The sequence below is a fragment of the Harmonia axyridis genome, chromosome 3 (genome assembly GCF_914767665.1).
Source record: "Harmonia axyridis chromosome 3, icHarAxyr1.1, whole genome shotgun sequence".
Lineage (NCBI taxonomy): Eukaryota > Metazoa > Arthropoda > Insecta > Coleoptera > Coccinellidae > Harmonia > Harmonia axyridis.
In genome coordinates, this window is record NC_059503.1 from 53543011 (window position 1) to 53603958 (window position 60948).

Consider the following 60948-nt stretch of genomic DNA (forward strand, 5'->3'; position numbering starts at 1 on the left):
TGAATTATTCGTTAGGACATGAAGATTTCAACTTCAGGGATATAACTTGTCACAGAGATTTGCTAGATAGAACTGCTGAAAAGTTTATGGCAGTTTTTTCATTTAGCATCTTAACTAAATATTCTTATACAGGGTGTTTCCTAAACATGCGGCAAAAATTCAGGGGGTTGTTCCTTTGACTATTCTAAGAATATTTTGTCCTTTGATGATTTTTGAAAAACCTCTTTGTTTCGAAGATACAGGGCGAACAACATTTTTCATATTTTTAAAATTAATAATAGTTTAAATGAAAATGCGTACCGCACTGTGTTTACTAAGTAGGTACAATTTATTTTTAAATTTGTTTAACCACATTCCAATTACTAAAAACGGCCAGTTTTTTGACTAAAAATTGCTAATACATCACAAAACGAATTCAAATGAAAACCGTGTTTAATCTGTATTCCTTTACCATCTGCACTTATCAATTTTTAGTCAAAAAACTGGCCGTTTTTGGTAATTGGAATGTTGTTAAACAAATTTAAAAATAAATTGTACCTACTTAGTAAACACAGTGCGGTACGCATTTTTATTTAAACTATTATTAATTTTAAAAATATGAAAAATGTTGTTCGCCCTGTATCTTCGAAACAAAGAGGTTTTTCAAAAACCATCAAAGGACAAAATATTCTTAGAATAGTCCAAGGAACAACCCCCTGAATTTTTGCCGCATGTTTAGGAAACACCCTGTATATTCGGCTGTCTTATAATAGCATTATTTTCAGAACTCTACTTGGGATTTCATCATTTTAATTCCATACTATACTATTGTTTATTGTTTTTCACAGCTCTATGGTTTAGTATTGAAATATCTATGCTAACGATTCTTATATTCCTGAATGTGGAAGCTGGAACTGAGGTAGGTATGTCTAAATGTACAATTCTGTCAATTGATTTTTTTTTCATATCTAAAAACTCCAACTAAACATTATTTCAATATTTCTAAAAATGAATCACCACGCTCTCTACTACGGATATGTTCAGGTGTATAACGCAGGGATTACTGATTAGCCGTCGGTGGTACCGAGATAAATCATTCTTGGTTGTTCATCAATGCCATTCTAGGACTACCTTCCATTCACAAGGTTTCAATTCTTCAACTCACTTACTTGACCCAACAGTTCAAATTTGTCCACCAATTTTTTCACTATTTCCGGTCGAGTTCGAAGGTGCTTCACGAGGACTCAAAAGTGCTTTATTTTTGCGAACTGTGACTGCCAATTTTCTCCATTTTCGTAGTGAATTTCCGTTATTTCAATGCGTTCTTGAAGCTTATATCATTCCATGGTAATGGCATATTCTTCACTTATCTAATGTCAAAAGAAGGCAGCTACAAAAGTGACAGCTGTCCAGATAGCGGGCAATTCAAATCGATGGCTCCTATTGGAAAATCCTTTATTCTACAAAACTAATTTACCTTGGACCCTCCTCGTGATCAGTAACATGAATATTTATCATGGATGGTTTTTTGTACGTTTAATCTATATTTCTTTCACATGTGCTAGACATACAAAAATGTATACAAAAATAATTTCCTCTAATTTTATCTATCAATGTTTTAAATGTGGTTTATATGGATTTAGCATGTTTAAATAGCACACTTTATATTTTTCTGAAACCATGTTCGAAGTCCCAACAGGTGGCCGGCTAGGTATAATGACCTTATGTTTATGAAATTTTACCTTTGGGGAATATTAAAAGATAAATACTTTAGGCCAGGCGATCGTAACTTTCATTTCTATCGAAATATGTAGAAATATTAAATATTCGGGGAGTCCCATTTAGAAAAAAAATCATACTGATATCTCATGATATATCAGTTTGCAGAAAATTAAATTAAAGTCAATGAATTCTACGTAAAAATTTGCCACAAGACTGTTTTCGAATAAATGAAAAGTTCTCAACTGAAAAAAAGTTACAGCAATATTTCGAAAATGAACATTTTTTAAAAACATCCTGTAACGGTGATAGCTATGGAGTTGCGGTTTCGCCAATGAGTTTCTCATGAAAATTGGCCCCCAGACACTGACCTCATTTTGCGTTTAGCTAGTATAGAAATAGAACTTCATTCAAAAGTGTCCAATTTGGCCCACCCTGACAATTCTCTTAATCATTTATATGGCCATATGGTAATGCAGCAATGATACGATTATATTTGCCCGCTCTTTGTGATAAACATTGATCTTATTCATTAACTAATGGCTGCACTCATCTATATATCAATATTCATTAAGTTACATGGATATTTCAAGTCAAGTATCTCTAGTTTGTCACATGTAATACAAATGGAATGCCGAACACAGAAATACCTTTTCAAAATGTGGAATTATGGATTAATTTTGCCTCGATTTCACTACGATCCTTCTGGCAAAGTATTCAGATACAAAAGGAGTTATTCCCCTTTAATTCATTTTCTTATTTTCTCATCAATGAATATTTTACTGTTGAAAGTAAACTATGAAGAATATTCATCAGTAAAGACCTATGTATCCATCTCTTATATCGTTTTGATGATAGGTAAAACTTACTTATCAGTATTTGTTGTTCATTTTGCTGCAGAGAAAATAGAACAGGTTTCTGGAACTAGGAGGATGATAATTGAATTGGAAAAGAAACTCCTTATAAATAAAAAAGGACCAAAAAAGAATGTGGAAATCTATTGGTTGATTTATATATCAAGTTTGTATATCTTTATGTTGTTGTGTGACATCTTACTGATAATGTTTGAAAATGGTCAGAGTCCTTCGATTTTACTTATTTTTTATTGTCACTATTTTTTGGATATCGAAATCCAACAATTACTTGTTAGTGAAAAATGGAATATTTTATACCATACCCGAAATGTGACTAAATCTCTACAATTTAATATCAACAGATCAGATGATATGAGTAAATGTATGGAGTTGCGTGGAAAATTTCAAATAACAATTCGGAACCTCGAAATATTATCTATAATATTTTTTGCCAACTACATATTCGCAACAATTAGTATCACATCATCTCTATTCATGGATATGGAGGTGAAATATACGGAAATAAGACTTCAAGATTATATATTCGCTTATATATCTACTCTCTGGATTGTCATTGAGTGTTCCAAGATTATATTCATCATATTCCTAGATATGAACATTTTTAGTCAGGTGGGTAATCTCTACTTCTTTATTCTAAGACCAATAGAGTCTTATTCGAATTCGTAAGTAATGTATAGCAATTTTATCTCCTGAATACGTTTTTTGAGAGGGAATACCACCACTTTCTATTCAGTTCAGTTCAAAACGAAATTATAGATTTTTCATCTGTCTACCACGGATTTTTATGAGATTTTCACATAATTTCTTCAAACAATAATCTAACTTGTAGAATGACAGTATTTTTAATTCACGAATGAAAATAAATGTATCTATTTCTTCATATTTCGCAAAAAAAATTGATAAGTTCAATGTACAAAGCTCTGATATATTTTTTGAGAATATTCGTGAAAGAACCCACAAAAAAATCATTACAAAAAAGGGTAAAACTATAATTTTGTAAGAAAAATTATTGACCAGCGTACAATGCTCCCCTATACTTATATGCTTCGTGAAGATAAAATGAATGTACAACTTCGTACACCGTACAAAGTTTGGTCATGGCAGGAACGCCAGAAAAGAAATGAATGGGTAACTACTGTTTGACTGATACGCGGAAAGCCACTTGGTGGAAATCCCTTTCAAATTTGTCCAGACGGAAAATTTAAACTCGAATACAGCTGTTACGATTCGTGAATAATTATAAACTATGAACTTTTGTATTTTTGAATCTGCAATTTAAAAAGGGAATTCACATTTGAAATTTCAAAGTTGACACCCCACAAAGGAGAATTGAATTCAAAATAAACTTTCAGTCAGTGAGTAATGTGATTTGAAAGTTTGGTTCTATTGCCTAGACTTCAATTAGTGTCAGCGCCGTAAGTGTAGTGTTGTGAGTAAGAAACAAAGACTTAAGTGTTTAAGTTTTTCGTAACCAGCCAATACAAAATGAGTGTGAGCCCTACGAAGAGGAAAAAAGTTAAACTCCGCGATGAGGAGAATCCTAACCAAACGCACCCAGGAGGAGTATTTCCGCCACTACCAATGGAAATTTCAAGTCCCCCGCGCATAACATTGAAGAATCGTTTCGAACCCCTAGGAAACGACATTCCCGAACCGTCAGTCCCTACAGCAAAACCTAAATTGAGAATACCCCCAATAGTTGTAGATGGGGTTTTTGAAAAACACTCCGAAACGGTGAAAATAATCAAAAAAATTATTGGCGAAGAGACAAAATTCCATATCCGATATGGGAAAAATACATCGAACGTCTTTGTGGAAACCGAAGAGGCGTTCAACAACTTAAAAAAATATTTCTTATCCGACGACCTGGAATTCCACTCATTTACCAGGAGAGACAAAAAATCCCATGCATTCGTCGTACGAGGCCTAAACGATGACCAAAACCTTGAAGACCTGAGAACAGATCTATCGAAGAGTAACCTAAATATAAAAGACATCTTCAAAATGAAAGGAACCAGAAATCCAGCGTACTTGGTCATAACCGACCAAAAAACCACACTTCGATACCTGAAACAACATGTCAGGATTGTCAACTACACCGTCGTATCATGGGAACGACATTACTCTAACAGAAAGATCACGCAGTGTAGGAGATGTCAAAATTGGGGCCATGCTACCTCAAATTGTTTCAGATCCTATCAATGTCTGAAATGTGCAGAGGGACATCTGACGAAAGACTGTACGAAAACAATGGACACACCTGCGAAATGTGCGAACTGCGGTGGGGATCATCCAGCAAATTCCATAAAGTGTGAGGTATATATAAACCTTTTGGAGAAACTGCACAAAACCTCCAACAAGAAGAAAGAAGAACCAAAAAAATATATACCAGCGCCTTTGCCGAAAGAGAACCCTTGGGAGGAACGCCTGAGAAGACGGGAGGAGAAAGAGAACATCCGCCAAAATAGTTCAAAAGAAATAGAAGAACGCAAAATTCCAAAACAACCCACAGGTGAATTCGGTACATTTACAGAACTCAAAAATGAATTCAACAAATTGAATAACTTCATCAATATCTCAGACTTTCTGCAAAAAATTAGAACTTTAAACGAAAAATTGGCTAGATGCGAATCTGGCTATGAAAAATTCCAAACTTTTCATTCTTTTCTTGATAGCATATAATGACTAGTAAACCAGCACATAGACTTAATTTAGCTTCCTGGAACGCCAACGGAGTTCGTGATAAGGAGTACGAAATTTCGTATTTCTTAAAACAACATTCCATCAAAATTTTACTTATAAACGAAACAAGGTTAACATCATCGGATAATTTTAAAATAAAAGGCTTCCACGTGGCTAGAATGGATCGTTCAAATAATACTCACTACGGAGGTGTTGCCATTCTCGTACATACTTCAATTCCATATAAAATTTTACCTAGTACTAGTTGTTCAATAGAGAATGTAGGTATACAAGTGGAAAATGGTCCTAAAATAATTTGTGTTTATAATAGCCCTTCGAATAAATTCAGAGAAACCTGCTTAGAAAGTCTTTTAAATAACAGAGAAACTCTTGTAATTGGAGACCTAAATGCCAAACATCGTGTTTGGGGAAATTTCAATAATAATACAAACGGAAGAACCCTGTTGAAATTCTTGGAAAAAAATCCAGACTGTAATCTACATTACTCACCCAGTCCTACCCTATTTCCGTATAACAGCACCACTCCCTCAACAATAGATATTTTATTAGCAAAATCCTTTACCCGTATTAGTGAACTCGAATCTTTACCTGAGTTAAATTCAGACCATAATGTCATAAAGTTTGAAATATTCGGAAACTTTCGTAACAATACTTCCAAAAACATCTACAAACTGGAAGGAATTTCGGAGAATTCTCAATGAAAAAATAGTCATAAATAATGCCGTTAACTCTGCTGAATGTTTAGAGCAAGAACTATTGAAATTTTCAGAATGTCTCACTTACGCACGGAACCGTACGACAAAATCCAAAAGAATCTATCCATTCGCCGAATCACTCCCCTCATATATTGTTGACTTAATTAGACTTAGGAATAGAACTCGCAAACGTTGGCAACGCTTTCGTGATCCCCTAGAAAAAATCAATTCTGAATCACTTTCCGCAATGATAAAAAGAGAAATCCAAATTTATAAAAATCAAGAATGGAATAATAAACTTCAAAAACTCAATCCATCGGACGGTTCCTTGTGGAAAGTAACAAAGACTCTGAAGAAAAAAGATACTACCATACCCCAATTGAATCACGATTCAAATTTCTTTGTCACAGACGGACAGAAAGCCGAGTTAATGGCCAAAACCTTCGAAAAAATTCACAATTTAGATCATTCTGATACTGATCGTCTCATAGAAAATACCGTGTCTGACTTTTTACGGAATTCCAACCAAAGTAACACCGAATCCAATAAATACCTAACAAATCCCTCAGATCTTCAAGAACTAATTAAAACCCTCCCACCCAATAAATCCCCAGGACTCGATGACATCGACAACAAATTAATAAAAAATCTTTCTAAAAAAGCTTTGGTACAATTGACCTATATAGTGAACGCTATCATAAAATTGAGTTATTGGCCCAGAATATGGAAAACCGCAATGGTGATACCTATTCATAAAGCAGGTAAAGACAAACACTCGCCTTTAAGCTACAGGCCTATTAGTTTGTTGCCGATGTTGAGTAAACTTACAGAAAAAGTAATTTTTAACATACTCAAAAAAACGCTTGAGAGGTCGGAAATGCGAGACCCATTTCAATTCGGATTCAAAGAAAAGCACAGTTCAACCCACCAATTAGCAAGAATCATAACCGACACCATCAATGCATTCAATAAAAAACAGAACACAGTGATGGTACTATTAGACATAGAAAAAGCGTTTGATCGAGTTTGGATCCAAGGACTACTATACAAAATGATCAACCTTAAACTCCCCACATTCATCATAAAATTAATTAATTCTTATCTATTAGAGAGAAAATTCATGGTCAAATTGAACCAAACATTATCAAATCCAATCACAATTTCGGCAGGTGTACCTCAAGGCTCCGTCCTTGGGCCCAAACTATTCAACTTGTATATACACGATCTCCCACCATTTCCCAATACGAAAACTGCACTTTTTGCGGATGATACCGCGATTTACGCTCATTCTTTCAGTGCAATAGTGGCTTCGAAATTATTACAATACCATTTACGAATATTGATGGATTACTATATTAGGTGGAAAATTAAAGTAAATGGAAATAAAACCGAAATGATCGTTTTCAGTAGGAAAATTAATGATAGAAATTTAGTTTCGCCTCTCACTTTTAATAATCACATCATCAAACAGAAAGAGTCTGTGAAATATCTAGGATTAACACTAGATTCAAGATTAAACTTCCACAAACACATCGATAATACATTAAGAAAAGCGTACCCCGTTAAAAGGACCCTACATTCTCTGTTGCACAAAAACAGTTTAGTAAATACAGAAAACAAGAAACTGATTTATACTGCACTGATCCGCCCAATTATTACATACGCAGCACCTACTTGGTGTCATTTAAAACCTACACCATTAAGCCCACTACAAAAATTCCAAAACCAAATACTGAGGATGGTTTTGAAGAAAAATAGGTATACAAGGGTGACAACACTCCATGACGCCTCAGGAATTGAAACTCTGAAGGAATACATAGATGGCATAGCCTCCAAATTTTATGAAAAATCCTGTTATGTGAGCGATCCGGTTAGTCGGAAAACAAAAATTCGATTCTGTGATAAGAATCGAAATGGTCGGCATGTTCTTCCCTATGAACACCTACCAATTTTCTACGAAGAATATAAACAGTATTCTAAAAAATAGTCATAAAACCCCGAAAGGTAAAACTTAAAACCCCACATCAATAATTTATATTGAACAAATTAAAGCAGGTTTTTTCTTATTTTATTTCCCTGTAAAAACAACGAAAACTTAAATTTATAAAAGAATACTCGACTTGTATGAAATTTCAACTATTGTAAGGTAATATAATACCACATAAAAAGAAAGATAGGTAAACATCTTATGTAGGAACTATCATTGTATAAGAAAATATGAAAACAATTATGTATATTGTGTGTATTGTATATATTTTAATGTTTAATAAATGTTTTTCTGATTCTGATTCTGATTCTGTCAGAATTTAAAGACACAATTTGGTTTTTCGCAGTGCATCCTTTGAAGAATATCTTCTTTCGGTCATAACTTCAGAACGCCTGGTACTATCGCTTTGCGACCTTTAGGTTTTATCATGCGAATTTGATGGAATTTCTGTTTCTGTTAAGAAAATCCTATCATTACATTTGAAATTTCGGAGTAAAATGAACAAAACAATGAACTTCTGACTTAGCGCCGCCTATCGAAAGCAGCAAAAACAAATTTATCATGAGTATATTTTATCCTCAATCAACAAGATATTATCTCTTAGATGAGATCTAATTTGCTCCAAAATGTTGAGCCAAACTGAAGTTACGGGCATTTCAATCAGTCAGATTTCTCCCTTTCCCCTACCCTTATTTGATGTCGTTAAATCGAAAGTGGCTATTCAAAAAAAAAGAGAATATTCCAAGGATTACAGTGATGATTTTTTTTCTTCAACTTTATATGAAACATTTTCGAGTAAAATCCATTTTTCTACTCGACGATAGCAATTACGCCCCCTAGCGGTAGAGGTTTGAACTTCAAAACAATTTCTAGTGTGTTTTCTTGTACACTTTAGTCGTAAAAATTTTTACCGCAAGTCCCTACGATGAGTGGATCCTGAGATATAGCCGCTTACCTCGCTTATTTGCCCACCCTGTACATATAGGGTGTCCCATAAGTGGCACGTCACAGTGACACCGGAGGAAGGTCAGCTAAAGAGAGACCTAACCAGCCTAACATGACCCCAGTAAAAGTTGCATGGTTTTCGAGTTATTACCAAATTACGTTTTTTAGTGAATTTTCACCTTTTTTAACATTGTCAGGGTCAGAATTCTGCTGGAAAGCTCTCGAAGCTTATTTTTTTTGTTGTAATGGAATCTTAAATAGTTATTTAAGATGACATGAGTATGATTCTGTCAAAAAGTTATGTGGATTTCCGTAAATTAATGGATAAATCTTGATTTCAATTGCTAGCAAAACGAGAACTTCGACTTTGGACACCTGCTGTGAAAAAAAAATCCTTGAAACAAAACGAGCAAGTAACATAAAAAAATTGGGCATTTTAGACAGATTTAGAAATGGTACAATACACGAATCTTATGCCCATAAAACTAGGTATTTTCATCATTTTACCGATGCCCTACTTAACTAAGTTGAAACTAGGAACCCCGCTATCAGGTAATTTTGCCGCTTGCTATGACATTACATTTGATACCGGGCTTTGTTATTATTTGTTAAAGTCACAATAGGGAAAAAGATGGATTAGGGGAAGCGAAAAAGGAATATTATTGAAAAAAAGGGTAAATTAATTAAAAACAGACTTAACTTTCGATTATTTATTTAATTCTTAAATCTAACTTACAGTAAATGTTCAAACTGTTTCCCTCGGACTCTAATGCATAAATGACATCGTTTTATAAAATTACGATTCAATTTTCTTAAACTAATTTCCGATATGGTCCGGGCTGCGTCGAATACGGGCTTGCGTGAACGCGTATTCGACGCACAGTTTTCATGCTTATATTTCATTATTCTATGTTGGTACTCCGAACTTTCCGCCACGGCTTCATCTGTCAATTCATCAATTTGCCTTAAAGAAATCAGTTCTGCCAACCAACATTTTCCAATGCAAAAATCACTAAATTATATTTGTGGAAATATTTCATTAATTTCAACGAAAATGCAATGAATTAGAGAAAATAATGTATAATACTCGTACAGAAGGCTCATTCTACCACTCGTTCATTCCAAAACTCGCCACTTCGTGGCTCGTTTTTGAATTTTGAACTCGTGGAAGAATATCAATGCCTTCTGCACTTGTATTATAAATAACTATTTTGTAGTACTCAAGTTGTATTTCACTTGAGGCATTGAGTATTGAAGTAGTAGTTCCATACTTATCGGAAGTAGCCCTCGATTTAACATTTTTCAGAATTTTGTTTTCAGTTATATTTCTTACTTTCGTTGAATTCATTTTATTGTCAATTCAGTTATATTGCGAAAAAACCTAAGTAACATTTTTACAGAAAAAATTATTTCTCTATTTCAGTATCCTAATGAGTTCATTACAGCACTAATTGTCAATATAATATAATTTGGATATAGTGAAATGATTTGCAACATTATTCGCAATTTCTCTCAACTCTGGTGGTGTAAAATCGATTTCGTCAGACATAATTCACAAATTTAATGCGTAATTGTAAATTATTTCGGAATTCAAAACGTACGATCCATATTCAAATGCCGTAATCTGTCAATTTTCGTAACAGTCAAACCAACAGCTAAGATACAATACAAAAGTCACTAGAATATATAATCTGAAATTTTCATTGAATTTCGACAATATTCCACAAAACTTGACTGAAATAGAGAAAATATCGCCTAATACTCGTGGCAGAAGACAATTTCGCATTCGTGTTGGAGTCCATTCTGCAACTTGTTTTAGAATATACTATTATGTCATTCATTGTCTTGAATAAATTCCTCGAATACGATGGAATAAAATTGTCGTATTTATATTCAACCGATGTGGTCTAGCAACCCATACCACAATTGGAGAGCGTCTAATATTCAACTACCAAGAATCAAGCTGCCATTGAAAGAGAACAATCATTTATTCGAAATTGTATCTTGCAGATGTTTCGATTGTGTACTGTCTCACCGGGCAATGTTCTCTGAAATAATGTTGAATATCACATATTTTCATATGTTTTTGCCATACCTGTATAAATACCTATATACAGGTGATTCTGTGGTCTCCAACTGCGCATGAATGAAAGAGTACTCGAAAGTGCATGAGGTTAAGTCAGTGCCTGTCACAAATGTTTTTAATTATTTGTCATGTTCTAAACGTAAATAATGAGTCATGGTGTAAAATTCTTACAATATTTCATACGGGGTCTTCCTAAATTTTAGGTTTGAAGGAAAGTGAGCGATTTCTTGAATCATAGAAATATAGGCCTGCAAATTACATGTTTTCGAGATACAGGTCGTTTATTGTAGTCCTACTTTTTTATGATGATTATACCAGTTTATCGAATCATTATAAATTTTCACTACATATTGGTTAACTAAGTTACTAAATCTTATTATCAATTTATTCATCACATTTTACTAACTGGATCTTTATAATAATTTGGATTATCCTAAGGATAACTCGAGAATTAATATTCGGGGATATCGGGTGTGGTAATCAAGCTCTATAATATCTATCTCATTTATTGTATCATCCTAGCTTTCGGTCATCATTGTGACCATCTTCAGGGAGCTGACATTTTATACATTTAGTAAGATAAAACAACAACAAAAATGACTCAAAACACTCACAAGAATTTGAGATTTTGAGGAATTAATAGTTAAAAATCCTTCAAGGAATTGATTTTTTATTTAGAAAACACAATATTTCATTCAGTATTAGGAATATAACGTCAGAAAGCTCTTATCATATTAAATTGACACTATGTTCAAGAACAAGGAACAACCTCAACCTCGAATTGGAACGTCATCGAAAGATGACATTTCACTCTTCTTCCTTATGGTGTTAATTGGATTTAGTCTATATGAATCATTCATAATATTGAGGTTGTCTTCACAGCAATGAATTTCAACTGTCCCAACGAAAGATCGTTTATACCTATTTTTTTGGCTATAATAGGTTCTTCAAAATTCATTACCTGTCCTGTGTCGTGTACATGTTTAGACAAACCACAAGTCTGTTTTCCCTGTCTGCAGTCTTTCTGGTGTTGTCCAATGCGTGTCTCCAAACTTCTGCCTATCTGGCCCACATAAAAACAATCACAATCACAACACTTAATTTTGTAAACTATATTAGTGTTTTTCTTAGTCTCTACTCTGTCTTTCGTCCTCGTAAACACTGTGTTACCAACAGTGAACGGCGTCCTCTTGGCTATTCTCAATTCAAAATCACTATGGTGTCTCCCAAACAGATTACAAATATTCTGAGTCAGGTTGTTGTACAATGGTAGAAAGCAATACAGAACATTTGTGTCATTATTGAGGTCGTTTCCTCCATAGCTAGTGGCTGTCCTAACCATGGATCTAGGTGGGGTGTACTTGTACTATAAAGAAGCCTGTTGATAAGCCTCTCCGGGTACGAATTAGCAATCAGCAAGTTCCTCAACAAATCCAAATTTAGGGCGATCAAATGAGGGCTGACCGATCATTCTATTCGGTTCTTCAATACTAAGTTTATTTTATGTTTTAATTCGTGTGATGACACATAATTTAAGTATCGACCAGATGATATGTTCTTTCTATACCAGTCAACCACAATATTACCGTAACAAGTCCAAGTAGGGAAGTTTAGGATCCTGTTCAATCTCATATGTGAATCTTATATTTTCGTTCACCCGATATCCCAGAATTATCAATTTGCCGTATGCCGTAGTCGATATCAATGTCCAGTTGATTAACTTGAGAATTGTTTGAAAAAATTTTTTCTCGAAATCGGTAGCAGACACGACAAAATTAGTAGTACTGTAGTACTAGACCAAAATTTTTTTTTACATTTTTCTGAACTACCAGTGTTACCCAAAAAAATTATTCTTGAGGAAAGAAGCAAGCACTGTTCCAGAAAGACTACCACTCTGTAGATTCGCATTCAAAATTAGCATATCACATGATGGAATATATATGTAGGCTTGGTTAATCGATCGTCTAGAGGTATGATTCGATTACCTGGCCTTTCGTCTTCTTCTTCGTCACTTTGTTCGGGTTTGTAATAATTAAACTCTTTTTAATTATTTACATCTATTTACAAAGCCACAATTACAGTACAAACTCAGTATTGAGAAGATCTTAATTACGCTTAATTTACAAGTTTCTCCCAACGGTACTGAATTTCGTCTTTAACTCTAGTTTTAATTACTCGAGTCGTCTTCGATATTTCACGTCTTCGTCCCAACTACAAGTTTCGGTCGTCTCGTCTTTGATTTGTTCGCGACTCGTCTTAATCTAGTCCGCGAACCGTCTTTTCGTCTTACGTCTTAAGTTTCAACCGACAGAACGTACTCTTTCTTACTTCGACTTAGACCGAACTTGAACTTTACCCGTCTTCGACTCAATTTGAACTGACTCTCGACTCGAACTTACTTCGTCTTCTGACCGCAACTTACCCCGTCCACTCTGAATATCCTTCCCTCCTTCCGGCTTGACCACACCCTTATCCCTAAGGGTGTGGTCAAGCCGGAAGGTACTTTCCCAAGTACCATCCCTTAGTCCAATAAGAATTTTGCCATACCGCCCACAAAGATCTTCGCGGATTCCTGGAAATCGAATATTCTCGAAGGACTAGAACCTGATACACAGATGTGACACATCTGGTACGACCGTGTTGTCTTCGAACTTTCCCAATCCCCAGTAAATCTCTTCAATATTTACAACTCCATGACATATTTTCGACACCTCGAAGAATAACACATCCTTTTTACATTATATGTACAATAACAATTCGTTCCCTGTAAATTCATTGAAACTGTCATGCCCTCGACACTTGAAGAAACTAATAGGTCTCCAAGCATCCTGTTGACCATTTCAATTATTTACAGAGAACAATAACTGGATCCTACATATATCTGCCAAATTTCAGTTGAATATCTTGTGAAAGGAAGGTGTTATGAGAAAAAACTTGAACAAAAATCAATCTTCAACACCCTGTATCTCGGAAACAAAGTGCTTGAGGGCCCATGCTTATAAGACTTTTTTTCTCAAAATGGTCGACAACATCGGTTTTTGCCTGTGTCTACACGTAGAGAGCCTTTGAGTACTTGACGAATCATGCAACAGCGGCTTTTTAACGCTTCTGGTGTTTTGGTTTCGATTGAGACAGGTCGTCAAAGACTTCAAGAATTTGATCTACATTCTCCATGACTTTTGTGAAGTATTCCATTGACTCAAAATCATATGCGAATGCCATTGGTATGTGCCAATGAGCACATGAGTTGGAACGATGAATGGAGGTCTGTGTTGTTCACAGATGAGTCGAGATATGAACGGTTTTCAGATAGTTTTCAGATAGTCGCATACAAAAGTCGGCATATTCGGGTATGGACCCATCCTCTGATACCAGATCGCAGATCGGATCAGGAAGTTCAGAAGTGGTACTGTTAATGATTGGGGGGGGGGGTGCATTTGTTTCAACGGACGTACAGAATTGTTAGTTTTACATAGAGCCAGTCATAGAGAATAACATTATTTTATTTTATGCGGCTATTGGAACAGAATTATTATTTTTGGACGAAAATGCGCAACCTCATCGTGCGAGAACAGTCGATGAAGTTCTGGAAATCGGCATTAGGTCTTCCCCCTCGGTCGCCAGACCTCAATCCCATTGAACACGCTCAGGATCAGCTACAAATAGCTTCAGATTCTCACTTCCGCATACGCTTCAAGAACTCAGATGGCTTTTACTGCAACTCTGGGGAGAACTTAATCAAGGCTACTACAACAATCTGAAAGGCGTTGTAAAGCTTTGGTTTGTGTTCGAAGACTACTAAACTTGGTTTTCTCAATTTTTTGAGAGAAATTGTTTTGTACCACCTACAAATACTGAAAATGTATATTCAACTGACACTGTGAGACTCATAAAGGAATGGCAAAACAAAAGATTAAGATAAGTTAATAAACATTTAGATATATGATATCAAAATTAGAAAACGGATGAAAAAAATTGAAACTCTTGAAACAGTGAAGATTTCTGAACTCGAACCTCTTGGACTATTGGATTTGCTACAAGAGTGGTACGCCAGCCATAAGAATTTCCAAAGAATATACAGCAAGGTAACGAAAAATATATTTCTCGGAAACTGAACACATAATCACGAAATTGAAAATATACAGTGGTGCGATGATACTAAATACAATATTTTGCCCTTTGAAGTTGTACTGAAATTAAAATCGACATCCGTAATTTAGTGGAAAAATTTCATGAGAACCATCACAGAAAAAGATAATTTTCAATTACTCGATAACGTTGACCTTTTTCCTTAAACGTATCTACATGAAATTATGTGAATATATTCTGATTAAATGGATTGATACAAGTTATCTTTTGTATTCAATTATAGATCCAATCCGTTGATAAATGAATTACAACTGTCAATATACCCTTTGTTTTCACTTCTGCTCGATACATTGTTGTTCTTACAATGAAAGAGCAAATGGAACGCAACACAATCCATTCATTGAATATCATGTTCACATTATGGAAATACAGTTTTATTCTACCGAAATATGTTTACAAGAAAAGTGATCAACTTTTTCATCTTCAAAATGGCATAAAACGATTCGTATTCAGTTTTGTCATTTGTTTACTGGGTTTTTACCAAACATTCTCGAGCAATAGAATGGAAACTAGTAACTTTCTAAGATTTATTATCGTAAGATCTCAAAAACTGTTACTTTGGGCTAATATATGGATAACCATTTTCGAGATATATCGAAAATACGAAGATATCAAAACTATATTGATGAATATAAAAATGATGGATTTTTGGAAAAAGAAGTATCTGTTTATGCCGAGAAAAATTTGGGAAATGACCTGGTTTGTCTGTATAATGATGATATACCTAATATTTTCCATTGTTCATATTGCAGTATTTTACTTACTCCACGAAAAATCAGTAACATCTATCATTTCTGTTATCAACTTTCAGTTCAACGTTATCATCACCATTTTTCAAAAAAAATTTTTTTGTTACTCTTGAAATTATTCTATTACATCATTTTAAAGTGCTGAATTATTCGTTGGGACATGAAGATTTCAACTTCAGGGATACTGAAGATTTGCTAAATAGAACTGCTGAAAAGTTTATGGCAGTTTTTTCATTTAGCATCTTAACTAAATATTCTTATATATTCGGCTGTCTTATAACAGCATTATTTTCAGAACTCTACTTGGGATTTCATCATTTTAATTCCATACTATACTATTGTTTATTGTTTTTCACAGCTCTATGGTTTAGTATTGAAATATCTATGCTAACGATTCTTATATTCCTGAATGTGGAAACTGGAACTGAGGTAGGTATGTCTAAATGTACAATTCTGTCAATTGAATTTTTTTCATATCTAAAAACTCCAACTAAACATTATTTCAATATTTCTAAAAATAAATCACGCTCTCTACTACGGATATGTTCAGGTGTATAACGCAGGGATTACTGATTAGCCGTCGGTGGTACCGAGATAAATCAATCTTGGTTGTTCATCAATGCCATTCTAGGACTTCCTTTCATTCACAAGGTTTCAATTATTCAACTCACTTACTTGACCCAACAGTTCAAATTTGTCCTCCAATTTCTTCACTATTTCTGGTCGAGGTCGAAGGTGCTTCACAGGGACTCAAAAGTGCTTTAGTTTTGCGAACTGTGACTGCCAATTTTTATCATTTTCTTAGTGAATTTCCGTAATTTCAACGCGTTGTTAAAGCGTATATCGTTCCATGATAATGGCATATTTTCCTCAAACTGATATTTCATGAGATACCGCAATGAATTTCTTTTTCATATGAGATACCCCATATATCTCTACTTATTTTGATAAAGATGAAAATTACGATTCCAAAAATATAGCACATTTGATATTTTTCTGAAGCATGTTCGAAGTCCCAGCAGGTGATCGGCTAGGTATAATGACCTAATGTCTATAAAATTTTACCTTTGGGGAAGATTAAAAGATAAAGACTTTAGGCCAGGCAATCGTAACTTTCATTTCTATCGGAATATGTAGAAATATGTAATATACGGGGAGTCTCACTTGAATCATACTGATATCTCATGAAATATCCGTTTGCAGAAAATTAAATTAACGTCAATGAATTCTACGTAAAAGTTTGCCATGAGACTGTTTTCGAAGAAATGAAAAGTTCTCAACTAAAAAAAAGTTACAGCAATATTTCGAAAATGAACATTTTTTTAAAGTGTAAATTTTAATGTTAATGTAATGTAAATATGTAACGGTGATAGCTATGGAGTTGCGGTTTTCGCAAATGAGTTTCTCATGAAAATTAGCCCTCAGACACCGACCTCATTTTTCGTTTAGCTAGTATAGAAATAGAACTTCATTCGAAAGTGTCCAATTTGGCCCACTCTGTACAATTCTCTTAATTATTTATATGGCCATATGGTAATGTAGCAATGATACAATTATATTTGCCCGCTCTTTGTGATAAACAATGATCTTATTCATTAACTAATGGCTGCACTCATCCATATCAATATTCATTAAGTTACATGGATATTTCAAGTATCTCTATGAGAAAAGTTTGTCACATGTAATAACATACAAATGGAATGCCGAGCACAGAAATACCTTTTCAAAATGTGGGAATATGGATTAATTTTGCCTCAATTTCACTACGATCCTTCTGGCAAAGTATTCAGATATAAAAGGAGTTATTCCCCTTTAATTCATTTTCTTATTTTCTCATCAATGAATATTTTATTGTTGAAAGTAAGCTATGAAGAATATTCATCAGTAAAGACCTATGTATCCTTCTCTTATACCGTTTTGATGATAGGTAAAACTTACTTATCAGTATTTGTTGTTCATTTTGCTGCTGAGAAAATACAAGAGATTTCTGGAACTATGAGGATAATAATTGAATTGGAAAAGAAACTCCTTATAAATAAAAGTGGACCAAAAAAGAATGTGGAAATCTATTGGTTGATTTATATATCAATTTTGTATATCTTTATGTTGATGTGTGACATCTTACTGATACCGTTTGGCAGTGGTGTCAGTCCTTCGATTTCAGTTATTTATTATTGTCACTATTTTTTGGATATCGAAATCCAACAATTACTTGTTAGTGAAAAATGGAATATTTTATATCATACCCGAAATATAACTAAATCTCTACAATTCAATATTAAAAGATCAGATGATATGAATAAATGTATGGAGTTGCGTGGTAAATTTCAAATAACAATTCGGAACCTCGAAATATTATCTATAATATTTTTTGCCAACTACATATTCGCAACAATTAGTATCACATCATCCCTATTCATGGATATGGAGTTGAAATATACGGAAATAAGACTTCAAGATTATATCGTCGCTTTTATATCTACTCTCTGGATTGTCATTGAGTGTTCCATGATTATATTCATCATATTCCTAGATATGAACATTTTTAGTCAGGTGGGTAATCTCTACTTCTTGATTCCAATAGAAATTCGTTCAAATCTGCACGTAATGTATAGTAATTTTGTCTCCTGAATACATTTTTTAAGAAGGAATACCACCACGTTTACTTCAGTTCAGTTCAAAATGAAATTATTGATTTTTCATCTGTCAACCACCGATTTTTATGAGGTTTTTACATAATTTCCTCAAACTATAATCTACATTGTAGAATAAAAATTTTTTCAATTTGCAATTAAAAAAAAGTTGATATCATTTGAATTGTTGCAAAAAACTTTATGATATGTTCAATGAACCATACACTGATATATACTAACTGACAAAGAAACTTCAACCCCCAGAAGGAGCTGTTTAAATTTCAATTTTTTTTTTTTTTTAGAACATAGATAGTGTAGCAAAGCAAATTGAATTTGGAGAAAAAAATCGTGAATGCTTTTGCATATGAATAATTTTTGTTACTCAAATATTGGAGTCGTTTTTTGCACGTTTTTTAAATTTGACAACAAACCAGCTGTTCAAGGAGATCCAAAGTCGATGTTTAGTTGTTAATAAATGACCAGAGCACGTACGCGGAATTTATCGCCATCTAAGTCTACGGGAGGCGGGGTTGTCATTCCGAGAAATCGATAACCGTTTCCGAGAAATCGCTAACCGTATGAACAGAAATACAACTACTTTCATGAGATAATGTCAAGCGTGGTTTGATAATGCCCAAAATCGAAGAAGAGTAGGCACCGGACGTCGAAGGGGCACAAATGAAGTTCAAAATCGACGTCTAAGACTTATGGACATTAGAGACCAATTTGCAACAAGTCGATCTTTGGCTGATGAGAGGTTATGAGAATAAGGCCATCCTGTAACTGTTTGAACGGTTCACCGCCGGATAAGGTCTTTTGAACTATAGTATTATCGACCCCATCTTGTGTTACCTTTGACGGTTGATCATTGCCGGCAACGATTACAGTGGTGCTGAAAACGTCAACATTGGAATGTGGAATGGCATCAGTTCGTTTTTACTGATGAATCTCGATTTTCCTTGGGTGCACATGATGGCCAAAGAAAGGTTAGACGACGCCGAGGAGAAAGACGTGAACCTGAGTTTGATGTTGAGCGTCATATACACCGGACAGTAGGCGTTACAGTATAGAATGTTATTGCACATGCAAGTAGGTCACCTTTAGTATTTATTCGAGGTAACATGAGACCGCTGTATTACTTTCAAGAAATAGTGGAGCCATATGTTCTCCCTTACCTTTACCAGATCGGAAATCCAATATTTCAGCAAGATAAGGCCCAACCTCATGTTGCCAGAGTTAGTTTAAACTTTTTCGAAGCGACTCATGTGAATCTTTTAGTATGGTTGCCAAGATCACCCGATCCTTCGCTCATAAAGCATGTTTGGGACATCATGGGTAGAAGGCTTGGAAATTTACCCCAGCCCCCACGGACTTTGGCAGCTCTAAGACATGAAGTAGCCAGGGATAGTATCCCTCAAGAAGAAATAGACCATCTTATTGCATCAATGTCGAGACGTGTTGAGGAGTGTGTAAATAATCGTGGTGGTCAAACACACTATTAACAAATTTATTAAAAAATTGTGAATCTTTCATTTTTTCTCCCAAATTCAATCATTCACTCCTTGCTATACTATCTATATTTTACAAAAAAAAATTAAACATCTCAGTCTGGGTGTTGCCCCAGGTAACCAGCTGACTAAATATCACGTCGTGGCGACGTCCTTGTTTGGTGATGCTTGGTTACAGACGTCATTGGACAGTGTTTAGACGTTATTACGACGTCGATTTATTGACGTCTTATGAACGACGTCGGTACAACGTCAATTTTGTGACTTTGTGATAAAAACTTATTATTTACACCGTGCACAGGATATATTTGATTTAAATACGTACCTAATACATATATACTGATTTGTATCGTACATAATTTATATTAGGTTATTTATATAGTATCTATATCGTTATTTATATAGTATCTATATCGTTATGTGTGATTAACCCACTGTACACGTATGTTTTGGTTTTCGAAGCGACAGATTTTTTAAATTTTCCGTGACATCGTATTAATTCCTCGTAAATGCCGGCCTTGTCGGTGGCGCTTCGCGCTCCACAGAGATCTTTCATTTGTTGTTGAAAAATGATGACAAATGATATCGGACCTAGTATGGAACCCTGCGGGATACCAGATTTCAAATCGTTCTGATTGGATGTTTCGTTGTTGTAAACGACAGCTTGTTTTCTCCCCGTGAGGTAGGATCTAAATAAAATATTGACTTTTCCTTTTAAACCATAATGATGGAGTTCCTTCAACAGGATTTCGTGATCTACTGTGTCGAAGGCCTTGCTTAAATCCATACAAACAAGTTCATCCTCTTCCCCGTTGTTGTAGGCATTTATTATCTCCTCTAGCACTTTCGATCATCACTGTAATAGTCGACCGATTTTGTTTGAATCCATGCTGAGAATCGTGAAGCACCGAATGCTTTTCGAGGAACCCAACAAGTCGGCTCTTCAGGATCATTTCGAGAACCTTTGACAGAGCTGGCAATAGAGATAAGGGTCTGTAATTTGTAACATCGTCTGTGTCTACTTTTTTGGAGAATGGACATACTCTAGCTACTTTCAGCTCGTCCGTCAAAATCTCTTGCTCTATGCAATCATTGAAAATCTTGCAGAGTGGTGTGAGGAGCATGAGTGTAATTTCTTCAATCGAAGTGGTCGTCATCCCATAAATAACCTGGGTATCCTTATTTTTCAGTTTTTTTAATGCATTCAGAATTTCTTCCTCCTCTAAAGGAAACAGAAACATGCTTTTTTGGTTAGATTCACAGCTACCAGCAAGAAAGTCCTCTGATTTCTGGTTTGTACTCATTTTGTTTTTTGTTTTATCTCCTACTGAAACCAGATATTCGTTAAGGCCTTGTAACTTTACAATTGCCCATGAGACTTTTAAGACTAATTTCTAGGGGTGGTTTGGCTTATTTGGCAACAAAACTCCTACCCAGGTTTTCACAAATTTAATAAAATTAAAATATACAATGATCGATCCTTTTCACTCTAAACAAACAATGAAATAAAAGATAAACTTAAATCGGTTTTAAATGAGTTTCTCAGCTATTAGGATGGAACCTCTTCTGTAAATTATTTTCAGCTTTCTGAACACCAGATCTTATCAGGAAGCTATAGTACTCCAATCCCCATTCAACAAAGTTGATGTGATAATGCCAGGTATTACGCAGGTATTCTTTCAGATTCAGGAACTAAAGTGTTTCAACATACGTACTATTCCAAATTCTGTATCTCAAGGCAGTACTTCTTGATATTTTTCAATCCCAAGAGAGGTTTCTGTTGTTCCAATTCCACGGGAGGTGCTTTGAGAAAATGAACAACGATATTATCAGGTGTGTGAATAAGTCTTTCCCGTTTTTTGTAAGAGATGGCGCCACCAATACTGTGCGAGTATTTAATGGTTACATATGTCATAATCGAAGCTTATTCATCTGTCAACAATTCCACACTAACACATTAGTTGAAATTTTTTCGCATCATAAATTTTTGAAATCGTGAAAATGTCGAAATTTGAGCCGAGTCGACGTCATTTGCGGGAAGTTTCACTTTATTGGTTCAATTTGAAGAAATCTGCTGCCGAGGCGCATCGGTTGCTTCAGGAAGCTTATGGAGAAGGTTGTGTCGATGATTCAAGTGTTCGCGGATGGTTTCGACGCTTCAAAAGTGGCGATTTCGACGTGGAAGACAAGGAGCGTTTCGGGCGGCCGCAAATCTTTGAAGATCAAGAATTGGCGACTTTGCTTGATGAAGATTCGTGTCAAACGCAAGAAGAACTTGCTGAAGCATTGGGAGTTGACCGAACAACCATTTCCAAGCGTTTGAAAGCCATGGGAATGATCCAAAAGCAAGGAAATTGGGTGCCGTACGAACTGAAGCTGAGAGACGTCGAACGGCGTTTTTTCACTTGCGAACAGCTGCTTCAGCGACATAAAAGAAAGAGTTTTCTGCATCGTATCGTGACTGGCGATGAAAAGTGGATCCGTTACGATAATCAGAAGCGAAGAAAATCATGGGGACTACCCGGCCATGCATCATCATCGACGGCCAAGCCAAATATTCATGGCGCCAAGCTCATGCTCTGTATATGGTGGGACCAGCTAGGTGTGGTTTACTATGAGCTTCTGACACCGAACGAAAGGATCACAGGCGAGGTCTATCGACGACAACTGATGCGTTTGAGCCGCGCACTGCGAGAAAAACGGCCACAATACTCCGACAGGCACGACAAAGTTATTTTGCAACATGACAATGCTCGCCCACATGTTGCACAGCCGGTGAAAACATACTTAGAAACGCTCAAATGGGAAGTCCTACCCCACCCGCCATATAGTCCAGACATTGCTCCGTCTGATTACCATCTCTTCAGATCGATGACGCATGGCCTGGCTGACCAGCACTTCCATTCCTACGAGGAAGCCAAAAAATGGGTGGATGACTGGATAGAGGCCAAACCGGTCGAATTTTTTCGCAACGGGATTCGTATGTTGCCAGAAAGATGGGGAAAAGTTGTAGCTAGCGATGGCCAATACTTTCAATAATTCATTTGTAACCATTTTCTCACAATAAAGGCTCAAAATTTGAAAAAAAACGGGAAAGACTTATTCACACACCTTATAGAATAATTATGTTAACTGAATTTACAACTCCTTCTCGGATTTCTCAACAAGAAATTATAAAGAAATCATTACATTTATCATAAAATAAACCTGGGAAGGAGTTTTGTTGAAATTGTTTGAGACAAAAAGAATCCTACCAAACCTGAAATACTTTTCGACAAGATGGATGAATCTAAAAAAAACTACTGTTTCCAACTTAATTTATTCCTTCTAGTGAGATTATTACTTGTTGAATACAAATATTCATGTTAACACTTAGCTAGAATCCCGACACAATTCTCGCCGATAAATTAGACTTCAAATCTCAAATTAAATTAATAATGACTGAAATCTAAATCTTAGGTACGTATCCTTGCTGAAGTCTTGACAACTATTGGAAATCTCTCAGAAGATTCTCTCTAGATCCGCGCATCCGCGCTCCGACCGATGGTATACGATCAACTGACAAATTACCGCGTCTTCGAAAATTCCAGTAGCGTAACATGGACCGAAGCCTTCAGCAGTGATGTCATCTCCTTTTTTACTATTCTTACTCCTATTATTCGTTTCTTGAAGAATCAAATTCCACATTGCTCGACATTTATTATTAGACTTGGAGATTTTGTCAGCATTGTTTCTTTTCACGACATTCCTGATCTCCAAATTTGAATTTCCAAAGTTGACACCTCACGAAGGGAAATAAAATTCAAAACAACCTTTTATTCGAAATATTTTTCCGTAAGATGATTCTTTTTCAAGATTTTTCATTGATTCGACTTAAGAAAATTACCCGCTATATGATTGAATTATTCATCTTCAGACTACTTAACACATAACTTAACCAATTGTAAAAATCTTTGGATAGCTATAGCTCGAAGTTCATTGAAATTTTGAACACATGTTCATCGATCATCAAATTGTCTACTTGAATGATATCTAATATGTCAAGTCATGGACATAATTATGCATCCAGAAGAAAGGGGCTAATAACTATTGACACAAATAGTATTTCCAAATCATTATCATAAATGATAAAGGTAAACCTATTCAATTGAGTCACAGAGAACATACAATAGATGTTTCATTCGGGTGAAAGGTGAAGATTCCAATAGGTTCATCATCACAAAGATAGTTTAAATATTTCACATATAATTGCGCACAAAATGTATCATCAATATTCCTCACAAAATTTTCTGTTTAAAATGTGGAAATATGGATTCGTTTTGCCAGAATTCGTTTACATTACTACAGATGAAGAATTCAAATACAAAAAAAGATATTCTCAACATTTATTTTTTCTGGTTCACACCATCCTGACCGTTTTTCTCATGAAAATGTATGATGATAAACTATTAAGTCCAGTGGACAGTTTTTCTAATATCATTTACAACATGTTTTTGAGTTGTAAGACATGGTTATCGGTTTTAATAATTCACTATGCCGTTGCGAAAATAGAAGAGTTATCTAGAAATACAAAGATCATCAATGAGCTACAACAGAAAATTGGTGTCAGAAAGAGAAAGAAAAACAACATGGTACACAATTGGTGTATATATCTGACAACTTCATATATATTCCTACTTCTTGTCGATATATTGAATATTTTCAATTTTTGGACCTTCCACCCAGATTATTATATGTTTTATTATATGATTATCTATATCACGGTAAATTATTTGCACTATATTATAGACATCCAAGTGCAACAATTTCTCGTCACTATAAGGTGTGTTGTTTTCTGTGACTTCATGGATTTGAAAGAATATTTGAGATACAAAATCTACTCGTTTGGTAACATGAAAATAATTTTGACATTGTTAAGTAATCTTCATGTGATAACAGATAAGTTTATGATATTCAATTCCATATTTTTGGCCAGATACATGTTAGCCAGTATAAGTATCACAGTATGCTTATTTCTAAACATGACTTTGTTCAGCTCTGATTTAGATCTTCGAACTCATATAGTCTTATGGATAGCTTTGACAGTTTGGGTTGTTAAGGAATTGTCCATGGTCATCTATGTCGTTTACCTAGATGTTAATATTGATTGTCAGGTAGGTGGAATACGTTGATTGAATTGAGTACTGTCAATTTTCTGAATGGTTACTAGGTACACAAATAATCTCATTGATTTGAACTCATATCAGATGAATTTATTTTCACTATAATATTCTCTTCGTATCGTACCGAGTATTGTACGCATCTAGTACGACTTACTTTTTTCTTTTAGCTCTCGAAAACAATGAGATTTTTCAATACAAGTGTTAGTTGTTTCTTGGTCTGTTTAAATTCTTTTTGTAAATTTTCAAATAATTTATTTCGTGGAAACGATTAGTGGTGAAAATACGATCACGGAGGGACCACACTGGTCCAGCATATCCTATCAAAAGACGCACATAGCTGCAATGCAGTGCTCGATATGTTACCAGGCTGCAACTCCTAATGGGTCTCTAAAACGTGTAGATCATCTGTCTAGCTTTACGTAGTGAGACCAGCTCAAATCAAAAGACACTATGATGTCCAGATCATTACAGTGGTCTACGGGAGGCAAGAGGTAACCATCGACTGCATACTGACAATTAGGGTTAATGCTGACTAGTGAAATAGGTCTACAGTGGTTACTTCAAACATTCTACAAAAAGAATCTGAAACTTAACATCTAAAACGAAGAGCATGGTGATTGCCAGAGAACCATGCCGATGTCAGCTAGAGCTTTAGGCCACTTGAGAAAGTTGGCATGAGAGTGTGAGAAACCAGATGAATAAAAAGGTCAGAATATCAGGCGCACTAAGAAACACAATTTAAAAAAATTACCACATGACAACCAATAGCAAAGTGAGAATTTACAAGGCATTTGTTAGAACTGAAATGACATACACGACTGAAGCAGGAGCTGATCCATCAGAAACAAAGAGAAAGACACGCACAAATGAAATAAAAGTACTTAGGGTAATCACGTAATTAATCAATGAAATCAAAGAAGAAAACTGAAGCAAACAGAAAGGAGGATCCGAGCGAGAAGAATATTCTGGAATGAACATTTGAAACAGATGGCAGATAATAGATTGCTGTAGGCCTGTAGATGGTAAGAACAAGAAAAGCAGCATCTAGAAACAAGAAGAAGAGGGTTGAAAAGGGCGAAACAATAAATAGTTTGCAAAAGCTAATCGGAAGATTATCTATTTTATAGATAACAATATGAACAGTCCAAATCCAAATCCAGACCAAGGTCTTAGCTATTATCATCCCTGAGTTGTAATTTCATTACCACTGCTGAATATTTAATTAATGCATGAACGTGTTTAAGGTACATTCACTTCGATGACTGATATCGATAAATCAACAATTAAAAAATAATATTGATTCGCTTGACGAGCAAAATAACACATTTACTAACAATGAAAACAATACGTGGTGTAATACCTTTCTCATTCAGATATAATTACTCAAAGACACAAGATGAATTCCCTCGAGATTAATAAAGAGAAGAATGATCTATTGTACGGCATGAATACAATTTTTAAGATATGGAATCATTCTCAATTACTACCAATTTTTAAACTTCGCCAGAACGTTTTTGTGAATGAAAAAAGATATTCGAGATTAATTTGGACTGTTCTTCTCTTTTCTTCCTTTATTTGGTTGATAGAGATGACTCTTGTGGAGAAAGATTCTCAGTCCATATTTTTCAATCTGCTTAAAGTCTATTCAAATATACAAGCAATTTTGACGATCTTCATTTGTCACTTGAACCAGGGAAAAATGCTTAATGCCGTCAAAGAAATTCAAGAAATCCATGAAATCATTCTGAAAAATGGGTTCCGAATGGAAACTAGATCTATATATAGAAAAGTTTTTTCGGTTATGTTTTTATTTCTTCTCAATAATTTGAATACTCTGATTGCTTTCGCTTTTAGTAGTTTTAGTCTCAGTTCAAATTTCCTTTTAATATTGGATCTCGTAGCTGATATATTCGATATTCAGTTTCAACTATTTTACTCCTCACTTTACATGATATCGAACCATCTCTTTGGAATGGTAGTACAAAATTCAACGGATAACACTGAACTATTGTGTTCTAAGAAATACAATCAACTTCAGCATAAATTTAAATGCCTTCATAGAAATTTCCAAGAGATATTTCAAAAAATTCTATTTTTCAGAATAGAATCATTTGCTTTTAAATTACTCTCGAACATATACGTTATATTAATTTTTTTCGATAAATTCCTATGGAGATATTCTTCTTCTACGATTGTTTGGCTCAATTTATTCTTTGAAAATGTCCTATTGGTATGGATCTGTTTGCACTTTATCAAACTTTCTGAAGGTGCTGTCTGTAAGGTGAGCTATTTTTATTGAATATAACTACCTATCTATAGTCTGATGATTATTCCTTCCTAAACTACAGAAACAAGAAAATACATATTTCTTATATATCACGAATGTAATTGATTTTTGGAATTCAAGAAATATCATCCTAGAAAAAAATTAGGCTTATACTGGTTGGTTGTTTAGTTAGTTGAAATTGTATTTTTAGACTAGAAAAAGAATATATCAAAAAGATATATCAGAAGTTGTGGTTTTGGGACGATGATGTCATTATTTTGACATTTACATTAGAGTGCCTTCTTTTTGATCTTAATAATCTATTATACTATTCAGCTACAAGTTTCTTCTTTGTGTTAAAAGAAGGTATTATAGACAAGCAAACCTGATAATTGAAAATACTCGACGAATGCTTCTTAGATAATTACAATGACAAATTCCGTTATTTCAGGTCATGTTTCTTTTTTATTGTTGCAGAGCAAGCTTGCTGTAGAGAATATCTATGACATCCAATCTAGGATTGGCCGGAAAAATCTTCCTTATAAGAGCGTGAGTACTAACCAACAATACCTACTTCAAAAAAACTCATTTACCTACCTTATAATTTTATATCGACAAATAATATTTTCTTCAACTCAATTTTTGTCGAAATGTCTTTAGTGAAAGAAGAATGAGACTATAAAATTCACAAGAAATCTCGTTGAATTCAGTCCTAAGTAGCTACAATAAGATGATCGATGTTTGTGGAGCTTCATTTCAAGCTTAGAATATTAATGAAAAGATCGGAATGGCAATGATATCCTGAATAGACTTGTCAGTCTTAGGTCTGTTTCACCCAGAAGTAAAATACACTGCGCAAACAAATTAACGCACATTATGGAAATCTCAAATTTATTCTACAACTGAAGATGTTCTCAATGATAATTATTTTTTTCAGAATTAGATATGCATGCATATGTTATCCACTTTCAACATTTTTTTTCAATACAGATGTTTTTCCTAGCAGGAATAAAAAAAGATGCGATAATCAGATTTTGAATGTATTGGCTCCATTCTGAAATCAGTTGTTCTCGATCAATTCTAGTGATCAATAGTTTTTCTTTTGTTTGATTTTCTACACTCGATCGCTATGCAATGCGAAACACACAATTTGACCCAAGAGGAATGTGCCCAAGCGGTAGATTTGCGAGAAGAAGGGTGGACATACACAAGAATTGCAGAAATGTTCGGAGTTTCCCATACAAGTGTGTCCAGAATGTTGCAGCGATTCAGGGAGACAGGTATGAATGTCCGAAGATCAGGACAGGGTAGACCATGGGTAACAACTGCCATTCAAGAACGTTACTTGAGAGTTTCTTCGTTGAGACAACGGTTTGCAACCGCTCGCCTCCTTCAAAATCAGCTTGAGCAAATTCATGGGTGCAAATTAGCACTCAGACAATAAGAAATCGCCTCAGAGAATATGATTTGAGGCCTCGTGTCGCGGCAAGAGGCCCAGCTCTTACCCCAGCCCATTCGGATTTTGCGAGAGAGCATATCCATTGGGAAGAGGCTGATTGGGAAAGAGTTCTCTTCACAGATGAGTCTAGATTCTGCCTCTACCATTGTGATCGACGTTCCCTTGTAAACAGACGTCCACATGAAAGATATGCTCAGTGCAATTTCCTGAATACTACTGGTTTCGGGGGAGGATCGAATATGGTATGGGGTGCAGTATATTTGACTGCTCTCACAGACCTAGTGGTCGTTGATAATGGAGCTATGAATGCTGATGGGTTTATAAGGAATATTCTTGAAGAGCATGTAGTGCCATTTGCCCCATACATTGGTGAAAATTTCATTTTTATGGACGATAATGCCAGACCCCATCGTGCGCACATCGTTCAGGAGTACCTTGAAGAGATTGAAGTCTATCGAATGGAATGGCCAGCAAGAAGACCAGACCTCAATCCGATTGAGCAGGTTTGGGACAACCCCAATAGAAGGCTGAGAAGTTCATCCAGCTACTCTTAATGACTTAGGAATGCAACTCAGAGAAATCTGGGAAGGATTAGATCAGAACATTTTAAGATCACTCATTTTGAGTATGAACCTTCGTTGCCGAGCTGTAATTAACGCAAGGGGTGGCAATACCAAGTATTAAATCACTTATCAGCATTCCAGTATTTTGAAAATTGTTTATTTCTCTTCTTTCACATAATATTCGGTGAAATCCTGAATTTTTCTTCCATTTAATGTGACTTGTTTCTCTTTCAAAACTTTTCCGAGAGAACATAAAAAATAAGTTATAAAGTCAATGTAGAGTTAACTTCCATTAAAATTGAGATTTTCAGAACTTTTATCGTACCTAATCACTAAATAACTCGTTTTCATTCGTTTATATATCTTTATTTTGACGTCTTTTTCCTTCTGAGCTACTTTTTGTTTTGATAATTCCATTTTCCCAAACACTTGAACCACTTTTCTTTTACAGATGGAATTATTTCTCTTGAAATCAAAACTGAACGAACTCAAGTTCTCCGTTTGTGGTTTTTTCCCTCTGGATTGGAGTTTAATTTATTCTGTAAGTAATTTGATGACATACAAGATGTTATTGTTCCTGGCTAAGAGGTCAGGGTTATAGCGAAGAAATCTTCTGACTCTGGTCATAACAAAAGAAACACACAAATAAAACCTTCACATACACAACCTTTGATTATACTATCTCGAACAAGTTTGCAGTTTTTTTGCATATTTTATTTCCTTGTTCCAGATGGTAGCAGGAATTACAACTTATTTGGTTTATTTGATTCAATTCAGAGAAATGGAACAGAGTAGAACAGCAGCTACGACGGGAGCTCCATAACTCAATATTTCTCAAATAATAAGACAGTGAAGAGAAATAATAACTTTTTTGTCAATAAAGTATATTTGAAGTACTTGTTTGTCAAATGATAATTTTTTACAATAAAAAACTTCTTTCTTTCTGAGATTAGCAGCGTCTAAATCTGAAAATATGTTGTCCTAGTTTTTGAGGGTTGGGATCGAGCAATAACTTCTACCTTTCACATTAACTATACTGATTAATATAACACTTTATATACAGTAATAGATAATATAAACTAGTACTCATTGACATGGACTTTTCTTACTAACTACGCATTTTTCCTATATATTGCTTCTGCGCGGCAAGCATTGACAATTATTCTAAATATAAATTTACTATAGTCTTACAGTAGGAATAAGTGGCCCTTTTGTCTGGAGAACTATGCATCATCAAATTCTCTATACAGTCTATACATTCCATATTCAACGCATGCTAACTCTTAATCCTTCTGATCATTAAACCAGAAGAACACTCTGTCAATGTATTTCAATAAAGATTGCTGTACATCCGCATTTTTACTTTTACAATCTCTTTCATTTGAGTAATAAAAAATTCAATGAGTAATCTGATTATAAATGAAGAAAATTAGGTGTCACATTCAAAAAACGAAAGTTGGTATTATTTCCGGAGAAACTAAAAGTCAAACGAATCTAAAAATTTTTCCAATATGTGATCTCCCCCCACAAAGCCTGAATATAACATTTCTCGAGTGTTTATCTGGAATTTTATCAATTGGTTCGTTTTCATGTTCTTGCCAAATAAGGAAGTTTTCGTGGAAAAGAAAAAAATATCGACGATATTTGAAGCACTCGTGGTATTGCTTTTGAAAATACTTCAAAGGTATCAATACTATGTTTTGTTTTTGAAATCTTCTCGTGTGTCTTCATGACATTTGCTGAATTACTTATGGTTTTCAAAAATGATATTCAATTCGATTGGGCTGTTTATCCTATGATTCATTCTACTCGTCTTTTCGATATTCTGTTTCAAGTTTTTTATCTTCACATGAGTTTGAAGAGACTCAAATTGATAAAGACCATTCTCCACTGTGAGAATACTGATGAGTAACAAAACGTCAGAGCAAGAGTATAAGTTTGGTTTAAATTGAACCGAAACAACCAGTATTTTCTCGATTTCTTTGCAGGATCCATAATCATCAGATGTGAGTTTTCGGCATATAGCGAACCTATATAGCCTCAGGGATGATACTTTCTTCAGATTTATTTATCCAGATCTTTACAGTTTCGATATTTATTTGTTTCGGCATGGGTTTTTCTAACAAGTTAAGTAGATATAGTTGGAAGGATACTATAACGTATGTGATTAACTTGCTAAAATTTTCTAGTGGCTTGTTCTTTAGAAAAGTGGTGGATATTTTACCTCGGAATATAATCACTCTTTTAGTTGAGAGTGCAGGTAGAGGCAGGTTCAAAGAAATATGTATAATTATTTTTAATATTGAAACCGAATATGTCCCATAAAACTGCCCTGTACTAATTCATGAGACCTTCAAGTCGAGAAAACTGTAGCTAGAACTACCACTTAATTATAAAAGATGACCCACATGTGCTATTGATGCACAAAAAAAAATGTTTGAGAATACCTAAAATGCACGTTTAGTAATAGGAATAGAAAAAGTAACTTATTATAGAAAAAAATAAGAAATTTCGATTTCTTACGTAAAACTCTTCAGGTACTTTAATTGAGTCATTTGGTTATGGAGATCTAAGGTAATAAAAAAAAGAATAAAGAGTTTTTCAATAACAGGTTTCAAATTTGGAAATTGCTGTGAAAAGATGTATTAGTACATAATTGTGAATTTCAGATTATGCATTTTTTAAGATAATTTTCTCTATTTTCCTTAATTTTCTGGTATTATTTTTCTAATTCATTCATTACTCCTTATTACTTTTTTCGTTAATTGATTCTTTTAATCACAATCACCTGAAGCTTTAGTTTAGTATTGCCAATCATGGGAAATCATTCAATTATAGGTGAAATGTACTATTAATTCAACTTTAGATTTTTCAAATATGTATGATCAGTAGTTTGTCCTTAAAAGATTAAGTCATAACCATTCTAAGCAAAAAACACTACATATATCCACAACGGTTCATTTTAGCCAAACACGAAAGAGACAAAATGTTTTTCGCAAAAAATTAGATCCAGGGTGGTCCCAAGAAATCTTCTGCAGAAATAAAAAAAAAAGTCCTCGTCGCCACCATTTTTTTCATGAAAATCCCATTGACGCATGAACCATGGGGTTTTTACCCAAGCTGTGGTATATTGATGAAATTGTCATCATATAGGCAATCTGATGATGCAATAATATACTGGGTGTGCCATTTGAAATAAGAAAGTAATGGTATGTTTCCGGTATAACCGGCAGTAGAGATCTGAAAATATTTTAAGAAGAAAGATCATTGTCTCCATCTCCAACATGCAAATTTTCAGCTCAAAATTATGATCAGTTTTCCATGAACGTCTAATAGGCCATCGCGGTGAAACACACTGTATAATATTTATTCGTTAAAATTGTTAGAATCTTTTGTTCAAACACGCTGATGCAAAATTTATTGTATCATCGGTGATTTTTTTTCTTTGAATTAGTCATTATCAGGTATGTTTTAACGACTAGAAGGATTCACGGCTTCGCTTGATATTCAAGCTACTTGACTGAAGCTCAAGCTCAAGTAGCTTGGGTTTCACTTGAAATCATCTCAAGTTCAAGTCAAGTAGTAGTTTTTCAAGGTATTTAATAATAAATACTTGACTTGGCATTGAAAAACTACTAGGTACTTGACTTGAACTTGAGTTGATTTCAAGTAGAGCTCAAGCTACTTGAGCTTGGGCTTGAGCTAAATAGCTTGAATATCAAGCCGAGCCGTGAATCCCTATTATCAACTTACTTTGTTTTTAATCTGATACTATCCGAAAAAAAAAGAAATGAAGACAAATAGAGGATTTTTAATGATTTCGTCACTTTATGTTATCGATTAATTTAACCGAATAAGGTAAGAATGAATAAAAATGTTTTATGAATATAGAATGTAGAAGGAACGAAATGATCTGATGGAAAACATGGAACAAGAATAAATATATGTGACCCAGCTTGTGTGAGTAAGGAGAATGGTTTCAAATTAATTATATGCATTGATCGGTATTAATGAATTAGTTCTTAGATGTTTAGGTGATGAATAATATTTCAAACATACACAAGTATGAGGTAAAATCAATCTATCATCACCAAAATGAATTACGGCAAAGTGGTTGAAAGCTTTTCAATTATACAAGTTTAGATATATTGGGGAAACCAAAGACCAGCTGGTATACCAATGATGCCTTCTTTCCATAAGTTTTTCACCATCTGGAATAGATTCCCATTATATCCCACATTTATTCTGGATTCCAGTAAGCGAACAGTACAATGTAGAGCACCTCCTCGAAATAAATGTATATGTGTTATCATCTTTACCTCAAAGATTCTCATCATTTTATTTATTCTTTCTGGAAAAGGAGATCTGCAATCACTACTCTTGAGATATTCTTCAGTATGTGTTATTGGTGTTTCCCTTCATATTATATTGAGTTTTTATGGACACACAGAGGACTTGGAGAAAAATCTCACGAATTTGTATATCCTGGGTGAAGAGTTATCAAGAGATGAAAATGACATACGAAATACTATGAAGATTACAATATTGAATATTATTTTCTAAATATTTTTATATCTGTTTATGTTATTTGGCGAAATAATTTTAGTTTATGAAAATGTCGTGTTTGACTGGATCGACTACCTATTAGTTTATTCTTCTTTTCTTTTTGATGTTTTATTTCAAATGTTTTATTTTACCATGACCTTGAACCGTCTCATATTGATGAAAAATTTTCTGCATCTCTGTGAAAATAATATTCAATTGGAGAATATGAGAGCAATAAAAAGATTTTGGTTCGAGTTGAATAAGAACGCCCAGGATTTTCTTGATGTATTCACAGGACCAATAATCACTAGGAATGGACTAACGACTTTTAGCATTCTGTTGGATATTTATTCATCCTTCGACTATTATTATTTCATTTTTAAGGATTCTTACAATTTCTTAGGCTTGGGGATGCTAATTTGTGCCAATTCTTTAATCCAATTCTCTCAAGTATCCATATTTATCGTTTCGGGTATGGGTTTGGCTGACAAAGTAAGTAGACATTCCGAAATTTCCAGCATTTTAAATATTTGCCAATATTGCATTTTTTTAACAAAAAATAAAGAGATAAATAGTCCCATTTTGAGCTTGGAAAAAGCATTTTGCGAGGAGAAATGTTGAAATCAGTTACCAAAAATATATTTTTTTCCTGCACAACTAATTGATTACAATAGGGATGTTGCGTCATATAATAAAATCAGATGAATTTAGGTTTTCAACATTGAAGGCCGTTTTTAAAATACTAAACTAGCATTTTTATTATCTTTTTTCTAGAATTCAATTTAATAAGGGGTTATAGCACTACCACTCTTCTTTCAAATGTAGCAGATGATATCCTACACGTTTTGGATCGGGGACATGCTTCAATTCTCATCCTGTTAGATTTTGCAAAGGCGTTTGATACGCTAGCGGCTGGACCATGAATTGCTTTGTGCTAAATTAAGTTATTACGGTTTTGATCAATATTCTTTGAGATTTTTCAGATCCCATCTCTTTGGTAGATATAAGTACGTTAAATTACGTGATGCATTTTCGGAGTACTGCCTGATAACTTCGGGTGTTCCTCAAGGTTCCGTTCTTGGTCCTCTGCTATTCCTTTTATATATAGCTGATATGTATAATGTTGTTAATTTTGTTGACATCTCTTTTCATTGCACACTCAGGCCATTTCAATAGCTGTTGAACGGTTAAATGAAGACTTGTCAAGCATTGTGCAGTATTGCAGGAGGAACAATCTGAGAATAAACATTAAAAAATGTTTCTATATACCCTTCTTTCCGAAAACGTTTCATGCGGAGGTTGAGGTTATGATAGGTGTTGAGAAGATTCCATCCTCCTCCTGCTGTAGGAACCTTGGAGTATTTTTAGATTGTCGACTGAGATTCAGGGAGCATGTCTCGATGCTGTTGAGGAATTCTTTTCTGACACTACGTTATTTGTATCGCCAGAGATAGTTTTTAGAATTTCATTCACGTAAGTATCTCTGCGTAACTCTTGTGCTGTCCAAGCTGAGCTATGGATTCACAGTTTTTTATCCTTGCCTAGATTCCATCGAGAGATATAAGTTGCGAAAAGTGCAGAATTCGTGCTGCCGCTACGTTTTAGGTTTGAGAAAATACGATAGAGGGATCAGTGATTGAATAAATGGGTTAGCGTGGCTCAGGGTTCGAAAATATTTTTCGGCTTCAGATGAGTATTACAGTATATCAAATTTTGAGTACGGGCATTCCTCCTTATTTGAAAGCCAAGTTGGTCTACAGAAAAGATGTTCAGATGTTGCCTTAAGGCTTGGGCGGAGGCTCATGCTGCCTCGATTTGGTTCAGCCATGTTTCAGCGCTCTTTCACCTGAAATTGCATAATGAGATGCTAATTGCGTTTGGGGGTTCTTCTTTGAACTCATTAAGAAAAGAAATGAACAATGTTTTATTTTTGAGCCATTTACAGATTTTGTTGATAAGATTCATTTTTGGAGTTATTCATGATGTATATTATTTATGTTTTTTTCCTTTCATTAATTTTTACTTTTGTTTTTTTCCTTTATTTGTATTTTGTTAAGGAGTTGAGTGAAGTAGCCTTGGCTAGACTTCGCCCCTAGAATAAAAAAAAATCATTGTCTCAAACCTCAACATGCAAATATTCAGCACAAAATTATGATCAGTTTCCCATAAACGTCGTTAATAGACAATCGCGGTGAATCACCCAGTATATTTCCGCTGATCATATTGATTATTTTTTTCACATGTCAAAATCTGACATTTTGGTGGTTTCAGCTAATAACATTATTAACATTGCATTATTCCAGCCAATCATTCGGGATTATACTGATAATACTACTTCCTCATCGATAATTTACAGTTACATACTCGTCCTAACGTACTTATCGATAATATTTGCAGCACTCGTGGTATTACCTTTGATTATATATTCGTCATCTAAATGCGAATAACATTATATTTTTTTATTTCAGAGTAAAGAATCTGTTGAAGTTATTTATGATAACGAAAGAAAAATAGGGAGGAATAATTTGCCTTATAAGAGTGTAAGTATTTGCTTATCTGTTCATTACAGATCAAATGAGGAAAAGGCAGAAGCTTCTAGAAGTTCGTTTACTGAAACGCTAATTGCACCCTTTGAGACTTTGGCAATTTCCTTTTGTGTCTCTCTCAGATTCCCACAAACATATAGTCAATAGTATAGTTCATTGTAAAAGCTGAATTTTCTGCCTCATAATTGATGTCACGGTTCAAGATTTTTTTATTTGAGCGAATATTACATAATTCATTTCGAATTTTGAATGTTATGTAACTGGAAAAGATTACATTATTGATTTCAAATTTCAGATGGAATTGTTTTTACTGAATTCAAAACTCAACCAGTTGGACATATCGGTAGGTGGATTTTTCCCTTTGAATTGGACACTTATTTATTCGGTATGTAGATATATTACTTCTATATTATTCCTTTAACTGCTTCTTTTCAGATGGTGTCTTGTATATCGACTTACCTCGTCTATCTCATTCAATTCAGAGAAGTAGAAATGCAGAAAAACTGTGACTGAAAACCAATTCACACGCTCAAGTCATTCGCAAAAGCTCAACCTGATCTTATATTTTTCCATTTGATATAGATATGTTGCACCCAATGGGAATAATGATAATAGTTATTCAATTGAAAATAAAGAATAGTGATTGTTACTTGAAAGGGAATGGAATGAGGCATCATTAGAAAACACACCACAAAAGACTGAAATTGGGGCTCGGTAAGCCTTCCGGGAACTGCGACCATCTACATCTTTTGTTCTCTACCCTACTCATTCATGGAAACCCAAAGAGGTCGTCAATGACGTTAATAAAACCGAGAACCTCCTTAGGGGCCTTGACCGTTACCTCTCTGGTATCCAGGACCGGCTTACCCATATGAATGGTTCTTAGGCCAGCCAGCTTGCATACCATGTGTTCGCCTGTTTCTGTTTCTGATCCACAGAGCCTGCAAATCTCATCTGCTGACTTTCCCATACGCTACAAATGTTGATATTGCACCTAAGGAATACAGGGTGTTCCTGAATTGGAAGTACAAATGGAAAAGAGAAATTAAATTAAAATAAAACTATTATCTAATACTAATCTTTTTAGTTTTCTGTTGATTTGTCCTATCTGCTATACCGAATTAGTGGAAAAAATCCAAACAATTCTCTCGCAAGTCAAGTATTATCTAATGCTAATCTTTTCAGTTTTCTGTTGATTTGTCCTATCTGCTATACCGAATTGGCGGAAAAAATCCAAACAATTCTCTCGCAAGTCAAGTATTATCTAATGCTAATCTTTTCAGTTTTCTGTTGATTTGTCCTATCTGCTATACCGAATTAGCGGAAAAAATCCAAACAATTCTCTCGCAAGTCAAGTATTATCTAATGCTAATCTTTTCAGTTTTCTGTTGATTTGTCCTATCTGCTATACCGAATTAGCGGAGAAAATCCAAACAATTCTCTCGCAAGTCTTGGGAAAATTCAAATTATCATAAAAATCCAATACGTAAGCTGTGATGAATAAGTTAATTATAGGGACTAGTGCTAATTTCCTTCATCTGTAGCAAGATTTCATAAACTCATAGAGTTAATTATCACAAGAGTACAAATGTAGGATTTATAAAAAGATGGTATCCCTTTAGAGACCCTTTCAGAGTACTCTTTGTCTCATTAATCTCACAAACATCTCAAATCAAATCAAATTTATTTCTCAAATAGTTACAAAGCCAAAGGTAACAATAAATAGTCAAAAAAATATATATACCAAACATTTGAAACAGAAAATAGTATCAAAAATGAATACACATGTATTATTATATTCATTAAGAGTATTGAGAATTTTACTGAAGTATATCGGACAGAAATTCTTGAATAGAATAATAGGCCTTCGAAATCATCAAATTTCGGAGGCGCCTGTCCACCCTGTACCTACCAATTGGAATCAACATGTGATACATTTTTGGAATCAGCTCTGCTAGGGTAATCGAAAAATTGAGACAAAATAGGGGTGTTCCATTTAAAAAAAAATGACGATGACGTCTTTACTCGAAAGTAATTCACCCTGTATATTAGATTATTATTTTAAAATACGGTAAATTAAAATCAAAAATCGACGTGTTTCAGGATTATTTCTTAAAATGGTCTGTTTAGCTAAAATTCAATTTGTTCCATACTTTACGGACGCAGTGTATAAGTTTTCCCTAAGCAGCTCGGATATATACATCGCATGCGATCTATTTCCTGCCAATGCGGTAAATGATCCTTTCACATCCTTTCCCACGCCTTCTTGGGGGATTTTCTTCGTTAGTCCGTTTCTCCACTTATTTTCATACATCTGCAAGGTTTCCACTTGGTATTCCCCTGTTCTTTACATAGAGCATCTGATATAGCTAGTTTCGTATCTAGAAGGGGCAAATTGAATTTCCCAGTTCTTCTAGCTAGCAACCAGCTATTCATATCATGAAATGAAAAAATAATATACGTAAATAATTTTTTTTGGACATTTTATGCGGTAGAATCCTAACATGGAATCAAGAAGACGTACTCCGCCCATGTGATTGTTATAGATCAATACACTGTTGGGACAAGCGATCATTTAACGGAGATTTTCATGTTTGAAAAATATTTTTTTCTCTCCTCTTGGCTCACTTCCAGCATGAGTTGACAAAGTTGTAACGATTTTATTATCGAACCTAGATACTATACCAACATCGGTATCATCTATTCTCGCTATTTTCTCTACCATATGACCTCTGTCTTTTTTCTTCTTTTTTTTCCGTCGGCATTACTGCCCCTGGAACTCGATCCAGTCGAACTGTTCCCAATGCCAAAATACCCTCGTTGTTCGAATATATCATCAGTGGAATGCTAGAAAAACAATTATCAAAAAATAACTTTGATGTCTTGGTATGGTTTCGATAATTTCCAATTCAATACGAGTTGAGATTAGGCAAGTGAATATAAAATAACAATTTAAGGAATTATAAAAAATATTTGATCGCTTCATCAGTCTCATAAAAAATTGAAACAGGAGATAGAAAAAAAGAGGAAAGCAGTGACATGAAATCTGCTGCCTTTAAGTGCCCGTGCATTCAAGCACATATTGACCACACCTACCTATATTCAATTATATGCTATCCAAGGCACACTTGCCGAATGAATGAATGAACGCTCTATAGCTGCTGACACCACGAAGGTATTTATACCACTATCCGCTTCTAAAAACCACAAATTTAATATCCTAATATTTCTTCAAGTTTATCAATTATTAACAGCAATCGATGAATTGATGTATTAACATGAAATAATGAATAATTATCCTGTGGGTGGATTGAAAAACCAGATAATGATTCCTGTTATGCATACATAGGCTGGACATCATCCTGCCAATGTAAAAAAACATGTATCAGGTGAAAGAATACAAATATATCCATGAGTTCATTCGACCAACTCAGATAATACTTGATATCTGGAAGTATGGAGGTCTTTATCCAATTTTATACGTTTCGGATGGAGCATTCAAATACCGCAGAAGTCATGTGAGGATATTTTTCTGCTTAATATTGCTATCTATAAATTTGGGTACTATTTTCAAATTAAACTGGGGTATCAAAAAAATGGATAAGATGGTTATTGGAATCTATGAATCCATATTAGTCTCCAATCTATTTTTGACTATTTTAATTTTCCACAAGATAGCGGATATTATTCAGAATATCCTGAATCGCTGTAAAACACTAATATATGAGTTAGAAGAGCTAACTGATCAAAAGATAAGACCGCAAAAAGTGTTTGATTTTATCATGTGGTATGTCTTGATACAAATATTTACATTTATTCTAGAATTATTTATGGAGGTCCACATGGTTCTGTCTGGAAAGGTATTATTTTCTTGGCTCGATATGGGTATAATTTACTTTGCAGGTCTTTTTGACATACAATTTCAAATATTTTACATTTTTATTGAATTGGTCATTTGGAAGTATTATAAAGATTTGAACCAAGTTTCGATCCGATTTGCAGAGAACCATGGCTTGGAGAAATTAAAATCATGTTACTCAATCTTGAATGATCTTTGTTTCTACATAAATAGCACAATGAACATTATCTTATGCTTGAAATTCAGCTCGGATTTCCTAATTGCTCTTCTGGATATCTATGTGAGTTCCACAGCGAACTTTTACCCATGTTATGTGATGTTTTTGAGGATTATGGATGGATTTTCCGCGTTAGTGCTAATGGTCCAAATTCTAGGAACAATTATCGCCGTCAACGCAGTTTCAAAATATGAGGTGAGTGCACGAGCATAATGAACTTTATTTTTACTCAAAAGTAATGAATGAATTGTACATTGTTTCACCATGGAATATTCATCTTGTATATTATGAATTATATGCAAAAATTTATTAATTGAAAAAACAGTTTTTATCGGATTAAAGCATTAAGGTATAAACAGACCGACGCAGACTGCGGGAGCGGGAACGGGAGCGATGTGTTAGATGCGGCAGTGGACATAGCATACACACCAACTCGATAATAAGACAAAACTATTGTGCGAACTGCGGGAAAACACTTCACGCTGTGAACCGAAATAAATTTGCGGACGTCCCGCATGTGTTCTATTCTTACCGGTATGCACTCCTCCATATTCAAAAATCTTAAAATTTATGAAATAATCAAGCCTTCCATGACTACTCCTATAAATTTGAATGGATTCAACTAGAAATCAAAATAGTTTTCACCAGATTTTGCTCTTTCGAAAATAGTTTCATTTACAATAATTTAACGGCCAAGGCCCCTAAGGAGGTTGTCAATTTTATTAGTGTCGTTGACAACCTCCTTGGGTTTCTATGAATGAGTAGGGTAGTGAACAAAAGATCTGCATGGTCGCAGTTCCCGGAAGGCTTACCGAACCAAAACGAACCCAGTTCAAATAATAATAATAATAATTCCAGAAGCTCCCTGACCCGGGAAGCTGAAACCTGTCGAAGGGTCCCTGTCCAGGGTAACGGACGAAGCCGTGTGGAAAGCAGCTCAAGAATTCTCGCACCGTAGCTCTGCGGATCGTAAAAAGCGATCAAAGGCCGTCTCACCCACGACACGGAGGAACCCATGAATGATGGTGAATTTGAGGAATAGGAATATAGAGCCGCTGCCTGAGGTTCGTCAGGGCGTGTCTGGAGCCGGCGCTGGACATGACAGTATGCGGGACGTCGGTGACAGAGTGCTAAGGAGACGGGCGTCTGTCGAACAAAATGCCATGCCTCCACAATCTCAACATTCTAGGAGAAGAATAACACGAGTTTCTCCGACCGCTGAAGGTGCTGCGCAGGATCCCCAACCAGCACTCACCCAAGCAGGTCTACCAAGAAGACGCTTGAAATGGACAAGTTCGATAAATGAAACAATCATGCATTATGAAGTGACTAATATGAAAGAGGATAAAATAGGCTACCGGCAAAAATTATCTGCAGAATTCCACAGAAACTATCCCGAACTCCAACACCAATACCGGGTCATATTGAGAAATAAACTTGTACCCGATGAGAGACTTAACACCATAAAAAATGAAGTCCAACTGAGGCTACAGAATAGAGACCTCACTAACAACGAAACGACAATTGAAGAAAACTACGACTGTGCTGAAAACCAACACAACATTAATGCACAAATGAACACTGAGGAACAAAACAACGCAGATGTGATAGCAATAAGTGATGCTCAACGACGGAATATATATGCTGCACCCGTCGAAAATCCAGAAGAAGACCAAAGAGAACCACTGGAGCGATTATCTGCCACAATGAATAGATGCGTTATAGATTTTGAGGGCACAGATCCATTGAGACGACCGATTCTACCAAGATTGAGGACATCCAAGAAACTATCTCATCTTCTGGTCATGACCAACAAGGAGATTATACCAAAGTATCTTTCTGACTACCATGATCTCGAATCATTACACCTCATCATATACTGTGCAGCATTTTCAATAGCAACAGTGCTAGGTGTGAAGCCAAAACCTAAAAGTCAGCAACCAGCCAGAGAAAAACAACAAAATAAACCACATTGGCAAAAAAGGCTAGAAAATAAAGTTCATAGCATCCGCCAAGATATTGGGAGGCTCACCCAATTCGCAAAAGGTTCGCCGTCTAGAAAATTACAAAAAATGGTGAATATAATAATGGATCGTCACCGGCAACATACAACATATGATCCAAACAATGAAAATGCTCAACAAATTTTAGACACGCTGAAACAAAAACTTAGTGTGTACTCCGAAAGACTCAGAAGATACAATGAGAGCTATAGAAGAAAACAGGATAATATGATTTTTGAAAATTCCGAAAGAAAATTCTATAGAATGTTAAACAATAATATGTCAGCAACACCAGGAAGTTATCCAACCGTCGAGGATATTGAGAATTTTTGGACAGATCAACTGGCTACACCAACCCCCTACAACTCCCAGGCTGATTGGATAAGAAGTGAAGAGAAATCCTGTGAGACAATAGAACACATGCCGCATAACGCAGTTTCTATAGAAGAATTCCATGAAATATTGAAAAACACAAACAATTGGAAATCACCCGGCCCAGATGGAATCCACAACTTTTGGTTGAAGAAATTTTGGTGTATACACGGCAGGCTAGTTGAAACCATAAATGGTGTTATAAGGAATCCAACGGAAATGCCCAAATTTTTAACAACAGGGACCACTTACCTCTTACCGAAGAATCTGCAAAATACAGCGGATTCATCAAAATACAGACCAATTACATGTCTACCAACAATATATAAAATCATCCCATCATGTATAGCATCTCGTATCTACAAACATTGCGAGACGAATAACATAATGACAGCACAGCAGAAAGGATGTTCCAAGAATGCACTAGGAGCGAAGGAACTGCTGATAAATAGATTCCATCATATGTAACCAAGCCTTCAAAAAACACAGGAATCTTTTTATGACATATTTTGACTATAAGAAGGCCTTCGACTCTATTCCACATGGGTGGCTGAGAAAAATTTTGGAAATATACAAGATCGATCCAATTACAATAAACTTTCTGAAATATGCAATGTGCAACTGGAGAACGAATATCGAACTCTCTACGGCGAACATAACTACTAAAGAGATTCCAATAAAAAGGGGAATTTTCCAAGGAGATTCATTGAGTCCCTTATGGTTCTGCTTGGCGCTGAACCCCCTTTCTAAACAACTGAATGCTACTGAAAAAGGTTTCTATGTCAAAGGAAATAGAAATACTATTGCACTCAATCATTTGCTATACATGAATGACCTAAAACTTATAACAGGCAACAAAAACCACTTGCAAATTATGGTCGAATTGGTGGAAAATTTTTCGAAAGACGTGGGGATGAAATTCGGATTGGACAAGTGTCGTACTATTAGCGTAGTGCGTGGAAAAATCCAAGATGAACCGATAGCTCTCTCCAATGGACAGGAGATAGAGGCAATGAAATCGGACGATCTTTATAAATACCTAGGAATGAAACAAAACCGACGAATAAACCATCAAAGAATGAAGGAAGATTTAACAACTGAGTTCATTAGGAGAATCAACAAAATTTAAATTTTAAAAACAAACCTCAACAGCAAGAACATGACGAGAGCCATAAACACATATGCATGTTCAATTGTTACAAACTCTTTCGGTATCATTTCATGGAGCAGAACAGATATGGAAAACCTGCAACGCAAAATGAGAACCTTGATGACGGAAGCACACAAGCACCATCCGAAAAGTAGCATTGAGAGGACGACACTGCCGAGGAATAAAGGAGGCAGAGGTCTGCTAGACATCATGGAACTTGCCCATGGCCAAATTGAATGCCTACGAACATACTTCAAAGACAAATCAGGCACGTCAGAGATCTACAAAGTACTGTGTGAAGCAGACGAATCAACACCTTTACAACTGCACAAAGAGCAATAGTCATACAACCACCAGACAACCCAAGAAAAACTGCAAAGATGGAGAGAAAAGCCCCTACATGGACGACATTTCAACGAGGTGAACCAGGATCATGTCGACATTGAAGCATCGAACTATTGGCTCACATCAGGTGCGATGTATCCAGAAACGAAAGGATTTCTTTTAGACATCCAAGATCAAGTGATCTCAACAAGAAATTACTGCAAGCATATCATAAAGGATCGAACTATCACTGACGATCGATGCCGTTATGGGTGTCCAACGAATGAGACAATCCAACATATCACGGGAGGATGTCAAATGTTTGCGGGAAATGAATATAAAGAGAGACACGATGCAGTAGGAAAGATACTACACCAAGAAATGGAAACTAAATTAACACTAATTCATTCTGAAAAAGTGCCATACTACAAATACCGACCGGAAACCATCCTGGAAAACGAACGCTATAAACTGTACTGGGATCGCACAGTTTTGATTGATAAAACAGTCCCTCACAACAGACCAGATATATTGCTAGTTGATAAACATCAAAAGGCAGCAATACTCATCGACGTAGCAATACCCAATAACAACAACATGCGTCAAAAAGGGGTCGAAAAAATTTCAAAATATAGGGACCTCGAATTTCAGATAAAGCGTCAGTGGGGAATGATATCAACGAGAACTATTCCAATTATCATCTCAACAACAGGAATAGTACCCAAAAATCTCAAGAGAAATATCAAGCAACTAGAACTTAGTGAGTATATATGTAATACAATGCAAAAAGCTGTTCTTTTAGGTACTGCAAGGACGGTGAGAAAATTCCTAGGAAGCGAAGGACAGGTCCAAGGATCGCGTGTAAGAGGACCAGAAGTTCGACGAGAACCAGGGGGACCACAAGGACCGGACACGACCGAGCTCTACCCTTCTGATATTTTAAATATCTGGGATTGAGTGAATGTTCCTCTTAGCGAGGAGTGAGAAGCCGACGGCGAGGAGAAATCCTATGCGTATAGGCAAAAGTCGGGAATAATAATAGTGTACTTTTCACATTGGTGTTTTTTTTCTGAAGTGTTTGTTCAACAAGGTTAGTCAAATTAATATAGTGCTGGAAAGTCTTGATAGACCATTTTCATACTTTTACAAAAGAATAGGTACTATAGTTTTTTTTTTAATTTTCAGTTGAATTTTTGTTTCCAAAAATGTTTCAACAGAGGCTTGTGAAATTCGACTGTCTCAATTTTTTTGCCAATAGCGACTAGGGCTTCTATGATAAGGCATACACAAACATTCAAAATAGCAATAAGTTATAGAACAAAACGGCGCATATTCGACCTGAATCGGATCATTCTGACTGTGGTAATTGAAGTCTTGATTTTTATGCAAAAATAATGGTTTTTTTTTCTATACCTCTTACCTTCTTGTGTCCGTGTTTTCTCATGAAATAAATCTACATATATTGTATATTGTTTGAACTTATTTTTGTACTACAAAAATTTCGGAAAATGAATAGGATATGATTCACTAAAATACATCTTTCTATAAAAAAACACTTGTCTCAATAGGCACCTACAAAAAATTCCGCTATTTTGCTAATCGATATAAGCCATAACTTTCTATTCGTCCCCCCCCCCCTCAGACATCGCCTGGATCCGCCCCTGCTCCCAGCATAAGTTGACAAAGTTGTAACGATTTTATTATCGAACCAAAATACTATACTAACATCGGCATCATTTATTCTCGCTATTTTCTCTACCATATGGCCTCTGTCTTTTTTCTTCTTTTTTTTTTCGTCGGCATTGCAGCCCCTGGAACTCGATCCAGTCGAACTGTTCCCAAAGCCAAAATACCCTCGTTGTTCGAATATACCATCAGTGAAATGCTAGAAAACCAATTATCAAAAAATAACTGCTGCCTTTAAGTTCCCATTCATTGAAGCACATATTGCCCTCTTTATTGCCCTCTTGAAGAACACACCTACCTATATTCAATTATGTGGTATCCAAGGCACAATTGCCGTATGAATGAACGGTCTAGAGCTGCTGACTCCGCGAAGTGAAGTATTTATTCCACTATCCTCTTCTAAAACCCACAAATTTAATATCCTAATATGTCTTCAAGTTTATCAATTATTAACAGCAATCGATGACTTGATGTATTAACATGAAATAATGAATAATTATCCTGTGGGTGGATTGAAAAACCAGATAATGATTCCTGTTATGCATACATAGGCCGGACATCATCTTGCCAATGTAAAAAAATCATGTATCAGGTGGAAGAATATAAAAATTTCCATGAGTTCATTCGACCAACTCAGATAATACTTGAGATCTGGAAGTATGGAGGTCTTTATCCAATTTTATACGTTTCGGATGGAGCTTTCAAATACCGTAGAAGTCATGTGAGGATATTTTTCTGCTTAATATTGCTGTCTATGAATTTGGGTACTATTTTCAAATTAAACTGGGGTATCAAAAAAATGGATAAGATGGTTATTGGAATTTATGAATCCATATCAGTCTCCAATCTATTTTTGACTATTTTAATTCTCCACAAGATGGCGGATATTATTCAGAATATCCTGAATCGCTGCAGAACAATAACATATGAGTTAGAAGAGCTAACTATTCAGAAGATCAGACCGAAAAAAGTGTTCGATTTTATCATGTGGTATGTCTTGATACAAATATTTATTTTTATTCTAGAATTATTTATGGAGGTCCACATGATTCGGTCTGGAAAGGTATTATTTTCTTGGCTCGATATGAGTATTTTTTTTGTATGTGTTTTTGACATACAATTTCAAATATTTTACATTTTTATTGAATTGGTCATTTGGAAGTATTATAAAGATTTGAACCAAGTTTCGATCCGATTTTCAGAGAACCATGGCTTAGAGAAACTAAAATCATGTTACTCAATCTTGAATGATCTTTGTTTCTACATAAATAGCACAATGAACATTATATTATGCTTGAAATTCGGCTCCGATTTCCTAACTGCTCTTCTGGCTATCTTTGTGAGTTCCACAGCGAATTTTTACCCAGGTTATGTAATGTTTTTGAGGATAATAGATGGATTTTCCGCATCAGTACAAATGGTCCAAATTCTAGGAACAATTATCGCCGTCAACGCAGTTTCAAAATATGAGGTGAGTGCAAGGGCGTATAATGAACTTTTTGGGGAGGGGATTTTTAAATTTATCAACTCAAAAGTAATGAATGAATTGTACATTGTTTCACCATGAAATATTCATTTTGCATATGAATTTTATGCAAAACAAAACTTCATTCATTGAAAAAACAGTTTTTATCGGATTAAAGCATTAAGTTATAAACAGACCGACGCAGACTGCGGGAGCGGGAACGGGAAAGGGAGCGATGTGTTAGATGCGGCAGCGGGCAGATTTCATAGCATGCACACCAACTCGATAATAATGAGTCAAGACTACTGTGCGAACTGGGGGAAAACACTTCTAGCTGCGAAGTGAAACATCCCGCAATTCGCATGCGTTCTATTCATACCGGTATGCACTCCTTCATATCCCGCCGTTGATTTCCATCCCGCAAAAGTTTCGTTCCCGCGCCGCAACCGCATTCCCGCATCGTTCTGTTTATACCTTAATTCGAGATTTTATGTACTGAACGAAAAGAGTACGTAAATACAACGAAAAAGTACATTGGGCCGATTCATTTATTCATCAAAATAAAGCCAGTGGACGCCTCCATTGGCCTAACGAATTATCGTGCATTGGGAGTATGAACCGAATGTGCGTAAATATTACACTACTATGATACATCACGGCAACGTAGTATGATAATTCGTCGACCGAATGAATCAGTTTCGTTGTCGCAATGAAATCTGTTCGTTGGATTAACGAACGTTGTACGTTAATTCAACGTACGAATTCGTTGAATCAATGTACGATATTTATTATTGGAATGAACGAGTTCGTTGACCCAATGAATGAGTTTCGTTGTCCGAATGAAATTTGTTCATTGGATTAACTAACTTGGTACTTTAATTCGACGTACGTATTCATTGAATCAAATTTATTCGGTTTTGCAAGAAGTTGAGAAAATCATCATTATAGGTTAATAATCCTTTTATTTTGAATAAAATTATTAGTTTATAATTTTATCCAAAATGAAAGTAGTAAAAACCTTTGACGGCGATTTCCTAGACTTCTTGAAAAACAGAATTTTGGTAGTAGTACTTTATTTTTGGATTTGTGGAAACATAACAAAACATAGTTTAAAGATATTTATTAAATAATTTATACCATACATCGTATAAAATAAACCATCATAAAAACAAAGAACAACAAAAAATTCAACTCAATTCTTTTTTATATGTATAATATATAACAATACATAATATTATGTTTATATTTTGTACACTTTTATTTCTCTCATAAAATATACACACTAGAAAATGTTAAAGAGGTTTGGAGCTTGTGAAAATAAGACCAAACCATTAAGGATTCTCTAGAAAAATCTAGGTAAAATATATAATTTTGAAGCAAATATCAACCACTCTAAAAAAAACTGGAATGGAATTCGAATCTTCTATCATCAAAATATACAAACAATTTGATAAATTTGATATCATCTCCGATGCAATGCCTTTTTTAAATGGCTGTATGGGGTTGTTCATTTTGTTTTTTCCAATATTCTATATGATCTTCCACTTCCTGAATCTACCTTCCAATAAACAGGAATGATCCCTGAGAATCTTCAATTCTATATTTGGTTGTGTTTTGTCCAGTAATGGCATCCATCGTAGGCAACAAATAAGCAAGTAATCTCCAAACAATTGAAGCATCTCGTCCATCTATAAAACAATTAAGTATAAGAACTCCGAAAAAATCAGAAATAGGTCCAATTTGAATCGTACAGTTATTTTGATTTGAAAAGAATCTTACTTTCACTGAAATTTCCTTCACTGACAGTGCCCAGAAGTTCTCTCACAGTTTTTTTTTTTTCGTTTTTCTCTTTCATGAAGAATGTGATGATGTTTTGATAGCACCTCTCCCAATCTGTGAAAAGAGAGTGATTTACCAAAAACCATTTAGAAAGTCATGTCAACCTGAATTTTTATTGATTTATTGATTTTTATATAACTTTCTTTTCGGTTTCTCTCTATATTTGTACCTAGAAAAGTTTTCAGTTACTAGCTAGCAATATATCATCTACAGATATGACTAGTAGTGCCACTTTACCATTTCTCTTCCAAGAATATAAACAAGGTTCATATATATCATTCTCTGAACTAAGTTTTTTGATATCTTCTGTGAATCTCTTATTACATCTCTTTGGACATATGTTCAGTCCATAGAGGGCTCTCTGGAGTTAACATACATGAGAACGTTTGATTTCATGGTCGATGTCTACTCCATCAGGAATCTCCATATATATTTTCTCCTCTATAGTGCCATTTAAATTGGCAGTTTTTTTTTATATCTGATTGACACCTTGTGAATCATACTTATTAATTATTGCAAATGTAGCTCTAATTATAGGAAGTCTAGATACTGGTGCATATGTCTCTTAAAGGTCATAAATATTTTTGTCCTCAAAGCCTCGTATCTTGACTTGTATCGTGTAGGACCATCTGCCTTTAATTTTCTCTTAAATACCCATTTCGAGTCTATAATATTGGCCCGTTTTTCAGATATTTCAAAATTCTCTTTATCTACCAATATCCAAACCTTATTTCGTATCATGGAATCAATTTTTCTTCTATAGCTCTCTTCCATAAATGGCCTTCTCTAGAATATATAGCTTCCTCGAAATTGAGGTTTCCACTTGGTAGTCCCCTGTTCTTTACAGAGAGCATCTGATATAGCTAGTTTCGTATCTAGAAGAGGCATATTGAATTTCCCATCTCGTCGAGCTAGCAACCAGCTATTCACCACAGCCATATCATGAATAGAAAACATATACGTAAATAAATTGTTTTGGACCTTTTATGCGGTAGAATCCTAACATCGAATCAAGAAGATGTACTCCGCCCATGTGATTGTTATAGATAAATACTGTTGGGACAAGGGATCATTTAATGGATATTTTAATCATTGAAAAATATTTTTTTCTTTCCTCTTGGCTGACTTCCAGCATATGTTGACAAAGTTGTAACGATTTTATTATCGAACCACGATACTATACCAACATCGGTATCATCTATTCTCGCTATTTTTTCTACCATATGGCCTCTGTCTTTTTTCTTCTTTTTTTTCTGTCGGCATTGCAGCCCCTGGAACTCGATCCCAGTCGAACTGCTCCCAATGCCAAAATACCCTGGTTGTTCGAATATACCATCAGTGGAATGCTAGAAAACCAATTATCAAAAAATAACTTATGATTTTGATGTCCTGGTATTCGATAATTTCCAACCCAATCCGAAATGAAATTAGGCAAGTGAATATAAAATAACAATTTAAGAAATTATAAAAATTATCTCTTTGATCGCTTCATCAGTCTCAAACAAAATTGAAACAGAAGATAGAAAAAAAGAGGAAAGCACTGACATGAAATCTGATGCCTTTAAGTGCCCGTTTATTCATGCACATATAGCCCTCTTTATTGCCCTCGTGAAGAACACTCCTACCTATATTCAATTATGTGGTATCCAAGGCACAATTGGCGTATGAATGAATGAACGCTCTAGAGCTGCAGACTCCAAGAAGTGAAGTACTTATATCACTTTCCTCTTCTGAAAAACACAAATTTAATATCATGTAGTATGTATCAGTATGAAGAACCTGTATATTCTCATACTTGAGACGACAAGGTCCGTATAACCAAACACCATCTTAAAATATAAATATATTTACTATGTTTACCCTTGTCGATCGTGTTGTATTTATCAACTCGCAAGGTTGCTGTGAATACACAATATAAATACTAAATATATATCATATCGCTAGATACATATATACCCTTTGATGAGTCTGCATAGTATTAATTGACCATTCCTTCAACTGTATATCAATTGACCGAACCTACCCTAGCTGGGTACATTACATGGCGATCCTGCCAGGATCACGTATTATTACATCATAATCTTAATATGTCTTCAAGTTTATCAATTATTAACAGCAATCGATGACTTGATGTATTAACATGAAATAATGAATATTGAATAATTATCCTGTGGGTGGCTTGAAAAACCAGATAATGATTCCTGTTATGCATACATAGGCCAGACATCACCTTGCCAATGTAAAAAAATCATGTATCAGGTGAAAGAATACAAAAATTCTCATGAGTTCATACGACAAACTGAAATAATACTTGAGATTTGGAAGTATGGAGGTCTTTATCCAATTTTATACGTTTCGGATGGAGCTTTCAAATACCATAGAAGTCTTGTGAGGATATTTTTCTGCTTAATATTGCTATCTATGAATTTGGGTACTATTTTCAAATTAAACTGGGGTATCAAAAAAATGGATAAGATGGTTATTGGAATCTATGAATCCATATTAGTCTTCAATCTATTTTTGACTATTTTAATTCTCCACAAGATGGCGGATATTATTCAGAATATCCTGAATCGCTGCAGAACAATAACATATGAGTTAGAAGAGCTAACTGATCAGAAGATCAGACCGAAAAAAGTGTTCGATTTTATCATGTGGTATATCTTGATACAAATATTTATTTTTATTCTTGAAATATTTATGGAGGTCTACATGGTTCTGTCTGGAAAGGTATTATTTTCTTGGCTCGATATGAGTATAATTTACTTTGCAGGTGTTTTTGACATACAATTTCAAATATTCTACATTTTTATTGAATTGGTCATCTGGAAGTATTATAAAGATTTGAACCAGGTTTCGATTCGATTTTCAGAGAACCATGGCTTGGAGAAATTAAAATCATGTTACTCAATCTTGAATGATCTTTGTTTCTACATAAATAGCACAATGAACATTATCTTATGCTTGAAATTCTGCTCCGATTTCCTAATTGCTCTTCTGGCCAACTTTGTGAGTTCCACAGCGAATTTTTACCCATGTTATGTGATGTTTTTGAGGGTTATGGATGGATTTTCCGCATCAGTACAAATGGTCCAAATTCTAGGAACAATTATCGCCGTCAACGCAGTTTCAAAATATGAGGTGAGTGCAAGAGCGTAATGAACTTTTTGGGGTGGGGATCTTTAAATATTTTAACTCAAAAGAAATGAATGAATTTTACATTGTTTCACCATGAAATATTTATCTTGCATATGAATTTTATGCAAAAAAACTTCATTCATTGAAGAAACAGTTTTTATCGGATTAAAGCATTAAGGTAAAAACAGACCGACGCAGACTGCGGGAGCGGGAACGGGAACGGAAGCGACGTATTAGATGCGGCAGCGGGCAGATTGCATAGCATGCACACCAACTCCATAATAATAAGACAGAACTACTGTGCGAACTGCAGGAAAGCACTGCAAAGCGAAATTAATTCGCAGACATCCCGCAATTCGCATGCGTTCTATTCGTTTCGGTATGCATTCCTTCATATCCCGCCGTTGATTTCCATCCCGCAAAAGTTTCGTTCCCGTCCCGCTCTTGAAGTCCCGCATCGGTCTGTTTATAACTTAATTCGAGATTCTATGAATTTATGTTGAACCTAGAGTAAATTTCTCAGCCGAATCCAATGAAATTTGTTATCCTATTTGGATTGTTCATACGAATTTCAGATTTTGGAGATTTCGAAAAATCTTAAAATTTATGGAATAATCTAGCCTTCCATGATGACTCCTATAAATTTGAATGGATTCAACTAGGAATCGAAATATTTTTCGCTAGATTTTGCTCTTTCCAAATTAGTTTCATTTTCAATAATTCAACATTGAAAATCCTCAACCTCCCTCGAAATTTATTGACCTGTATTTTCTGAATGAAATCATATTCAAAATATTCAGATGTAGTTTCCATAACTTTGTCTCGCTTTTATCTAGCTATTCTAGCTGAACCAAAATTCCCTTCCAGATATAAGACCTACTAACAAAGATAATCTACGAATGAATTTCATATTTTGATAGAATTCTCGATACAATCACTTATTTCATCTATCACCTATTATCATCTATTTGTGCGGTTTTGGAGGGGAAAGCCTAAATTGATCGAAAAAATCATTCGCATCATAAACGTCGGTCTCAAACTAATGATTTTGGGTGCCGAATTCCTTTTTCCTCATCGCTTGAATTGCTGACATTATACTGCTTTATATTTTTATCAAAATTAAGGTTACTATTTTGTTAGTTTATATAATTTAAGGTACTAGTAACTCTTCAGTGTGAAATATATTTATACATTTTTATACCAGTTATTACCAGTTATTTTCACATTTATAATTTTTTTCATTTGAATATGTTATACTATATCGATGAGTATTTATTCATTCAATTTAATTTAGACCTTGGTTGCTGTTGTCGAAATCATCTTCATGATATCTTTGAATTATTTTTATGTCTTATGACACAAATGATATCAGATCCTTGTGTACAATTTATGTTATCAACTGTTATTATTGTAGGAAGATAGTTATGACATCATTCTTATTGAAGCTCAACTTGTCGCTACTAATTTAGGAAGAGTCAAATATAAACGAATATTATTTTTATTTTATTATTCACACATCACTTTCTAGTCTCATAATCGATTTCAATTATAGATGTCATTTTCATATATGAATTAAAACTATCTGTCACATTCCACACACGCGCGCTGCTTTTATCACATTAATTGAAGGGTTATGTACAATGGATTGATGGATATTGATGGAATAGAGTTATTCAATAATGCCACATTCAGTAGAAGCACTGAATACCTTCAGCACTTATATCAATAAAATTTTACTATTATGGAAAATTGGTTTGATGTTTCCTAACTTGGAATATTCTTCGGATAAGAGGAATTTTGAAGTAAAATAAAATACATGTCGACAAATTCAAACAGATGTTTCCTTCGTGGTCAATTGTGTTGTTTTTTATTATTTGGTATTGGATACTTTCAGCATAGACTCCATCCTAGATAAAATTGGTAACCTAATGGTCGTTATAAAGGTTCATGTATTCATTTTCTCAGTCCATAAAAATGTGAAAATTGTAGAGAGTACTTGAAAGAAATTCTACAAATCATCTCAGAATTCATGGGAGATCATATAGGGACGAATTCATTCAGAATTCAGCATTATCATTGACAATTCTTTTAGTAGATTTGCTTATATCTATCTCATTAACAATGTTGGAAACTTTAATGGTTACATCAAGAAATGTGCGAGTATATGCGGGTGCCTTATACATGAAAGGATTTCGTTTCCATCAAAACCTTCCTATTTACCGACGTACAGTCCTTTTTTTCATCAATCTCATGATATGCCATTTCTTGGGTGCTTGGGAGCACAAACTGATATCGATAGAATATGAAGAATCATTGAGGATGTTCAAGAAACACCAAGATCATTTGCTATTTACTTCACGGAATTTCTTCGACGCGTTTTCATTCAGCGTACTCTCACGACTAACTCACGATTTTTACTGTTTTCTGTATTATGTATATATTTTACTCATAACTCTAAGTGAAATTGGTTGTCCTGCTAACCGTTCTATATTATTATTGCAGCAAATACTCCTATTCAGTACGACATCAATGGCTAAAAAAAAAGGCGAGGTTCATTTTAACCCACTTATGTCATAACTGTCGGATTTCTAGGTTTTGTAGAGTATTCACTAAAACACAGTTCAAGTTTTATAGTTTAATATAATCTCTAGAATATCTCTCTCCGAGCAAGTTCGTGATTCGAAGGGAATCATCTCTTAGGTTAGACCTCTGTTATCCGCTCTAGATCATTGAAAATCTATTCTTGTTCTTTCTCTCGATAGCCCTCGATGACCTCGTAACTCGCTTAACGCTCGCAGCGCCGCGGTGGTGGGATACAGTAATATTAAGAGTAGGTGGGATGTAATTATTGGTTGCCTCTCTCGTAATTTGTTCGGATGAAGTAATATTCTAAGACTTCCTCCTTTCATCGAATCACAACCAGCATTTTCCACTCTAAGATTAATCTATAAACAGAACTCAATTAGTTTGTACTCTAGTCTCTATGAATAATCTGCAAACAAAAATTCAAAGAGTTTGTATTCTAAGACAATTAAATTATAAGTTTTTGAGTTAATCTCCTATGACCGTCTGATGTTGAAGGTTTTGTCATTATGTTTGCCACATTCTCTTTGGTTGGAATTCATCTCACTGTGGTTCTCTTATCTTCAACACATTGTTTTTGAAATCACCATGTGTTTCAACCACATGTCCAGATTTCTCTCTATCTAGTAGATCGTCATTTATTACTAAACAATCATCGAATACCTTTAGTTTGTAACTACCATCTCTCTTGATGCAGTCTCCAGCGAATTTGTTATCACACCAGACTGTTATAGGAAACATCGTTTTTCCTATCACAAATCTAAGTGCCTCATCAAGAGATATTCATTTTTGACAGGCATCACTCATGGCTAGGGCTAGGTATTCGGCTTGACAAGTGGACAATGTGACATAGGTTTGTTTATGGCTTCTCCAAGCTATTCATCTCCAAACAATCTAATAACATACCCTCCAGTTAAAGAATAGTCTGTATGGTCTCTAAAGGTTGCATCGGTAAATACCTCTAAGTCGTCAGTTTGAGCAGTGAATTTAGATCTGAATTCACAGAACCTTTCAAATACCTGAAGATTCTCTTTACATCTTTCCAATCAGCTTCGGTAGGCTTTATTCGTTTTCTCGATAAATAGTTAACGGCGAATGTAATGTCTGGCCGTGTACCATTTGAGAGATACATTAAGCTACCAATTGCTTCTCTATAAGGAACTCTATTCATCTCTTGTTTATTTGAGTAATTTTGTAGATTCTCTGATTGATTTCTCTTAATCCTATTTTCAACCTGTCTGGTTACCATAGGAGTATTGTGGACATTGCAGTCATTCATATTTAATCTCTCTAATACATTAATGGTATAATTTTATTGATCGATTTTTATATACCTTTCTTCTCGGTTTCTCTCTATATTTATACCTAGAAAATTTTTTAATTACTAGCTAGCAATATGTCATCTACATATATGACTAGTAGTGCCACTTTACCATTTCTCGTCCAAGTATGTAAACAAGGTTCATACAGGGTGCGGCACGGAGGATGGATGGTTTTAAAAAAATAATAAAAGCGTTAATTTTTACTCAAAAACACATTTATTGACGGAATCAGATTCTCAAGGAAATAGCATTTGAGACAGTCAAGTGTGGAAAATCACATCAGGCATGTGGTGGCCGAAATCGGTGATGCAGTGCTGGAGGCGCATCAATGGACGTTATTCGCCCTCTCTTCCCTGGTCGCCTTATTTCCAGGTTTGGCGATGTTCATTGGCCTCCCCGGTCCCCAGATTTATCCATATGCGATTTTTTCTTATGGGGACACCTCAAGGCTAGAGTATACGAGACCAAGCCCAAGTTGAGAGAGCGATGTTGGAGAGAGTCTACGCGAACTTCCAAGAGCGCCTCCAGCACTGCATCACCGATTTCGGCCACCACATGCCTGATGTGATTTTCCACACTTGACTGTCTCAAATGCTATTTCCTTGAGAATCTGATTCCGTCAATAAATGTGTTTTTGAGTGAAAATTAACGCTTTCATTATTTTTTTAAAACCATCCATCCTCCGTGCCGCACCCTGTATATATCATTCTCTGAACTAAGTTTTTTGATCTCTTCTGTGAATCTCTAATTACATCTCTTTTGACATTGGAAATTGGACTTAGCGATACCGGTTTTCCTACTTGAGCCTCATCATTCCTTCTTCATTTTCCATCTACAGACCCCACCTTCAACCTCACCTCCAGCTAGATTTTTCTGCTGTCCTAGCTAGAACCATCCTTCGATTTTACATAACGAACTTTTTGCTGTGTCATATGTGACCAAAACACATTTACTGAACTTAGATAAGCCAAGATTTAGTTTATTTCCTTCTTATCCGTGAAAATATATCGGTTTCACCAACGCAGTGAGACAGACGATAACTAAGAAAAGCAATCATCGATGAAGAATATATCCTGCTTCTAAGATAGGATCAGTTTACACAAGTCTCGACCGCTCTTTTGAATTCAACGTATATTCTTTCTGAATAATAATCCCAATAATTTCAATAGTGGACTGCATTTAACGTATTTTTCATTCTGAATGATAACTTTGAAAATTTCCGAATTTCCGATTTATTACAATACCTCCTCACTTCAATTCCATGATGCGTAGGCGCACCATCTTGTTGAAACCAAATTATAAATCCATGAATTGGGGGATTTCCCTCAATAATAATTAGTGAAATAATAACGGTCTGATTGACGGTACTCTCTAATCACAAACTGTAGATTATTTTCAAATTTTTAATGAAAAACGACACAACCAATTCTACTTCCAGACACATCGCTGAATAAGCAGGTAATCAAATAATAATAATAAAGGCTTTTATTCTGCAAAAAAATACATATTCTCTCGCAGAATGGGCAAGATAAAGTGCATCCAGGCCGGATGCACAGTTTTATCTAACCCTGGAAATCACCTTTCATTTATGATATCACAATGCATATGTTTATTCCCATTTAAAAAAATTAAGTAGGGTGTGAGACATTTCAAATTGAAAAAAGCACAGGATAAATTGCTGTTGAAATTAAGAATCTATGGGTGGGAGGATTTTTCTTAATAATTCTTTGTATAGTATATCCAAAGTCACTTGAACTAGTCCATGAAAACGCTCAGCCAGATGTCTCTTTGAAATGGATACCGCGATCTGCTAAATACCGGGGTTTATTCGAAAGTATTGTTAGGCAATAATTCCAGTGGCCCCAAAGGAATTTCTGGAAACTTGGACAACCCTTGTACATATAATTGAAATATTCTGGCTTCCTCCAAGTGACTTTGGATATACCATACAAGAATTATTGACGAGTTACGTTTCTTTTTTGGCAAGCTGTATAAGTATATCAAGATTATGTTTTAATTCTGCCAGAATGCCCAAAACCTTCACTATCTGATATATCTTTACGTTAGGTATATACTTTTTGTCCAGAAAAACCATTTCAGTATGACAAATAGTAAAACTAACTAAGAAAAATAAATTCACCAAAACTCTACAATTGAGAGAAGGCTAATAAATTGAATAACTGAAATCAATATAGGGACTGATGAACGTTTCGGAATTTTGGTATTGTTTAATACTATTTACTCATCCTTACATATCTTATAGTTCGAATAACTAAATTTAGGTACTCGTACTGTATATTTATTTCACTAATATTGTGGGCTAACTGAAAGGAGAAATACTCTGGTGATAATTACAGGGGCAGCAATCATAACAGATTAAGTCCTAGATCTTCTTTCTTACTCTTCTGTGAAAAGGATATGCAAATCATCATTCACAATTCGAAGATCATACTAAAACATACGATAGTACCTACGGTTACCGAGTTCTTCCGACGAGTACATCTCCTGGTAGCCAAAAAAAGGTTAAATTGATGAGAACTTATGGATATAATTCAATATTTTCAAGTAGAAGAGGATAAATGGAAATATCAGTGTGTATAATATTGATATAAGAAGAAGACTTAAATGATAAGATCCAGTGCACAATTTACGTCAACTGATATTATTTTTGGTCATAAGGAAGAGAGCAATGTTTTTTGAAGCTCATTTTTTTTCCTCCTAATAACAGGTATAGAACATAAACTAATATTGATCTATTTATTATTCACACATCACTTCCTGCTCTCATAATCGAATTCAATTATGGATGGAATTTTTATATACGAATGGAAACTTTCTGTCACAGTCAACGTACGCGTTGCTTTTATCATATTAATCGAAGTGTTTTGTACAATGTAATAAAGTCATACAAGAATGCCACATTCAGTAGAAACACCGAATATCTTCATCAATTATATCAAGAAAATTTTTCTATTATGGAAAATTGGTTTGCTGTCTCCTAACTTGGAATATTCTGCGGATAAGAGAAATTTTGACGCAAAACAGAATTCATTTCGACGAATTCTTACTATTACTTCTTTCGTGGTGAACTGTGTTGTTTTTTATTATTTGGCATTGGGTACTTTCAGCATGGACTCCATCCTAGATAAAATGAGTAACCTCATGTTGATTATAAAGGTTCACGTATCCATCTTCTTAGTTCATAAGAACATAAAAATTGTGGAGAATACTCTGAAAGAAATTCTACAAATGATCACAGAATTCATGAAAGATGATATAGGAACGGATATGTACAGAATACAGCTTATATCATTGTCATTTTTTTTGGTAGATTTGCTTATATCCATTTCGTTAACAACGTTGGAAACTTTAATGGTTACATCAAGAAATATGCAAGTGCCTTATACATGGAAAGATGTTGTTTCCAGCAATCCTTTCTTATTTTTCGACATACAGTTCAAACTATTCTTTTTTTTCATCAATCACATGATATGTCATTTCATGGGTGCTTGGGAGCAAAAACTGATATCGATAGAATACAAAGAATCATTGAGGATCTTCAAGAAATACCAAGATCGTTTGATATTTACTTCACGGAATTTTTTCGACGCGTTTTCATTCAGTGTTCTCTTAAGACTAATCCAAGATTTTTATTGCTTACTTTATTATGTGTACAATTTCCTCATAATTCTGAATGAAGTTGATTGTCCTGCTTACCTATCTATATTTTTACTGGAGCAAATACTCCTATTCAGTACGACATCAATGGCTATTTTAGTTCTGATGAGTATTGAAGAATCTGCAAAAAAAAAGGTAAGGTTTATTCTAATTCACTTATGTTATAACATTTGGCCATATTAATAAAAAAAAGATTTCCTCGAAAGGAAAAGGTAGAAGTAAGAGAATTTACTTTCAGCAAAAGGTAGAAGCAAAAACATATCCTTCAATCCGTATTAATAATGGTTACCTTTTACTGGCAAGCAAATCCTTATATTCTTGTGAATATAAGAAAGTGAAAGGAACTATACATATTAAAAATCACATTCCATATTCACTTTAGTTACCTAATATACTATAATATACTGAAAACACATGCTGAAATGTAAAAATCAGCTGTTCTAAGTGTTGAAAGTATTGTACAGCAGAAATTCAGTTCTATTCCTGTCAAACAAAGTCATCATTCAATTTTCCAAGATTCCAAGTAATCTGTCTGTGTCAAGTGAAAGTAAAATTGAATAAAAGAAGAACTGTCTAGAGTGTCCCAATTTCATTGTCTTGTGGGGAAATCTCATAATCGCTTTGAGCTAGACAAAAATGAATGATACATTTTCAGGCTCGATTTTTGAGAGAATTAATTTAGTGAAACTCGCAACCTTATAAATTTAACTGTTTTTAAACTAAGAAAAAGATTGGAAAGTAAA

The 60948-nt window shown here is 34.7% G+C and overlaps 1 protein-coding gene and 2 long non-coding RNA genes across 3 annotated transcripts; 2 read left to right on the forward strand and 1 right to left on the reverse strand.

The window, feature by feature from the left end:
- The first annotated feature begins 24336 nt into the window (after positions 1 to 24336).
- Positions 24337 to 30366, forward strand: LOC123676365. Its single transcript, XM_045612232.1, has 4 exons — positions 24337 to 25181; positions 27934 to 28005; positions 29930 to 30019; positions 30209 to 30366. The coding sequence occupies exons 1-4, from the start codon at positions 24453 to 24455 to the stop codon at positions 30299 to 30301; spliced, it is 984 nt and encodes a 327-aa protein (XP_045468188.1). The 5' UTR covers positions 24337 to 24452; the 3' UTR covers positions 30302 to 30366.
- Positions 30367 to 36401: 6035 nt separating this feature from the next.
- On the forward strand, positions 36402 to 37225 carry LOC123676679. Its single transcript, XR_006746993.1, has 4 exons — positions 36402 to 36428; positions 36492 to 36563; positions 36865 to 36954; positions 37005 to 37225. It is a non-coding gene; the product is annotated as an uncharacterized LOC123676679 (long non-coding RNA).
- An 11683-nt stretch (positions 37226 to 48908) lies between these two features.
- Positions 48909 to 60335, reverse strand: LOC123676139. The gene is made up of 4 exons (XR_006746850.1): positions 60245 to 60335; positions 51110 to 51214; positions 49425 to 49538; positions 48909 to 49333 (listed from the first exon to the last, which is right to left on the reverse strand). It is a non-coding gene; the product is annotated as an uncharacterized LOC123676139 (long non-coding RNA).
- Positions 60336 to 60948: the final 613 nt, after the last annotated feature.

Coding starts and splice junctions, on each gene's coding strand:
- LOC123676365 (XM_045612232.1), top strand. CDS start 24,453: ATGAAAATGTATGATGATAAACTATTAAGTCCAGTGGACAGTTTTTCT. Junction 25,182..27,933: donor ATGTTAATATTGATTGTCAG/GTAGGTGGAATA, acceptor TTATTGTTGCAG/AGCAAGCTTGCTGTAGAGAA. Junction 30,020..30,208: donor ATTGGAGTTTAATTTATTCT/GTAAGTAATTTG, acceptor TCCTTGTTCCAG/ATGGTAGCAGGAATTACAAC.